The sequence below is a fragment of the Microtus pennsylvanicus genome, chromosome 8 (genome assembly GCF_037038515.1).
Source record: "Microtus pennsylvanicus isolate mMicPen1 chromosome 8, mMicPen1.hap1, whole genome shotgun sequence".
Taxonomy (NCBI): Eukaryota; Metazoa; Chordata; class Mammalia; order Rodentia; family Cricetidae; genus Microtus; species Microtus pennsylvanicus.
Window position 1 is genome coordinate 39,355,164 of NC_134586.1, and position 72,089 is coordinate 39,427,252.

The 72,089-nt window shown below is 40.2% G+C and overlaps 1 protein-coding gene across 1 annotated transcript; it reads right to left on the reverse strand.

Annotated features, from left to right (window-relative positions):
• Nucleotides 1–6,006: 6,006 nt before the first annotated feature.
• Lrrn1 (leucine rich repeat neuronal 1) lies at nucleotides 6,007–49,631 on the reverse strand. Its single transcript, XM_075983293.1, has 2 exons — nucleotides 49,119–49,631; nucleotides 6,007–11,442 (listed from the first exon to the last, which is right to left on the reverse strand). Exon 2 carries the CDS (start codon nucleotides 11,194–11,196, stop codon nucleotides 9,046–9,048), a length of 2,151 nt encoding a protein of 716 aa, XP_075839408.1. The 5' UTR covers nucleotides 11,197–11,442; nucleotides 49,119–49,631; the 3' UTR covers nucleotides 6,007–9,045.
• Nucleotides 49,632–72,089: the final 22,458 nt, after the last annotated feature.

Below are 72,089 nucleotides of genomic sequence, written 5' to 3' on the forward strand. Positions count from 1 at the left end.
AGGTAATCCAAGTAAGAACACTGAAGAAGGGGCTGGGGCAATGACTTAGTTGGTGCAGTATTTGCTGTATAAGCAATAAAATGCAAAAGTGTCCTTGGTTCTAGTTGCATTGGCAAATTCCAGATTCAGAGGCCCTATATGAAAATAAGGACGTGCATGACTAAGGAAAGCACTAGACACCAACCTTCTGAGTTCATGGACACATGAACACAAGTGCACACACACACACACTTATACACACACACACACCCACTACCAAAATAATCCCACAGTATTAGAGTTTTGTTTCAGAAATATTTTGTAGTAGGCCATACTACAGTGTTACTTTTTTCAAATAAAAGGGAAGCAGTATTTTTCAAATGAAAGGTTTGATGGTGCAGGTATCAAAGTATAGCTAGTTCTTGTTCTATTTAATTATTTGTGTGTGTGTGTGTGTGCGTGCATGCACGCACGCACACATGATGCACACAGACACAGACACAGAAGCGAGCACTTGTGATACCACACATGTGTGGATAACAAAGGATAATTGGTAGGAGTTGTTCTCTTTTCATTATGCAGGATCTAAGGATGAAACTCAGGTTGTCAGGTTGGGCAGCAAGTGTCCTGACCCGCTGAGCCATCTTACTAGCCCTTGTTCTTTGTTAGTATTTGTTACTACACCATATACAAATCAGAAGTTTGTTCCAGCAAGTGAACTAGAAGGATTCTGAATGGGCAGGGGACAAGTCAAGGATACAGGTGATTTTTGCTTTAACAGCCCCACCCCACATTATTTGCTTCAATTTTCCCAAGAAGCACTATTCTTTTTTTTTTTTTTTTTTTTTTTTTTTTTTTTTTTTTTTTTTTTTTTTTTTTAAGAGCAGACACTAAAGGAAACCTATATTAACTGCAGGCCACTGGCTGGAAGAGGCAAAGGCAATTGAAGAAGACTCACATCTGTTTCATGCTTGTGTCTTACAGATTACTGCAGCAGAGATTCCACACCGATGCTCCAGGGCTTAGAAAGGCCAATCAAGCCGCTTTTGCAAGCATCTTTCATCTCACTAGGAAGGCATGCCACCAGTGATTATGATGGATGGGAACAAAGAAAGGAAGCAGAAGTTCACCTGGGACCACAGGGCCTTTCTGGCCCAGGTTCTCTTCATCTTGGTACAAAAGCTTGTCATAATTTCTCCCTTGTCTCCCATGCCAGTCACTCTCGACTTCCTCTGAGAATACCAACAGAATCTCCAAGTTTTCCTTATGTCCTTGATCAGAGTTAGGGTTTAAAACTTACATGTCTTCCAAAGGTCCTCTTGCAAAGGGCTTGGTCCTCAGTGTGTGGCACTACTGGGAGAGGGTGGGACCTTTGAGAGGCAGGACCTAGTTAAACTAGCAAGTTACATTTGTGCCACAACCCGAGGAGGTGATGGGACCGTGGTATCTCTTCTTTGGTTCTCCAGGTGCTAGGTGGTTGCAGTAACATGTCCCTCTCATACCAGGTAATTCCTCAAGCTTAGGAAAGCTACAGCCAGGGAAATAAACTAAAATTTCTTTCATTGTGAGCCCAAGTTAGTCCTGTGTTATGAAACTGATAAGCTCAGCTGTTTGTTACAAAGGCAGAAGCCAAATAATGCATGTTGTCATATATTCCCAACTGCCCCTGGATGTTTCTTATGGGAATTTTTACCACAAGTTTCAGTTCTGAGTTTCTGTAGTTTACTCTGAAATCTTATCAGGGCACATCTTGCTTTGTACGGTATTTCATGTTTCTTTAGATGAACATCTGCCTTTCTCCATGACTGCCATTAAAGAGTGTGGAAAACAGACTCATATTCATCAACCCAGTACTTGATGTAGAAAGAATTTTTAGAATATGTCCCAGGGAAGATATATATATATATATATATATATATATATATATATATATATATATATATATATCTGAGCTGGCTCTATTAGTAATATGATGCTTTGCAAGAGAACTTTATGGAAAGATGATTGCTTTTTTCATCATGGAACAAAGTACACAACATCATGCCGTGCCATGATTTTGATTTCATATTCATGAGTGCATATTTTACAGCTGTATGTGTACACACATGTGTATATGTATATACACACATATATGTATACACACATTTACAGAGATAAGGAGAACAACACCAAATGCTCACTTTTTGCACCATGGAATCACACACTTTTATTATTAATGTGCTCTCTACAGTGACCATGCTACTGTTATAATGAGAGGAAATAGGGGCCAGTTAAATGGCTCAGTGGGTAAAGGTGCTTGCATCCAAGCCCGATGACTTGACATTGACTCCCAGGATCCACATCATGGAAGGAGAAAAACAACTCCTTCAAGTTGTCCCTGACTTCCACCTGTGTGCCACACAACTGATGTTTAAATACACCAAGGATAACACCACATCTAAATATGGCAGAGAAGACTTATCTCATGGTGGCGTCAATACCCTAAGCCAGTTATACTAAAATTGATGAAATCAAGTGTTACTGATGACTGTGTGGGATTCCTATCAAGATTTTCTAGTAGGGTATTGCTCTTAGTTTCATCAATAATGTGGGAGGTAGATAGTACAAGCAATTTGACTCTAAAAGGCGGGAAGGGCGATAAGAGTTTAAAAATCCAATCCACTGAGATCACAAAACTGCATTCTCAGGGTCCTGCTGTGTTTCAGGAGAATAGGCACAAGCTCCTTTGTATAAAACTCTTCCTACAGTTCCCATGGGAGTTCATCATTTCAAACCAGTGCTGTCCAGAAACGATAAGACTACTTAGGGCAGAAGAACAGTCCTTTGCCTGGATAATACTATACACCTTAATGTTTTAAATTTGTGTGTGTGTGTGTGTGTGTGTGTGTGTGTGTGTGTGTGTGTTTGAGCATAAAATGTATGTGCAGCCACAGCTACCATAGTGTGTGGAGTCAAGAGGGTAACTTTGTGGAGTCAGTTCTCTCCTTCCTTTACATGGGCTCTGGGGAATGAACTCAGCTAGCTGGGCTTGCATGTCAGCCATCTGTATCCACTGAGTCATTGCATCTTTCCTTATTTGCCTACGGCATGAAAGACCACATTAAGGAAGCTTTTGTGGGAGACCCCCTTTAAGATGGTGGACTCACTTTTCACTACATTTGTCACACAAATGAGATGCCTGCTCCAGACTCTGGTACCTCTTTATCTAAAAAGGAGACAGTTGTGGACACTTCAGGATGTTGGGGGCTGTGAACTCAGACCCTGAATTTCCTGTAAACAACTTGTTATGCTTGCAGCTGCTCTGAGCAAAACAACGTGTCTTTCCTGTGTTTGTAGCTACTCTGAGCATGAGATCCTCAGCAGTTCCTGATGGCAGGGGATTGGTGTCTGGTGGGTTTGGCTGGGGCATGGCTATCAGTTAAGGATCCATATATAAGTGGTTCTGGTAGACAATAAAGGGGGCATTCTTGTTTCAAGGATGACCCATATCTCTGTTTGTGTGCCTTTGTGTGTTTAAATCTCCAGGCCTTTGCCAGGCTCACAAATGGTTCTGTAGTGCAGGCTCTACATGTAGTGGTACAGACAGTACATCAGGCTAAAAGCCAAGGTGGGAATTTTGGCTTTGTCACTTATAAGGTTGAACTGAGTGGGTTTCTTCATATGAAAACTAGTTAGGAATATTTTTTATAATTACTGGAAGATTCCACGTGACAACAAAAATCAGGAGATCACTATATGGGATTTACTTTTATTTCTATGCCCACTCACTTTATTTTTCTTTTCATTACTTTCTCCCAACCCTGTAGCCCAGTTTCTCCCACTTCTTCTTACGGAGTTAGTGTCACAAACTGTTGAGTGATATTTGATCTTTCCCTAATGGCTTATGTTGACTTACAGTCATCCCCCGTGTCTTCAGGGAATGGTTCTAGGACACAGCAGACACTGAACTCAAGGATTTGCCTGCCCTATGAAATAGCTCAGGATTTGCACAAAGCAGTACACATTCTCTCATGTACTTGAGTCTTCAGGTGTTCAGTATGTATGCAACATTTTAGAATTCCACATTGACCCTCCTCATCCAAAATGCTAAACAAAGCTGGTTTTGGTCAAAATTAGAAAGTGATTTGAGCACTGAAAGAATGCTCAAACTTATTTTTAAAGTGGTGCATTTGGGTTATGGGCGATCGTTCATTGCAAAAACAACAACAACAACAACAACAACAAAAAACCCCAAAAACTAAAAACAAAACAAAACAACAACAAAAACCTGAAACACTGTGATGTGATCTGGTGTTAAACATTTTGGACAAGGGACACTGAACCTAACCTGTAGTTCTGATCCAGGGTTTGTTGAAGACGTAGAATAAATGGATTTGGAGGGCTGAGTATCCTAAGTTAGGCCCTCTACTGGCCTCCCTGTGGGATGCTGCTGTCTTCAGTGCCACTGTTCCTGCTTCAGGTACCCAGATATGCTTGAATTAACTCATAGACCATTATGCAGTTGAAAACTATACACTTTAGTCATGTACTTTAAGTTCCCAGTTCTGTCTCTTATAAGCTCTTGGGTTTCAGAGCAGTTGCTCCACTCTGAGGCACATTCACAAATGCTTATATTAGAGGACATGGAATTTAAGTAAATGAGATGTGTAGTTCCTTGAAGATATCTAGAAAGAAAGTAGATCATTCTCGTGTTGTTTTCTTTGCTGAGTCGTTGCAGTAAATTATACATTCTTGTCCACTAAGACAGGGTCTTTAGTTTCCTAGTGCTCATTATGTCTTTGTCTATTAGTGAGATGGGCTAATATGCACTGGAGGATTCAAATGCCACCTCTTAAGATATCAGCTTATAAGGAGTCTTATAAGAACTCTCCTCAGTGTAATCAGATCATCTCTTCTTGGCCACTGGTTCTGTTTTTACCTATATGCTTCATCTGCCAGTCAATAGATGCTCCTCTTGCCACCTGGGTACTGTCAAAGAGAGAAAAATTGCAAGTGAACCCTGACACGGTCAGCTTGTCTGTCTGCTGCATACCTGCAGAAGTCTTGCCATGGACTGTAAATGGGAAAGAATAGTGTGCAATTTACCTGGGTGTTCTCAGAATCCATGTTTCAGGAAGGTCCCTGAAATACACTTGTGGTAGACTTTATATGAATAATGCCAAATCTGAGAAGTTCTACGAGACAAGAAACTCAATTAGATCGGTAAAGTTCTGCTGAAATCCCAAGGGTAAAAACATCATTATTTACCCTTCTATCCCCTTATTTCTTAACACCATGACTTCCAGTACTATGAGAAGCTGATATGTGTATGTGTGTGTGTGTGTTTTGGAGACAGTGCTAGTTGTAAGGGAATAACATGTACCCATTAAAGTTGTCAAGCTACCTACAGGTTCTAGGTTAAAGTCATTGAGATTTCTGAATGCTGATACTAAATCTTGGATATAGAAAATCTTTCTCTTGGGGCTGGAGAGATGGCTCAGCACTGACAGGTATGTACTGCTCTTTCAGAGGACTTTAAATTCCCATTATCTATACGGAGGGGGGTTAATGACCACTTTTAATTTCGGTTCCAGTCCCCTTCTGACCTCCACAGGTACTAGAGCACACACACACACGAGATAGTGAGAGAGAGAGAGAGAGAGAGAGAGAGAGCCTTTTCTCTCTCTTTTTTTTAATTTTGCAAAGGTTAATTTGCAAACAGGTTGAGATAGAAATGAGATGAGAAAGCATTTTCCAGTTGTATCTCGACTATATCAGAAGTCAAATTTCCATCTCAGTGCACAAAAAGGCAGAAAGTATGGTTCTCCCAGCAGTATCAGATACACAAAGGGCTTTTATTCCCCCAGGGGTGAAAACAATAAGGAAGAAAGGAAAATTCTTGGGAAAATAAATGCTAAGACAGAAAGCAAACGCCACAATGGTGCTGTCTTCAGAAAGCAACTGAAAAAAGTGGACTTGGGTCCTATTTGCCAAGGACTGGTCAACGATTCCTTTGTGCTTTGCAAAGACAAAGTAGAAACAGTGATATGAAACACAATGTCTCTTTTTTTATTCATAGCTCCAGTTTTCTTTGTTATTAATTAAATGAGCAAATTAAGGAATGCCCATTTTAAGACACTGCTCCAAAAATAGCCCCATAGAATCAGGTCAGAGGACAACATGTAGCAAAAGGGAAATTGTGAGACGAGAATATGACCTACAACAGCCATCTCACAAGTAAAATGGAAAGGACCTCCTTTGTCCGTGAGGATCTAGCTGGATGTTCCATTTAACTGGCTCCCTAACTTCTCAAACAAGGCAGAGATGAGTAAATCCTTGACTCAAAAAAGAGAACTTCTGTCATCTTGCTTTCCATCAAGAAAAAAGCAACCCAATAACATGGTCAGGATAAAATAAGTTTTAGTAAATTTTCAAGTTCAATTACAAGAAGTAATTGCCCAAAACTGGTCTGGGAAATGATATCCTTCGAATAAACATTTGGATTCCCTTGTGCCTGTTCTGTATTCAGAATGGAAGAATGGTTGAGCTGTCTTTTCAAGCCCATGTTCTGTGCCAGCTCTAAGCACGGCTTTATGGGTAAATGAAGTCTTCTTGCAAAAGCGGACAGCCCTAGGCCTTCTGTTTTGTTGCTGACATGCCTTGTGACTTCAAAATGTATAGGTACATGATCTGTTTCTCAGCAGATGTCTGAAGACAAGAATGTCCATGGTTGCAGACAGAGCACCTTCACTTCTGTCCCACGTGTACTTGGTAGTAAAACAATGCAAGATGCTTTGCTAGTCCTCTCGTTTGCATTTGTTCTAAATCTTATTCCAGATAAATGGGAATTTGAGGATGTCCTGCAAGTTTGAAGCAAGAATATACAAGGTAAGAGCTGTAAGATCACCACTGGACCTAGAGAACTGACGGATGATGGAGGAGGCTGCCTGAAAGGACTCACCTTTCCTGTGTCCTTTGCTTTTCTCATCAGCAAATGAAGCCTTGGAAAAATGATTTTTCATTATGATACTGGCCCTATTTTGGTTGCAGTTTGCCTGCAGAATCTAGAATTCTCTCCCCACTCCTCTTTGGGCTGGGGATGAAAAGGATAGTCTTCTGATGGGTGATTCACAAAACAAAGCATTTGACAATGAACATCCTCTCATTTCCCACCTCATCTGGATTTTCTATTTGTTCCCTTATCCTTTTTTCTTCTCACCTGGCACCTGCTTCCTCTTAGTCCTTTTCTAACATCCCATCATTCCATAGTGGCAACTGTCATCTGGAACAGCTTGCCTTCCTTCCTTCCTTCCTTCCTTCCTTCCTTCCTTCCTTCCTTCCTTCCTTCCTTCCTTCCTTCCTTCCTTCCTTCCTTCCTTCCCTCTGCATTATCGATGAGGGTTTTCATGTGGGTCTTCTGTTATCTGCCTGTACTTTTCAGTCTGCTCCCTCTAAATGGTCACAGAACTCTGCAAAACTAACTCCTCCCATTTTGAACTTCACAGATGTAATTCCTGTGTAATCTTGAAATTGTTAATTGAGATAAACTGTGTGTAATATTTTGATGACAATGGCCAACCTTAAGAAATCACTCTGCCTTCCTTCCGTCAATTGTCTGTTTCAGCAGACATCTCCATGGCAGTATACACCCTATAAACATATAGATAGCTGTTGAAAGCAGTACTATAGAAGTTTTGAACCATTCCTTAGCTCTGTGTTTTAGACGTTGACGATGAATGTGCATACTGTAAAATAAAGATAATGGTACATCCATTGTGTAATTATGCCAGTGTTATAGTAGTATGTGGTTTTGTTTTCTCTTTATATGAATACCTCCTCCATCGGGTTTTAGTCAGCAATGTTGAAAATACGAAAATGCTATTCATTAGAATGTCCATTAATTTGTTTTTTTCTAATGCATTTGTTTATTTTATATACATGTGAGTGTGGTACATGTGTGTGTCTCTGCATACATGGAGCATGTATAGAGGTGAGACGACAAATTAAAGTCAGTTCTTTCCTTCCATAACATGGAATGGGATTCTGATCAGGTTTGGTAGTAGGCACCTTTACTCACTGGGCCATCTCACTGGTCCAGAATGTCTTAGTTAAAATGGATACCTTTCTCTTTACAAAAAGAACACAAAAGATTTTACGGCCTGACTGTAAAAGATAGCATGCACATATATACTTTGGTTGTCGACTCCATTAGTGTGAAAGATATCACCTCTGCAACTAGCAAGAACTATAAATGATACATTATCGCAAGTGTTCTAAAAAATCAGAACAAACTAATTTATTGTACTTCTGTCTTCATTATACACCAAGTTGGTGAGTTAAACACAACAAAATTATCTTTTCTTTTTTAAAAGTGTCTACTAAAGATAAAAAGAATATAGTAACAATTAACATGTAGTTCATTACATTAGAAAATCTGATATACATATTTCTATTGCCTGTTAGCTTGTTCTAAGCCTCTTCAACTATTACAAAAGAAAGAGGAAGAAAAGGAAAGTGGTTGCTGAAAGGCAAACATTCAATTCAGTTGATACAACATTACAGTACAGCCAACTACCATCATTCAACAAAGTAGCAAGTTTAGTCTTAGCTTGAGTTAAAAGTCTGTAGACCAGGTTGCTACGGAGGATTTAATGCTGCTTCTATACCATATGTTAGCTTTTGAGAGGACACAGTTCTTTGTATTGATGGCTTCAGAAGAAGGGGTCAAGCACTGAGGAGCCCCCACCTGTCATTTATCATTTTATTGAGCGTTGTAGTTAAGACAGCATTATTGAGTTTAGCACATCAACTAAAATAAAATAAAATAATAATAATATAATAATATAATAATCATAATAATGATAAGGATAAAAACCAAACACAAACTGGAAGCTGAGAGCCACTACCAGCCGTGTCAAACCCTTGCGATACGCTATACTAAAAAACTTTGAAATATCCACCCATCCTCTCCACTCTGCCACAAACTAGCAAAGTCAAAAGTACAAAAGTCTTCACCTTGTTATTTTTGCAGAATAAAGCAAAAATGTCTTTGTGCTCCTTACTACCAGAAGCAAAATACCCACTGAGTTACCACATATAATAGCTTCTGGATGTGTCGACCTGGGTTGGCTTGGTGTCTGCTGAGCCCTCTTTGTCCTTCTCGCTGTCACCTTCCCAGAGGTTAATGAGCGGGGGGTACAGCTCATTCAGTGGGATGGAAGAGGTTTTTTGCATATACTTTTTTAGCGAATGGTGGTAATTTTTCCTCTTAAACCGTTTGGCAATGTACACAGCAATGGACGCGAGGCTGATGACGGCAAACATAGACCCCATCACCGCAGCCAGGGCTGTGCTGGTTTCATGGTCGGAGATGTCCAGGGTGAAAGCAGCGTTTTTGGTTGTGACATTGACACATGACCTTTGGGTCTGCTGGTGGATGTTGGACACCGTGAGACACACTTCATAATCCGTAGAAGGCTGCAGATGTGTTAGGTTATATTCGTGGACATCTACCGGAACCCTGGCGGTGTATGTTATGTGGGGGTTGTCAATCTTCATAGTGGCGGATGACCATTTTAAGTTTGATGTCATGACATTGGAATTAACTTTCCAGGACACCAAAATGGAATGAGATTCTGTCTGTTTGACGTATATTTTCAGCACCTGGGCACCATCTAGAAGGGTTCCATTAACCTTGATGGCTGCCACTCGAGTGTCAGCCCCTTGGACATTCTGGGCAACACAGGTGTACCTTCCCGAGTCTTCAATCTGGATATTTGCTATTTCCAAGGTGCCCTCGTTACTCAGCTTGTATTTATCTGAAAGTGTCTCCACGGTTATCTTATTTCCAATGGGAGTGACCCAGTAGATTTCTGGCTCTGGCTCAGCCATGGCCCGACAGTCTAGGAAGACTGTTGTGCCGACGTCCATGTTTAAATGATTTGGGAATGTGTCGTGTGATATCATCGGGAGGCACTGTTCACTGGAGTCCTGGATTAACACCTCTTTCACCTGCTGCCCTCTGTACTCAGGCGGCATGGCGCAGAACATAGAGAGGGGCTCCATGAAGCGGATGTTGGTTTTGTTGGAGTTAATCCAGTGGATGACACAGTCACACCTCAGGGGATTGCTGTGGATGCTGATCTCACGTAGGTTGGGAAGAGACTCTACTGTCTTTTGGTAAACAGCATTCAAGGCATTGTTGTTCAACATCAAGCTTTCTAGAGCCGGGACACTTCGAAAAGCCAAACGGTGGATGTAGGACAGCTTGGGGTTATTGGTTGCTTCTAGCTTTGTCAGTTCCGGCAAATTATCCAGGGCATAGCGGTCTACAGAAACCAGCTCTCCCATGTTGTTGATTCCCAGTTCTTTCAACCGAAGCATATTTTTAAAGTCCCCTTCTTGGATTTTATGAATGGGATTTTTATTGAGGTCTAAGAATTTCAAATTTGGAACTTTCTGCAGAGCAAGTTGTGGGACTTTGATCAGTTTATTGTCGTAGAAAGACAGGCTCTCAAGGCTATCCAAGCCTACCAAAGCATTTCCAGGAACATCAGTGAGGTACATCCCTGCCAAAACTAGGCTTCTCAAGTTAGAGAGAGGTCTGAAGTTCATGTCCAGGATTCCAATCACAGGGTTTTCCCCAATCATGAGAATTTCCAGGTTTGGTGTAGAATCAAACCAGCGGCTATCAATCACTTTCAATTTATTGGAATTCAAGTGCAGCCTTAGGAGATTTTTTAAGCCAGAAAAAGCATTAGCTGAGATTGTACTGATCTGGTTATGGTTGATGTAGAGTTCTTGAAGGTTGCTGAGGTCTTGCAGACAGTAATCTGTCATCTCTGAAATCTGATTTTCCTCTAGATGTAAGGTTGTGAGCTGGGTCAAGTTTGCCAGCCCCACCTCTTTGATGTTTGTGAAGTTGTTCTGGGAGAAATCCAGCTCGGTCAAGTTGAAAAGCTGTTGCAGCTCATCCACCGTCTTGGCGATGTTATTGCTCTGTAGGAGAAGCACTTGTGTGTCACTGGAAAGGTTGCCAGGGATCCTTGTTAGACGGAGATCATTGCAATCAACAGTAGTAGCTTCTCTGTATGTGGATTGTGGGGTAAACCAAGGTCGAATTTCACATACACAAAGCTGGGGACACTCACTATTCAGTATGGAAGACTCAGTGAAAGAAGCCATCAGCAAGCCCAGCACCAATCGACAAGCTGCTATCCCAACGCTCCATCTGGCCATGGTGGCTTGCGGAACACACTCAGTTCCTGATCAAGATCTGAGCACTATTTAGTGGCAAGGAGAACAGCAAGCAGATAGTGTAAACATCCAAGTCTCAGTTGAACAGAATTCCAGAGTCTGAAATGATGGTTTTCTGAACTTCCCAAGAGGCACAAAGCAATCTGAAATCCCTTAACCGTGTCACTCAATTCCAGGCATGCTCACAGGTCCTTGTTGGAGCTACTTCGACCAAGTCTGGAGACGTGTCTGAAAATTAAATCAGGGAAGATGTTATGCTTATTCTGTACACTCTCTATTGTTTACTACAATGGTATAATGACTCACACAGCTGAAAAAATGTGTTCAGAATATACTCAGGGTATCCAAGCAGACTTTGAGTCTTAGGATGCTCTTATTATAGTCCACTTGCTACACTGATACTGTCTAGAACTCCTTTAGCTTTTTAATTAGAACTGCACATAGACTGGCATAGTCATTAAACACACATGCATACTCTAGAAAATCCTAAAGATGACATTTATTTAAAAACAAAGTTTACTTTGGAAACTGCATGTTTATGCTTCTAAAAAGGTACCTGCAGTCAAATGCTCTACCATCGAGCTATCAGGATGGCCCAGTTGTGGGAGGAGATGGAGAGAAAGAGCAATGAAAGAGATATCCTGATAGAGGGGGCCATGATGGGGTTAGGGAGAAACCTGGTGCTGGGGAAAGTCCCAGGAAACTACAAGGATGATCCCAGCTAAGACTCCTGCCAATAGTGGAGAGGGTGCCTGAACTGGTCTTCTCCTGCAGTCAGATTGGTGACTATCATAACTGTCATCACATAACCTTCACCCTGAAGAAAACAGATGCAGAGATCCATGGACAAGCACTGGGCTGACCTCTGGGAGTCCAATTGTAGAGTGGGAGGAAGAACTATATGAGGAAGGGTGGTCAAGATCATGACAGGGAAATCCAATGAGACAGCTAGCCTGAGCTCATAGGAGCTCACAGACTCTAGACCAACAGCTAGGGAGCCTGCAAGGGATTGACCTAGGCCCTCTGCATGTGGGTGACAGCTATGTAGCCTGGTCTGCTTATGGGGCTCCTAGCATTAGGACCAGGATCTGTCCCTGGTACATAAGCTGGCCTTTTGGAAGCTATTCCCTATGGTGGGATGCTTTGCTCAGCATTGATACAGGGGGGAAGAGCTTGGTCTTGCCTCAATTTGATATGCCGTGCTTTGTTGACTTCCATGGGATGCCTTACTCGTTCTGAGGAGTGGATGTGGGGGGCAGGTAGAAAGGAGGTAAGGGAGAAAATGGGGGGAGAGGAGGGAGGAGAAAACTATGATTAATATGTAAAATAAAATTTAAAATATAATAAAAATAAAATCAAATTAAAAAATAAAAAAGATACTCTTAATAAAAGCAAAACAAGGGCAGTACTTCACAAAAGACTCAGCACATCTTAAATTATCTGTGGTATTTTCATTAATATGACATTTGTTTTCAGGGATTCTTTCTATTCCATATGCTGCATTCTGTAGAAATTTCCAGCCATAGTGTTTCAAGCTCAATCACTTCTATGAAAGAAGTCAATTTAACAAATCTATAGAAGGAAAATATCAGCTTTTCCTATATTCTAATAGTCATATGATTTTGGCTGAATAAAGTAATGATTGTTCTGCTTCACTACAAGTCTTTATTTAAAACACAAATATATTCAACACCTGCATATGGGAACATGTCTCAGGCAAGAAACAGAGTTGTGTGGTACAACACTGGCCTAACTATATGCACAAGACTTTAACTTCAATCCCTCGGTCTGAAAAAGAAAATGTGTATATACTTAACATCTATGTTTTCATTACACTTCTTTGAATATCACAGGCTACTTAACAGCCACAGTCCATGGGTATGTTGTATCATCTCTCAATTTCTTCAAATTACAAAATAGGGTTGCTCATAAATGTTTCTTACAGTATTATTGAATAATTTAATCTATGTTAAAAACAAACCTCAAGAATCTATATAAAACTCTGTATACAGTGTTTGGCACATATCAAATGCTCATAAAAGTTGTGTTTTCCATCTAATCTCATGTTACTGTGTTTCTACATATTTTAGTCTTTGCTCAGCAATAGTTCTCAGAGGACAAATGGCCGATCCTATTGACTTAAGTATCTATTTTAACAAGATGCCACATAGATAAAAAAAAGTAACATGTATGTCTTACTAGCTTATATAATACCAGTAGTTACTAGCTCTAGTGTTCTGAATGCCAACCAGGTATAAAGAACCATTATACATCTAACTGGAATTAATCTTGCTTTCCTAAGAACAGACTGGGCATTTGCGAATACACTTAACTATACTTACATATTTTCTGCATAATAGAACAATGCACATCAACTTTGAGTACTGAAGAACTCAGTGACTGGTTTTTCTAGAAACATTCACTAAGAACAGTGTCCATAAGCCCAGTGTTCAAAACACAGCAAGCTCTCACTTTATGTCCACACTTTTTATTATCTTTTTACTTTGTAAATCATATGCTTGCCTTTGATCAAAATCCATGATAACACAAGGAGCCAATGCAACAGTTGAGTCATATGTTAGCAGAAACTTTTAAAAGACCCTAAACCTGTTTGGTTGTTTTATGAACTATGAAAGTCTTGTTACTAGTCTCACAAAATAAAATTATGTCCTACTGTGACAAGTCTGAGGTGAAATGAATTTGTGTGGCTTTTATGCTGGAAGCTTGCTGGTCTATGAAAAAAAACATGTTTGGCATTGTTCCTGCCTTCACGGCCGAATCTGGTTACTCTGTCATTTATTATGTGTTTAATAAAGAGTATTAAACCACCTGATTTTGATGTTTATTGATAAATTCTGTAACATGCAAACATGCAGAATAATGTTATTTAAATATCATTAACTCCATGTTTTTCCTATGTTTGTTTCTGTTTAGATCAATTTCAAAGCTAGTTCAAGGGAATTACAAACTTGAAAAACATTCTGCCGGAGTTCACTCCTCAATCTTAATTCATATTATAAAGCCAAGTGTCTAAATGTACCTTTAAGAACTCTAAGATGGAATTACAGCAGACTTTTATGTATTAATTGAGTTAAAAATATATTAGGAAGCAAAGTATGCATTAAACTTGTTTGAGAAATGCCACAAATAGTGAATTACTATTGATAGGATAACTTTAATGGATCTATGGTCTCACTGGTGTTATGAAAAATACATCATTTAGCTTAAATTATAGGATGAGACAATTATATTGAAGACTATGAGTTTGTCTTTGCATATACACAGCCTCAACCATCTGACTGATCATGAACCTCAGGAAACAGAAGGTCAGATTTCATATCAAATGTCTACCAACCCTGAATCTGGCTCTTTTGGAAGCAGAGAAGGAAACTCCTAGAAGACAAAGGATGAATGTAAGACATACAGACCAATGGGACACTGAACTCAGAAATAAAGGAAAGTAATTTCTGACAAAGACTGCACAGCTGAAAAAGCACAGATCACATTGGTAGAACTGGATAGATAGCCACATGGGGATAATGAGGCAGTGTCCTTACCTTACATCATCTACAAAGATTAACTCAAATCACAGTGAGAACCTAAGTGGAGCACACAAAATAATGAAGTTCCAAGAAGAAAGTAAAGAGGAAAAATTTCAGTTTCGGGTTTCACAGTTATTTGTTAGACATGGCACCAAAAGCTCTGGTATAAAAGCAAAAATAGACAAGTAGGATAATTTCACATGTACAGCCTTCTGTGCATAAAAGGAAATCAACAAAATACAAAGGCAGCCTAAAGCGTGTGAGAAAATATTTTGGAGTTATATATTGGGAAAAAGTTAAAAATCAGTATTAGTAAGTCCAACAATTGAATAACAGCAGTAAGAACAAAATAAAATAAAACAAAACCATAACTGAACAAAAGTTGGACAAAGGACTAAAAAAAAAAAAAACCAGAGAGTTCTTCTTTGAATATATTCAAGGGACCAATAAACAATGAAAACACCCCAGCTTAACATCATTGGTCATAAGATAAATATAGATGATATTTGAGAGTATATATTATGGATTTGATATGAGAAGAGATAATAACTCCTTATCATCATTAGAATGGTCTGTACCAAAAAATAGAAAACAAGAAACGATGGTAAATACAGAGAAATCGAAACCCTTATGCCTTGGTGAGGATGTATAATAGGGTGGCCATTACAGAAAACAATGTAGGAGGTTCTCAAGAAAGTGTAAGCACAGTATGAAATTCTCAGGAATACAACTTGCTTTCAGTATCTATGGGTTTCACACCCTGACTCAATCAACCTGGGATGCAAAGTATTCAAGAAAAAATGTGTCTGTATTGAAGTACAAATGCTTGATATTATTTACACAAAATTACATAGTATTTTCATAGAATTTAAACCAAATTGGTATTGTAAGCAATCTAGAGATAGTTTAATGTATTCCTCACAGGAAGGTATGTACAAAAATTACAGGTAAATACTCATACTCTATCATTTTATGTTAGGCATACCCTGGGTAGGTGATCCTGACTAGAGTATTTTCTCTGAATTTGTCAAATGCAAAAGGACTAAACATTGTTGATGTATTTATTGCTTATATATATTGTATACAGTCTTGTACTTAATTATATTTAGTTTTTCTTATATTATTTGTAGCCTTTTTATTTTAGACAAAAATGGAAATATGGTGGTATATTATTTGTATTTTAATAAATAAATCTTGCCTGAAGACCAGAGGCAAAGCCACTAGAGGTCAGGTAATGGTGACACACACCTTTAATCTCAGGATTTGGGAAACAGAGGCAGATAGATCTCTGGAGTTCAAGACCACCCTGGGCTACATAAGATCAATGCAGAACAAATCCATGTGGTGGTGGCTCACACCTTTTATCCCAGTACTAGCGCGTCACACTTTTAATCCCAGCACTAGAGAGAACATAAAATGAGAGGAAAGACTTAGTCTGCGTAGTCTATGGTGGCCAACCTTGGTAGAGGTAAGACTTCTCTAGTGGCTAGACTGCTTTGCTTTTCTGGTTTTCTGGTTGAATCCCAATATCTGACTCTGGGTTTTTATTATTTTTGCTACACTTAAGAGGATAAGAAAGATTGATGAATGTGAATCTGGAGAGCAAAATAGTAAACTAAACTATTCCCCTATGGTCTGTGCTTTAGTACCTGCCTTCAAGTTCCTGCTTTGGTTGAGCTGCTTTGGTTTCTCTTAAAGATGGAATGGGATCAGGATATGTAAGTCAAATATACCCTTTCTTCCCCAAATAGTTTTTGCTCATGATCTTTATCACAGAAACAGAAACTAAACTGGAACAGTCATCATAAAGCCAGGCATATGGTATAATACAGATGTTGATTTTTGGTGACATTATGAAACAAACCAGTCACAAACAGACAAATACTGCATGAGCCCATCATTAATAACTGTCTAATGTTGTTAAAATTGCAGAACCAGGAAGCAGAATGATAACTGCCAAGAACCAGGTGAAGGAATTAGTGTATAAATGGTGTGTACATTTTCAGTTGTGAACAATGAGCTGTCTCAGTCTGAATATACTTGGTATAACTGGACTTGGAAATGGGGGAAGAGTCAATTTAAAATTGTAAAAATGAAAGTAAGTGCATTACAATTTAGGATAACTTTTATCACACATATGAATTAACCACCTTCAATTCTATAAAAATGAAATGACTGGTGTGGATTAGTTAAGAAAATAAAACGACTTTATTTTGGGACTAGCTGGTTATATATGTCAAATGTGAGAAGAAAATGTTCTGCTAATTATGAGAATAGTGTTCCACAAACCAAATCTGGCAGTTTTAGGAAACAATCCCTTAAGGAACAAACTATAGCCTTAAAGGCTCAGAATTGGCAAGGGACACATTTCAATAAAGGCCTTAAAACAATGAGACAATTACATTTGATGCTCTTTTCTTTCAGTGAGATATCTTTGGGACACTCTGCTCTGAATATAGAATCCCAAGGGCAAGAGAATGCATAGCCATCACCCTGATAGAAATGACCTCAACTCTCACCTTCCCCTTTTACCTGCTTTAGTTTGGATGTTAAATAAAATGATGATACTTGGTGGGACTTAATCTGAATGTATGCATCAAATTCACAGTGGAGTGGGGAAAAATAAATACATATTTGTCATTGAGTCATGATTACATATATCCCCGGTTCTGCACAGAAAGTCAAGAAGCAAACGCAGGCTGTGGGACTGCAGAAGGTGGTCTCTCTGAGGAAGAGGAAGAGGGGTTGAGTGATCTCTATCCAAAATCTGACTTTTCCATTTTGTAGATGCATTGTCTGATGCAAACTACTGGATTTTTTTAAAAATTCTTGTTCATAGTTAAAATTAAGATGCATTACATAATTTACATAATACTTTAGTAAATAAAGTAACCTTTATGAAAGTATTTAAGCTAAAGTATAGAAAACAGTTGAGAGCCCACAGTGGGCTCTCAAAACTTCCTTGAGTCTCTGGGATTTCACTGAGTCATTTCATTCCATTCTCAGCCCAGGAAAGGAAGCCACAGAATGAGCAAAGCTGGTAAGACCCTGGGGTATGAGAAGTATCTCAGGGCATCCTTATAATTATTTACAACTTCTATTATATTTTTAACTAGTGTTAACTAGAATGAATAGCTAGAAATCTGCAGACCAAATATTGCATCAGAACTAAATGAAAGCCTCATGTAGATGAATGAAGTACAAATTGCAGGCTGAGAATGCAGCTTAGTGGAAGAGTGATGGCCTTGTATACATGGGCCATCCAAGGCTGATCCTCAGCACTGCAAACAGAACCATAAAAACAAATCTTTTGACCCTCCAAGTTGGAATTACTATCACCCCTGGGCAGTCTAGTTACAAAAATAGAGAAATAAATTTGATTCCCAAATGAAGATGATTTAAGACATCTGCTTTTATATGCATACTCTCTTTGGTGGACAGTTTGTTACGATATAGAAAAGTCCTGGAAGGCTGCAGAGATGACCTATTAGTTAATAACACTTGTTGCTCTTCCAGAAGTTCCTGGTTTGGTTCACAGCACCCACATGGCAGCTCACAATGATCTGTAATTGTCGCTCCAGGAAACTGACTGCTGGTGCTGACTGGTTTTATGCCAACTTGACACATGTAGAGTCATCTGAGAAGAGGAAACCTCAAATGAGAAAATACCTGCATACAATAGGTTTGTAGGCAGGCAAGTCTGTAGGGCATTTTCTTGGTGATTGGTGTAGGAGGGTCCAGCCCATTTGAGTTGTGCCATTCCTGGGCTGGTGGTCCTGGGCTGTATAAGAAGGCAAACTAAGCAAGCCACAAGGAGAAAGGCAGTAAGCAGCATTCCTCCATGTTTTCTGCTTCAACTCCTACATCCGGGTGCCTGCCCTGCCTGAGTTCCTGCCATGAATTCCCTCTGTGATAGAAACAAAAGCAAAATAAGCCCTTTCCTTCCCAACTTGCTTTTTGTTTCATCACAGCGATAATAACACAAAGACGCCTCCATAGTCACTGGGCATGGGCATAGTGTACACATATACATGCAGGCAGAATGTTCATACACATAAACATCAAAGTAATGGTACTCATTTTTCGTCTCTCAAGCCTGCAAATTTGAACTACTGCATGCGAACTTCTGAATTTTATTTTGGGAATGATTCCAGTAATAGAGAAGTGGAATTTTGATCAAATATAGTGTTTCGTAGCCAGGTGGCAGTGGCACATGCCTTTAATCCCAGTTCGAGGCCAGCCTGGTCTACAAGAGCCAGTTTCCAGGGTAGGCTCCAAAGATAAAGAGAAACTCTGTCTTGAAAAACCAAAAAAAAAAAAAAAAGAAAGAAAGAAAGAAAGAAAAGAAAATATAGTATTTTCTCTGGCCGCATAGGGTTTAAAAAAGGATTATTATCTATCAATGTATACAAATTTTCCTACTAGCCATTCCCATCGGGGTAGTAGTAAATTCAAATATGAAATCAACTCTGTGGACTGACCTTGCAGAAGGATCACTCCTGGACCTGAAGTCCATGGTTATGTCTGCTGTACATAGAAGTGCTTACAGTTAACACTCTCGTGAACTTTGACCTTTTTGAACCAAACAGGAACATCACTTTATGATTAGAAGCATGGCTTTGAGAAACACTTGGTTTCAAATTCAGCTCCATTACCTTGGACAAATTACTGAAACTTCCTTGCTAAGTCAGTTTCCTTTTCTTTTTGAAAATGGGAATCATAAAATCTATTTTGCAAGAGTAGTGAGAGCTGAAAGAGGAGATGAAAAGCCTTGATTGATGGAGCACCCAGCACACAGCACGTGCCCAGTAGATATTAGCTATTATTATTTACAGGTTTGACTTCTCATATTGAAACCAGGTCTTTTGTGTGTGTGTGTGGAATGGAGGATAAAAGGAAGCAGGGAGTAGGTGAGATTAGCAGAGGGTTTCCACTGAAGTTCATGTAGATGGATACTGAAGGGGGAGCCAGAGAAAGAGACAGCAGCAAACCCTTTCTGGAAGAGCCATTTTATTTCCCTTCAAAAAGAAGGAGGATGTGGCAAGAAGTGCATCTGAACTGCTAATGTGCACAGACTAGATATTAATTTCTTAGGCTTTTTATTTGTTTTTTTTTTACCCTTTCTGACTTTTAGATTTATTTCTCTAGCCATCTTCCAAAGTAATATTCCTGGTTGACACATTGTCCAAGGTAGACTACCCTGTTCTGTATGACAGGGACCACAGATATGAATTCTGGAGAGGAGGAAGCAATCTAATGGCTGCCATAATATATTAGGGCACAATACAAGGCATTCTATCTCAAGGAGCTTGCAGGGGCTCTTTTGCATATAGAGCTCTCCAGAAGCCCACATTATTCATCAGCAGCAAGCTTGAGTGGTCCAAACAGCATAGTGAAATACTTCTGATGTGGGATTCCCTTCTGTATGCTGTGAATGCCATTGGTGAATAAAGAAACTTCCTTGGCCTGTTGATAGGGCAGAACTTAGGTAGGCAGGGAAAACTAAACTGAATGGTGGGAGAAAGGAGGCAGAGTCAGAGAGAAGCCATGTAGCCCTGCCAGGGACAGATGCTGGACAGAACTTTACCTGGTAAGCCACAGCCACGTGTCAATACACAAATTACTAAAAATTGGTTAAATTAAGATGTAAGAGTTGGCCAATAAGAAGCTAGAGCTAATGGGCTAAACAGTGATTTAATTAATATGGCATCTGTGTGGTTATTTCAGGACTAAGCAGCCAGGAACCAACAAGTGGCTTTCCTAATTACAACAAATTGGCGCCCATGGGGTCAACTCTGAATGGGCAGCATGCTGCAACTCCTATAAGAGAGGTTTTCCTGATTCAGCAGTAGCAGAAAAAAAACCATGCTGTTTTGAAATGCCAGCTTTCTGGGCCATGCTGCCATGCTAGAGCAACCTCTGGCTTTTTCAGGAGGCTGAGCATTTAAATGAGGTTTGTGAACAGGGTGCTACAACTTGTTTAATGGCAACATAGACTGGCTGTGTGCCTAAAAATGGGGCTGTAAGCATGGCTCTCAGAGGCAGCAAATAGCTTCGCCATGATGGACTGGGTGGGGCAAGCAGGTAGTGCCATATTTCCCCTACCAATGGTGCCACTTAAGTTCATAAGAAGGGCTTAGCATTTTAAGAAGAAGTTTTGGTCAGAAAATAATTATAGCTATGCAATAAAGACAAACCCATATGGAAAAGAACTCTAAATGGGTCACAGTGTTGGATAAATGTACATAGAAAAACAATATAGACCATTAAAAATGTAAATGTTTTTTAAAAAAAGGTAAAGTTTTTAAAGAGACAGTGTACAGATAGTTATGGATTAAAAAAGTAAGGATAATAAAATAAATACTAAAAAAGTAATAGAGTAAAAAAAATAAGCCATGCAAAGATGGACTATATACAGAGAGTCTGGATTATGTATATTATTGTGCCTTCTTGGAAATTTTTGACTGTGAAGGAGCTAAGTACAGAGAGATATTCCATTGTACAGACTGTTAAACTAAACCAGCATATATACTCTAAAGGTATTTTGTTTTCAAAATATGGACATAAGGATATGTTGCTTTGGAAAAGAGGTTCTTCTTTTGATTCCTCAGAGGATGAGAACCTTTGGATTGCTTTCAGACTAATATGATTTGATAGACCATGACCCCTTGAAAGGTTGCTGTGAAAACCCCCCAAAATTACTTTGCTCAACGAAAAGCAGGAGGCTGTATGGAAAGAACTATGCCCATATTCCTAAATATTGTTTATGAATGTTTGTTTATATTTAAAGGGAAATATGCTATAGAGATGTGCATTGGTATGGATCTTGGTTTCTCGATACAAATTTAAGGTCAATTTTGTTATATGTATACAATACTTGACTAAAGTGTTATGTTTGTGTAGCTCATTTAAAAATGTAATGTATAATTAAGAAATATAGGTTAATAGATAATCATCTATAATAGTTAAGCTTGTAGTCATGTTAGTTAGATTTTTCTAGATGTACAGAGATGTAGTTCAGATGGATAGGCATTCTTCAAACCTTTCAAAGACTACAGAATATGGCATTTAAAATGTTTTAAGAACTTAGGACTTTTCATGACTTTGAGACACATTTGCTTCTGGCAGAACTAATCTACTTCAAGAGGATGATGGGCAATAAAGCGGTTCCTTATGGAGTTGGCTAGCCATTTTGGCAAGAAACTGCTCTTGCCTAGACTGCTTGATGGTATTCTGTGTGAACTGGACATGCAGGACCCATGGAAAATGACTACTAAACTTGCCTAAAGGTGAGATGATCTTTTGGGGTTCCTGCTTCATGAAAGAGTCAGCCAGACATTTTACAGGACACAGAAGAAAGTGACTGAATAACTGCCAATATAGACAGAACTGTCTTTGAAATTTCCTGCTTCATGAAAAGGTCTGTCGGATACCATGGGCCTGTAGGCTGAAGATGGATGTTCCAATGATACAGAAGAACTTTGGGTGATTGTCCAGGCATTGATATGTCTCTGTCAATTCTAGAGCTCTGGCAGTAGCTTATAATGCACTTTTTGTTTTCTTAGGTAATATTTTATTCTTCTGGAGTCTTTGATGGAGTTGAAGAATTTATAGCTATAACATAGGTTTCCTTACTTGTGATAAAAATAAAATAGATATAAATATTATAATTGTAATTCTTGCTTGATAACCGTTTTGTTATATGTAATTTTACTATGTTAAAGTTAAAACCTTCCTTATCATTTAAACAGAAAATGGGAGGTGATGTGGGATTCTCATCTGTATGCTGTGAATACCATTGGTAAATAAAGAAACTGCCCTGTTGATAGGGCAGAACTTAGGTAGGCAGGGAAAAGTACCTAAGTGTTTGCTGGGGAAAGGAGGCAGAGTCAGAGAGAAGCAATGTCACCTTGCCAGAGACAGGAGCTGGATGGAACTTTATCCAGTAAGCCATAGCCACATGGTGATACACAGATTACTAGAAATGGGTTAAATTAGAAATCTTTAATAAATAAATAAATAACAAAAAAAGAAATGGGTTATATTAAGATGTAAGAGTTAGCCAATAAGAAGCTAGAGCTAATGGGCCAAGCAGTGATTTAATTAATACAGTATCTATGTGGTTATTTTGGGGCTGAGCTGCTGGGAAGTAGGGAAATAAATAAGAGGCCTCATTACAACATACCTGCCAGAGAAAGGACTCATTTTGTCTTCACCACACACTTTTCAAGTGACCTTGAAAAAGTCACATAACTAAGTAGGCAGAAAACAGAAGTCCCCACAGCTTCCCCAGACAGATGGATACTCAGGATTCATTGCATCTACCCATTCCTCTGATGCCATGGAAAACTGCACGCCCAGATGTTTTCAAGAGAAGCATTTGTTCCTTCCTCCCCATTCTCCTTTCCCTTTTGTTATTTAATTACGGTGAAGAGATAGAATTTACTATTCCAAGGTTTTCAAACTTGGAATTTCTTGGCTTTCCAGGTCCAGGAAAGTAGCTGGCTGTAAACAGTAGGAAGCTATGGAAGAAAGAGCAATCCATCCAAATGTACTTTATCTGTGCAGCCTGAACAAAACCCATCTGCTCTCTGAGGCCTTTGCAGCCTGTGACCACATTGTAATGTCTGGATTACAGACTAACAGAATCACTGATATTGTTTAGTTACAGGGAAAATTTGTTCACTAAATGGTCAGAAGGATATGCCTGGACAGTCCTGATAAACATTGTATGTGTGAAATCCTACAATTAGAAACATCAAGGTCTGAATCTTTGCTCTGAAGAAAACTTTGTTAGAAGATTTTTTTTTTTTAAATAAAGGGGCATTTTCTTCCATTTTTACCTTTTTGGGGAGGAATTCCTCTTAAAAATGCAAATAGAGCTTTAGTTATTCCCTAGGTGATCAAAATGACCCAGTTAATTGCTAGAGAGACAAGTAAATCCCGAATGCTTCAATTCAGCAGTTCCTAAGCTCATTTTAAATTTCTCTGGCTCCCAAAGAAAAATATGATTGTCCTTTCCCTCATTTTATTTTTTATGCTGTAATTATTATTTAATGGACTCTGAAATTCTCTGGTGTGTTTGGGTGGTATAAATACACTAGTGTGCAGAGGGTGGACACAAGTGATCTTTTGATTCTCCCCCACTTTTCCTCTTTCAGGCAGGGCAAATTCATCACACTGCAGGTGCAGCCTCAGCCAACATCTCTGGGAAAAGCGCAAAGGCGCAGCTGGTCTCCAAGCAAAGCATAAAAGCCGGGGGTCACAATTCATTCAGCTCCTAAGAGTAGCTGGGCATGGCCAGCACATTAGTGCTTTGAGGGGTGTTAGCCAGGTCTGGAAAATAAGGCAGAGTTAGTCTGGGTGGACTAAAGAATTGCCAAAGAAAATTATAAGAAAGAAAGAAGAAAACAAGAAAAGAAAAATGAGAAGTCAAAAGTCCAGTGCCAGCTGGCAAGATACCAATCCAAGTGGGTGGTTTGGCATGGTTGAGAAGAGGCTGTGTAGTCTCAGACTGTGACTGGGCTCCAACTGATCAAAGGCAAACAGGCTGCTTCCCTGCAAAATCTGGTGAAGCTAAGTTGGAAGGTTCAGAGATGGCCAGGAACATCTTAACAGACCTTTCATTTTCAGGTTACATATTCGGATAGGAACTCTAACTTCATTCCAGATCTCCAACCACACTGCCTATTATAGAATTCCTCTCTCTCTTTGTTTCTTAAAAAAAAAAAACTAAATTACATTTGTTGGTCTGGGAGGGATATGCCATGCTGCATGTATAGATCAGAAGACAATCTCTAGAGGTTGGTTCCTTTCCAAGGTCTGATCTCAGGTCATCAACCTCTGGTTTTTGCTTCCATCTCTGAGCACAGTACACATTTTTCATTCCTGCAGATGCTCAGGCTGAGCTGAGAGCCAATAATATGCAAGTATTTCTCTGCTCCAAAACTCTAAGAGAGTAATGCTTCTTTCAGATTCTGACCCTTATGGTCAGCCCCTTATAACCTGAGGCATGACTCTTGGCCCTGGATTCTTAAGAAAAATTGAGTTTCATTGTTTATTTTTATTTTCCAAGAAAATACAAAGAAGTCTCAAGAAGAGGGCACAGCTAGGTTCATATTTTAGCATTACCAATGGTGCAAAAGACAAATTACTTCACTTGCCTTGGTCTTGGCTTCCTACTCTGTTAGCAGGATACAGTTATAGCTCATGTGTAGTTATGCCTCATATGCATTTTGTGAGAATTAAATGAAAAAACATGTCTTAAGGAGTGTCTGGCATAAGGCAGGTTTCCACAATATAATTTCCTCTGGAGTTCCCATCATAGAAGATCTGAGTCAGATGCTGCAACCCCAAGAGTCTTCTCTTCCTACAAGGATATAGAGGTGTCTTCTGAAATTATCTGGAACACCTTTTCTTCTTTTTCTACCTGAAGTTTACTTGGTACATTATTTTTACCTTACAATATTCTGGGAATGCAGGTGACTGATGCACAGCGTTCTAAGGGATCTCTTTGGATGACACTTAATCCCAGTTCTCTAGAGGAAGAGACTAGTGGATCTCTGTGAGTTTAAGGCCAACCTGGTCTGTAGAGCTAGTTCCAGGACAGCCAGGGCTGTCACACAGAGAAACCCTGTCTCAAAAAATCAAAACAAAACAAAGAAAATCTTACATTACCTCCCATAGACACATGATCCTATAGCCATGGGTAAATCATGAACAACAGACTGGTTTCTTGGGGGGTGGTTCTCAGAGTTGTTGAAGACAATGCATGTTCTTCCCAGAGACTTTATCAAAATAAGTCACAGGGAAGAGTGGGACACTTTCTATCCCTAGAGATTTCTAGATCATTAGAAGTACAGAGCAAAATTAGTTTAGTTTCCACTGAACTCAACTTGGGGATGTGGCAGTCCCCAGAATTTAAATCTACTTTATTATAATACAAAAGTCCAAGCCAATGTCTTTTTGAGGAGCTTAAAGGAAACTTGGCAACTTCCCACAAATCAAGACTACCTCTTGAAAGTGAGAACGCATTTGCAAAAGTGCCATTGTTTCGAAGATAATAAACAAGTCATAAAATGTTAATTAAATCTTCACATTTTTGTTACTTAGTATTTTTGCTTTGTAGTTTGAATGGAAATCTCTTTTTTTTTTGCATGCACTAAGTTAAAATGCATTTATATGCCTCTTGGTTGCAAGAGAGGTTAACAGATAAAACATCTCACATTTCTGGTTGCTATGAAAAGTGATGTTCTCAGCAAGCTTCATTCTCTACCCATCTACCAAGCAAAAACAAAACGTTAAGCCAGTAACAGAAGCCAGGGATGGAATCCATCCTATCTCCTGCACACATCTTAGTTATTCCGGATGGAAGCAGCAAGCTGAGCTAAGTGAGTTTGGGAATAGGTGATATGAATCCCTTTGAAGAAGTGAATCATTTCCCCCCTCACAGACACTCTTACGTCTTTTCTTAAAAAACAAACACATGAAAACAAACCAACAACAAACATCTTCCAATCTAGTACAGCTTTGCCCCTCACTTTGCATCCACACATACTTAAGGTGTGTGGAAATCTGCTCTCTGTTCCACCCTTTTCTTCCAACCTCTGCCGAAATCTGGTGTTAGTAGTCTGTAACCAGTAAGTTCAGTATGATGGTGCTGACTGAATCTGATTAACTTAATAAGTTAAAAAGATTTTCATTGTTTATGATGTCACAGGGCCAGGGACAACAAATCTTGCCCTTAAGGAGCTTATATTCTTAAGAAGAGAGAGTAAGACAATGACCCTAGAAGATAACACAGGAGGAGTGGATATGTGGGTCCTCTGAAGAAGACATTAGAATTGCCAGCTTGTCACTGTCCTGCTCCATCAGTGCCACCCAATGTGACTCCCTGCCATGTCAGAAGCCTTCCGTATGTACATATCCCAGCACGACAGCTCCTGAGTGCCTATTTCATACTTGAAATGTGTCCAGTGGGAACAAGAAATGGAATGTTTATGCTTTATTTTATTTTGATTGATTTTAATTAGAGTTAAATAACCAGATGTGACCAGCAACTACCGTTGCAGACAGAGTAGCCATGGCTCTCCAAATCCAGCTGTTCATTAAATTGGGATCATTTTAAGGCTGTGAATTCTTTAGCCTCATGAGGGTTGATGAACTATATCCAGATGGGGTCTGAAGAGACGTGTGCATTTGTAAAAGTTCCACAGAGGGCTGACATGTGGACCAAGTTTAGATACTTCAGCCTTCCTCTGTCTTGGTTTGGCTCTGCTCAGACACCACTCAGAGGCTCAGGAGATCTCAAAGGCGCTTGCCTGGATCCTGAAGTCTGCTGAGACACAGATAGACTTGGCTTTGTCCTATCCATTTCTATCACGCACGTACTCAGAGGTGACTTAAGCTTCATGTTCATATAATGATCGAGATATCCAAGGTTATGTTAATTCATCAGAGAAGGCACTGTACTTAGCAGAACAACTAGTCTGCAATAATTCAATAAATATGTGCTCAAGCAAACAAGGGGATGATACACTTAGAGAGCCTTCCATTTTCTCTGTTACACCACAGAGAACAAAGTCTCAGAGATAGGTGTATTGTCAGTGGAAGAACATAGAAGATAAACAGGAAAGTTGAGACACTGCTAAATGGGAATGGTATCACATTGCCTTGGAGGTTCTCATCCTTACAGCCACAGAGAAGGGCATTTGCCACCCCGCAGCGGGAACCTTCTTTGTGTAGGAGATGGTGACTAGTTCACAACTGGTCAGTGTTCAGAGAGAGATACTGTGCAGTTCTCAGCCCTAAATGGGACATCTATATTGTACCCTCTTCTCCCAAGGCAGGGATGGTGTGGAGGAGAGGGTCAGAAGATTGTGAGAGCCACAGGCAGTCAATGATTACAAAGAAACAGCGTACTGGACCCAACACTGCAGATATATGTAGGAATTCACGGTTGCTGTGACCACATGTGCATAACACTGCAGCTGTACATAGAAACACATGGTGGTTGTGACTACATGGACACTACCCCGCAGCTGTACTTAGGATCACATGGTGGCTGTGACCACATGTACATATAACGGTAAGGCCATACATAAGAACTCTCAGTGGCTGTGACTATACGGACACAACACTATAGCTGTTCATAGGAACACATGGTGACTGTGATCACATGTACAAGATCTGCACAAGCCCAAGCCAGACAAAAGCCCAGCTTGACCAAGAAGAGGCTCTTTATGTCCCACCCATATGCTGAGCAGCTGAGAGGCTCTTGGCAGTTAATGGTTGCCAGGTGAGGGAGAGTCAGTTTTCTTCAGGGATGTGGGTCCTCAGAGCCCCTTCATGGTCCAGCAGATGGCCCTGTATCCATGCACACACTGGCAGTACCACCTAGTAGACTCAATAGGCTTTAAAACAGAATATGAGAAATTTAGCAGAAATGGTGGTGGAGGAGTGAAGGGAGAGGAACTTAAGGGAGGGGATATGGGCCAGATCAAAATACATTACATGCATGCATGAAATTCTTAAAAAATAAGTTCACAATTTGAACGAAAAGGAATTGAAAATCCTAAGGAAATAATTCTGTTTCCAGACTTCTGGGATGAGGAAATCATGTCTTCACTATAACTCAGGTATTTGTAAGTCAAGAACTGGAGACCTCCACTGTTCTTTGTATTATTTGAAAATAATAGAAAATATCCCCCCCCCAAAAAACCCTGTGTTTTGTTACTGTATGTCATGAGTCAACATATTTTCTAAAGGGAAGGCTTCTTGAAACTATTCGGAATTATTTTCTGATGGTGTCCAGTAGAAGACAGTGCACAGAATGGATGTCAGAAATGGTGCTAAATACACACACACACATACACACACACACAAACACACACACAAGTTCATATTATTGTGAGAAAGATAGAAATTGCTTTGTCAAACTCTGGAAGTTATCTCTTTATTTTACGGTAGCAAAAAAGAGGGGGGGGAGGTCTGGGAAAATATGATACCAGAGAAGGTGGCTCTTCAGAATGAAGCTGAGGACCAACAGACTGAGATCCCATCTTGGTTCTGTACATGCGCTGTATCTTTAGTCTCCCCGACCTCCTTTGGTATGGTAGCCCTGTCCTTACCCAGTGGGTTGTGAAAGGATGCAGTGAGCTCACATACAGAATGTCCAGGTCACACATGTCTAGACTTGGTCTAGACTGAATTGTGTACTTCCTAAGAAAGAGGCGAAGTAATAATCTCAAGATCTTAGATGATGGCTGTTTTTGCTACAGAAGTTACAGAACTAATTTGTTGTGAAAAACTGGGACTGAAATAGATGGACTACAAGCCCAACACCACTAATACTCTTTAAAAATAATATTTTTATGTTTAGTGGGAGGAGTGTGAATGCACACACACACACACACACACACACATTAGTATAGTTCTATGACAACTTGTGGAGTCCATTCTTTCCTTCTACCATGGAAATTCTGGGGACCGAGGACAGATTGGTTAAGTTTGGTGGAAAGCACATTTACCTGCTGAGCCCATGGTGGCCCTAAAGGAAGAGAGATGATGAGACCCCTGGGCGAGCACCGTGATAACAATGGGGATTTGCAAGCTGGAAAGGGGTATGCTAGCATCAGCCTGCTGCTATGCAAGAGCTTCATCGTGGCCTCTAGTCTCTAGAAAAACCGTGAAACCAAAAACTCTATTGTTTTAAGCTATCCAGTTTATGGTACTTTGATATAATAGCCTTAGGGAACCAACAACGTGTATGGTTTTAATACACATAATAATTACCTAAGGCCATGTAAACTACTTTTCTATGATACTCATTTTATTCATACTTAAGGCACTGACTGTCCCTAGGTACCTCCTCCCCACCACTCTCCCAATACACTATGGATTAGGAAAGGAATCTCTGTTCAGTACTGTCTCAAGTTCTCATGGATGGAGATAGGGAAACCCAGTTCTTCATTTCAAGAACTTCAGTAAATTCAGTGATTTCTGCCTCTTCATTTCCAAGGATCTCACAGCCCAGACCAGTAATAGTTCATGAACCATCTCAGTTCTATGCCCAAACTCCACCTTCTTTTAAGATTTTCAAAACCATATACAAGACACACTGGGGACATTCTCAAATCAGGACCAAGAAAAAAAGATTTTCTTTTTTCTTGGCTAAATCACTTGTACACTTAAGGCCCCCTCCATTTGAAGAAATAGGATATTTGTCTATCTTGAATTAAAGACACAATTTAACATTATTGAATTGAGAAACGGACAGGAGGCTAAACAGAACAGAACTGCTACCAACAATGGGGCTATTTTTACTGCTGCTTTTAGCAAGAACAGTGATATAAAAGCTATCATGGAACCAATTAATTTTAGTCTTTTACGGATTATTTTAACTCTTTTTTTGTAATATGTCTACATAAACGAATTGCTTTCTAATTAGTGGCCTGAACAAACATTAAATAAATGCTACACCTTTAGTTTTGCAACATTAATGCAGGTTTGTACTTTAAGTACTTCACAGAATATTGGCTAGTGTTTTTATTCGGACATGGATGCACTTTTCACTGTGTTAAATAAGTATGACAATGGAGCCGGTTACTACAATAGTTTTGAACACTCAACACTATAGAAGCACCTACAAAAATACAAGACTTACCATGGTCGATACAGAAAACGCCATGTGTAGACTGCTAATGCCAAGGTATAGATTTTTGCATGCTCATGAAGCTGAGCACCTCCATTAGACTGTATCACATTTGATTTCACTCCAAGGCAGAACTAAAGATTTGCCTATAGTAGTGAAAATACTCTCTTCACCAAATTATCCCAACCAGTCTATTTATTTCGGACATTTATTGCATTTTTCTTTGCTTTGTTCTATACTGTCTCCTTTCATTTTAATCTAGCAGTTATCTGACTTTGAAAAATGATATATCCAGTAAGATGGGGGCTTATAGCTCTGATGTTGTGTCATTCTCTAAAGAGTCTGGCTACTTGAAATTTGAAAATTTCCAAACTTTAAGAAAATGCGAAGGATGTATCTCTTTCCCATTAAAGTGTTCCTGTAAATTCCGAAGAGAGTGCCTGGGGCTATAGCTTAATTGGTATAGTTGGTAGATCGCTTGCTTTGAACTTATGAAACCCTGGGTTGGATCCCTGGCACTGCATAACCAAGTGTGCCAATGCATACCTTTAATGCCAGCACAGGGAGGCGAAGGCAGGAAAACCAGTTCACAGCCATTGGCTACACAATAAGTTCAAAGCCAGCCTGCGATACATTCGGCCCTATTTCTCAATAAATAGAAAGAATTCAAAGACAAATGTGTGAAAGAAGATGCATCTCTGGCAGAAACTCTCCCATTGGTCAAGGTGAAATACAGCAGTGTCCAGGTGAGGGTCGGCAGTTGCCCTTCGGCTTGAGAGGAAGCAAGCACACAGAGCTAAACATTTCACAGCAGCAAAACAGGGCCAGATATCCCCAAACTCTTAAAATAAACTTAGTTGCCAGTGCTCCTTATAAGCTATTTTTATATAACCATACTAATAAGTTGTCAAGATCTGTGTGACTTTGTCATTTCTAGAGAATAAAGAAAACAATACGCCGACACCCGGAGGAAGAATGTTTTAAGATGGCCAAAGCCAGAAGACAGGGCCAAAAAGATGGAAAGGGTGGTCTGCACCTGTCACACTGGGACTGCGTAATTTTCAGGAGTTGTTGCCTTGTTATATGTCAGATATAGATTCCTCCAGAGGCCAGAGACAGGTCCCATAATTTCAGTTTTATTATCTCTCTGTCTATGGACCAAACAATCAATCAACCGTTAGTTATATGTCTACCTAAAGATCATCTATTTTCCCATCTACTCTATTGGTTCTTTTTCTTTGCAAAGCCCTGATTCATTCATTCATTCACTCATTCATTCATTACTCTCTCTTTTCTCTGTCTGCCTACCTACCTAACTCCCCATCCATCCATCCATCCATCCATCCATCCATCCATCCATCCTTCTCCCTATCAATCAATCATCAATCATCTGTCTGTCTATTTGTCATTTATTTACCTACCTAGCATCTATCTGCCTGCCTACCTTTTAGTTCTATTTCTTTGGAGAACACTGACTAGTTCAACTGTCAGAATTCCCATGATGCAGGAAAGCTTGATATAAAAGCCACGTTTGTTAGCTTTTGAATTCTTGACCTTTTATGTGGTAGCACTAGCCTCAATTGTCTAACTGGATTCCAATGCATGCTGGGATACACTGCAGTGTTCTCTTAGTTACATATAAGAAAACTAACTTGTACTATAAAATCTAGAAAAATGATAGGCTTGGGAAATTTATAAATTTAAATTTCTAGTTAGCTTAATGGTTCCTAAAAACCTTGTGGTTTCAAACCTTAATATTTTATTTCTTCCTTTTTGTAACTTTATTTTTAACATATTTTCTTCAAAACCCTGATAATGAATTGATATTGGATTTTTTTAAAGTCTAGAGCCCTTGTTATTAACTTATTGTCTTAAAAATTTCCCCTTTTCTCCTAAAAGTAGATTTTGGTGTGTGTGTGTGTGTGTGTGTGTGTGTGTGTGTGTGTGTGTTTGTGTAGGGGTATTTAGTTAATCAGAATTTCTGTTAATCAGGATTTTAAATTGTTTTTGGCAAATTACAATTAGGTGAAAACTACTTTCATGAATTTGAAATCATTTCTTATTATAGCATCTCCTTGATACAGATGTGTCCCCTATCTTTATATGCATTTGAAACTAATGGTCCAGTACTCAAAAGTGTTCAGAGCACAGATGACCCAGGCACTGTAAACCCACACTTTAGTGGCTGGTCCTTCATTATGCAGTTAAGGTCTTGTCTAATCAGATGGTGTAAGGGAACAGCTGAAAACATTAACATGCCTGCCGGCACTATAAATCATGCTTTCCACATATCCTCCTCAAGTTGCAAGTAAAAAGAACAATTGTCCTTGAATATCCACAGTATAACTCATAACCATTAAAAGATAAAGTAACCCAATGTTATTAGATCATCTTTATTAGATGCTAGGCCCCTAGTTTTCTAATAGAAGTAGTAGTTCATATTTTGAGCTTCAAAATAAAAGTCATTTTAGTAATGATGCAAAACTAAACTTTTCTCTTAAATAAAAGGGAACTTGCTTAGTAACACATCATTTTGACTAATTTTCAACAGTAACTTGACTCTCTTCTTCTGCAACAACCACGTCATCGCATGAGACTTTGAGGATCAAGCTATTGCTGGAAATCATCTTGTTCCTCAGTGGGTTTGGGTGAGAATTAGAAATCAGTAATAAAATCAGGTACAACTACAAGAGGAGACAACAGGGAAGAGTCTTGAAGAGCCTGCAAGGAATGGTGCATGACACAACACACATTCATGTGTTTTCCCTTCCTTCCTTCCTTCCTTCCTTCCTTCCTTCCTTCCTTCCTTCCTTCCTTCCTTCCTTCCTTCCTTCCTCCCCGTTTTCCTCCCTTCTGATCTTTCTTTTAAACCATAACAACTTGAAAACATTACCATAACCAGGACAGATTAACATGTCTTACTTACAAAATTAATTTCTCTTTGGGTTTATGTTCTGTCCCAGTAAAAGGCTTAAGAAAACAAAAGGGAACTATTCCCTTTAAAGGAAACAACCTGCATTGTCATTTGATGCAATTGAGGATAAGTATGCATGTTTCCAGCTTTTTTCAGGATTGTAAGATTTAAGGACAAATTAAACTATGGGATATTTAAATGATTCAAATGGTTATAACAATGAAGGAATACCCATCCACACACATATATGTATTTGCTCTCTGGTACTTGGGGTTGAACGTGAGACTTTGTGTATGATATACAAATGCTCTGCCACTGACCTATATTCCAAGTTCTGTTTTTTTTTTTTGATGCTTTAAGAAATACCTTTCCTAAGCTTGTCTTGAACTCATTCATTAGCCTGTGATGACCTTTAACCTTTAATTTTCCTGCCTAAGCTTCCTAAGTGCCTGGATTATAAGTGTTCATTACCAAGCTTGGCTGAAGAAATATTTTATTTATTTATTTATTTTAATATTTATTTATTTATTATGTATACAATATTTTGTCTGTGTGTACGTCTGCAGGCCAGAAGAGGGCACCAGATCTCATTACAGATGGTTGTGAGCCACCATGTGGCTGCTGGGAATTGAACTCAGGACCTTTGGAAGAGCAGGCAATGCTCTTAACCACTGAGCCATCTCTCCAGCCCCCTGAAGAAATATTTAATATTACTTAAAATGGTATTCAAATTTTGATAACAACAACCAACAGGGGTTTAAAACAAAATAAAAAAAAAAAACATTTCTCCAAGAAAGTGACCAGCACTAAGCTCTAGCATGATGGCTAAAAACACAAACATATAGCTTTGTGTCTTTTAAGTCCCAAAAATCTAAAAAGCATCCATGATGGCATAGTATTTGGGGCTGATAAATATTACCACCAACATGTGCTAGTAATTAGGTGATCCATACATTCCAAATACACAGGCATAATAGAAAGCAATGAAAATAATTTACTGAGCAATGCTTCTGGGTCAGAGGAGGGGAGGGAACTGCATAGAGAGGATGAAGTGATGAAGTATACAAAGTCATGATATTGGGAACTAAGTGTCAACGCATCTTTCCAAATCTAGTCCACAAATACATTCTTGGCCTAATAGTCTACAAATCAGGGCTTTAAAAACAGAGAACTCTCAACAGAGGAATCTAAAATGGCTGACAGACACTTAAAGAAAGTCTCAACATCATTAGTCATCAGAGAAATGCAAATCACAACTCTGAGATGCCATCTTACACCTGTAAGAATGACCAAGATCAAAAACACTGATAACAACTTATGCTGAAGAGATTGTGGGGTAAAGGGAACACTTCTGCATTGATGGTGGAAATGCAAGCTGGTACAGCCCCTTTGAATATCAGTGGTGTAGGAGGTCCTTCTGTATTTATGTTGCTTTCGTTGGTTGAATAAAGAAACTGCCTTGGCCTTTTGATATGGAAGAACTTAGATAGTCAGGGAAAAAAAGAACTGAATGCTGGGAGAAAGAAGGCAGGCAGAGAGAGCTGCCATGGAGTCTCCTGAGTCAGACATGCTGAATCTTTCCTGGTAAGCCACAACCTCGTGGTGACATACAGATTATTAGAAATGGGTTGAATCTCAAGATGTGAGAGTTAGCCAATAAGAGGCTAGAGCTAATGAGCCAGGCAATAATTAAATTAATACAATTTCTTTGTGGTTATTTCAGGCATTAAGCTAGCCGGGCGGTGGGATGGGACCTGCCGCCATTCCATACAACATGTCAGTGTGGCAATTTCTCAGAAAATTAGGAAACAACCTTCCCCAAGATCCAGTAATACCACTTTTGGATATATACCCAAAGGATGCTCAATCATGCCAAAAGGGCACATGCTCAACTATGTTCATAGCAGCATGGTTTGTGATAGCCAGAACCTGGAAACAACCTAAATGTCCCTTGATCGAAGAATGGATAAGGAAAATGTGGTACATTTACACAATGGAGCACTACAAAGCAGGAAAAAAAAATGACATCTTGAATTTTGCCGGCAAATGGATGGAGCTAGAAAACATCATATTGAGTGAGGTAACCCAGACACAGAAAGACAATTATCACATGTATTCACTCATAAGTAGTTTTGAAACATAAAGCAAAGAAAAGCAGCCTACAAATCACAATCCCAGAGAACATAGACAACAATGAGGACCCTAAGAGAGACACACATAGATCTAATCTACATGGGAAGTAGAAAAAGACAAGATCTCCTGAGTAAGCATGGGGACCTTGGGATAGGGTTGAAGGAGAGGAAAGAGGCAGTGAGGGTAGCAGAGAAAAATGTAGAGCTCAATAAAAATTTTAAAAAAAGAGAGAAAGTCAATTGCTTACCACTGAATAACTCTCTACTGGTTAAAGCCCAAAGCAGACAGCTGGAACATGTGTATGGAACAGGACCTGCTTCATTTGAATGAGATTTAGGTTGTGTCATAAGAGGAATGAAAATCCAGACAGGGAAGTATGTATGGGGCTTTTAAGATTTTGCTAAGGCATTTTCACTTATTTCTTATTGGGGAAACTGTGGGATGATTTCTCTAATAAGGATCAATCCATTAGCTATGTGCAAGGTAGAGGATGATGTGGATGTCTTTCTGTATATGTGTTGCTGTTATTGGACAATAAATAAAGCTGTTTAGGCTAATGGCTTAGCAGAGTAAAGCAAAGTGGGAAATTTGAACAGAGTTATATAAAAGAATAGACAGAGTCAAAGAGAGGCCATGTAGCTGCTGAAGGAGAAAGATGCTAGAACCTTGCCAGTAAGCCACAACCTCATGGTAATACACAGATTAATAGAAAGGGTTAATTTAAGATATGAGAACTAGCTAGGAATACACTTGAGCCATTGACCAAACATTCTTGTAACTAATATAGTTTCTATGTGATTATTTGGGTCTGGGTGGCTGGGAAACACAAAATGATGCCCAACATTCAGCAACGAACATCCACATAAAGTCTAAAACAGCTTTAAATAAAAGCGCTTCTAGATCAACAAAAGTAGGGCCCAAGCGCAGCTTCTTGGTAACTATATATTTTCAGATAGACTTGTTTGCTAGGGGCAAGCAGAGGCATGATTCCTTTAAGAGAAGGCTCCAAAGCTACAGAGAAAGCCTGTCTTGAAAAATAAAAATAATAAAATAAGAAAAATAAGAAAAAGAAAAAGTAATTGTGCTCCATAGACGATGTAGGTGATGATTTGTCAGTTAACTCTTGTGACACTCAGATATAATAAAAGGAAAATGCATTAGAAGGGACAAGAAGACCATGAAAATAAGGCAAAAGAAGGAAGCTAGCTTACAAGACATTCACATTTTAATTATAATTTTTCTTTTTATTCTTTGGTTTTCTGATAATCAAGATTTGGGCAACTTAATCAAGATATATAATACAAGAGAGATTTAATTTTTCTCGCCTGGTGTGACCTTTACTCTTGGATATAAGCCATATCCAACACGTCAGACACTGGCATGCCACACAGCCAGCAAGGACTCCATGCTATTCTTTCACAGAGAAATTAAAGGTTTCTGCTCTTTCCCTCCTAGCACTACACACATTCTTTTCTTTTTCATTTTGTATGTGGTGTATGCATATGTGTCTACCTGTTCATAGATGTCTTCTCTTTATGCATGCACACCGGAGACCAGAGGCTGATGCTCAATGTCCTCCTCTCTCTCCCTCTATCTTTTTGCTTTGGAGACAGGGTCTCTGATTGAATCTGGAGTTCATCAATTCAGCTAGTGGAGAAAACTCACAGGACACTTCTATCTCTGTCTCCTAATGCTGGGTTGCAGGCATGCACATCTGTCCACACCTGGCTTTTACATGGGTGCTATCGATCTGAACTCAGGTCCTCAGGCTTGTGCAGTCACCTCCCCAGCCCCAACTCCTCTTTATGCATCTCAAACCCTTCTTTTTCCATTCCTCATACCAGCTCTGCCTTCTCTGTTTTTAGATCACACTAGTCTTTCTCCTGTCCCTCAAGCCCACCAAGCTCCTTTCTACCTCTGTGCCTTCACTTGCAAAGTTCTCCCTGCTCCACATCCTTTGCCTGCCAAACTCTTACAGATTTTTGTTCAGATATCACCTCTCTGAAGAGGTCTTCTCTTAGATATCTCCAGGTCGTATTCTATAAGTCCCATGATCACTGGACTTATCAGTACAGCCATGATTTCATATTTACTTGGGTGATTACCAGATTATTGCTTTTCTCTTCCAGCAGTCAGCAAGCTCTATGCAGGAAGGCAGACTGTATCCACCCTTTGCTCACTGTCTTCCCAGCTTATGGGTAAAAAGAATCTGCTCACCAACGGTGCTGTCACTGTTTGCCAAATGACTGAACTGCAGACTGTCAGGCTCTGAGAACTGTGCCAAGTTCTTTCCCATATATACGTCTATCTGCAGATGAGAGAGGGTGGGGAGAAAAAGAAGCAGTTTTTTTATAACCATCCAGGACTGCACAGCCAGCATGTCTTACAGTGGAGAGTCAAACCTACATGCATCTGGCCTCATCTTCTGTTTCCTCTGATTTGTTCAAGAGTATCTACACTTAATTATTTTGCCTTGCTTCCATTTACTGTGTCTCTCCACTAAGTCTGGGAGTTCATTCAGGACAGAAACAACGTCATATAATTCTACGTATCCCTCACATCTCCCTTCTAAGAGAACTTTATAATCTGTGTGCATGTAATGAACATTTGGATTAATAATATAATTTAGTAATAATATGGAAGCTTTTTCAAATTGAGTTCTATGTTCTATAACAACCTCTATATCATCTGAGTGCAATGCATGCATGCATATGAACAGCTCATCTCTACCCAAGTACAGAGGAAATAACGAAACATGGTTTAAAAGATGCAGTATTGGCCAAATGAAACAGACACGATATGGAAATCTCTTCTCCTACTCACTGAATATTTGCTGGGTGCATTTTCCCTGTGCCAAGTGCTTTTATGAGTGCCAGGGACCAGAGACTAAGTTGTAGGCTTTTCCCTTATGGAGCTGTGTGGTAGTGATGGCATTACAAGTGATATAAATAAATAATCTTAAATTAAGACAGCATGTTCTAAACTTGAGAAGAGGATGAGGAGGAGACTTGAGGAAAGCAAGGGGAGTGTGAGTCGTTCATTCTGGAGAAAAATAGCGCTAAGCGTTCTTGCTCTCCATATTTACTAACTGACACACACTGGACAAGGACAATTTCCTTGTCTCGTTTTTTTTTTTTCTTTTTTATACACAGCACAATACTTAACTCCCAGGGTTGCTATAGACTCAACTCAACACATTTAGAAAATCATATTCATTAGCTTCCAACGGTAGCCCGGTGACCAGCTGGGAGTAAGGACAGAGCTAGAGTATGCATTTTACCAGAGACTAGTAAACCCATCCACTGTCAGAGACCTTTTATGAGATGAACCAGACAATGCCTTTGAGGTTCTTTGTAAACGATCTTCGTTTCCATCTCAGAGGTAGTTCAAAGATGATATTCTACACCCACCCTTTCATGTGCAAATGGAGAGCTGCTAGCTGTAGCAAAGCAGAGGCTGGGAAGCTAAGCAGTCTCCTGTGGGAATGGCTGTTAGGAAGCTAGCTCACCTTTCCTGGCTTGCACTTACTTACAAAGGTATCCATGGAGGTTCTTCCTGCATGTTGTAACACAGTGAGGGGGGCAGAGTGTGCTTATCTGGATAACCCTGACGTGCCATGTGGATTTTCTAGTTACTAGTGTGAAGAGACAAATCAGCTTTATAAGATACACTGCCCCAGGTATTTTGTTATAGCGACAAGAAATGGATAAGAATAAGATATGATCTGGAAATAATAAGAGCAAAGGCCTGAATGCATTCATCTATCTGCCAGTCCTTAAATATAAAGTTCTCTTGAGTTCCACCAAGGAAGTGAAAATTGTGTGAGCTACTGACTTCATAGAGCATATAGTCTGAATCTTCTTGTCCCTTAAATTCTTGCCTCAGAATCAGCACCCTAGGAATGCAGATATATCGCAGATGGAAAGGTCAGTTGCTGGCATAATGCCTCTCCTATGCTCTGCTATGTACTAAGGACCATTTATGGTGCGCTATCCAAAGGGCTTTGTATTCCTGTTGGTATAAGACAGGTTTGACCATCACATTCCCCATTATGCTGATGGAGATACTAAGGCTCAGGGAGATACCTCCAAACTTCGGAGACTTTTTGAAACTAATTTTTTTTTCTAATTCTGAGCTGCTTCATTACTACCCACTCCCCCTGATCTTGAATCGTCTGCCATGAAACAGACAAGCACTGATTACCATGCTGTTCTGATGCATCACTTCCATGAGAGAAGGACACCTTCAAAGAGAAGAAACTTTTTAGAAACCTTTAGAAACTCTCAAGTAGTTGTTTTAAACACTGCTTGCAGCTTGAAGTACTGGGGAAAAAAATCATTTGACACTTTTCCCTAAGATTCAGCAACTTACCTCTACAAATGTTAAAGACACTAACACTTTATATCTGACTTTTCTGTGTGTAATAGAATGTTGCTTATCATTTGTGTGGGTGCCGTGTACATGTGTACATGGTCAAGTGTATGTGCACATGTGTGGGAGGATTCATACACATGTGTGCATGCGCATTTGGAGGCCAAAGGTCAGAATTGGATATATATACATACACATATACAAGTATATATATACATATATATATATATATATATATACATATATATATATTGAGGAAGGGTCTCCCACTGAACCTGAAGCTCACTGACTGAGCTACAGTGGTTGGTCTAAAAGCTCCAGGTATTCTCCTATCTCAGCCTTGCCAGTTCTTGGATTCCAGGTACACACCAACATCATGCCTGTCTTATTATATAGGTGCTTAGGATCAAAATTCAGGTTCTCATAGTCACACAGGAAGCACTTTGTCTACTGAGCCATCTTGCTAACCTTTGATGTCAATCTTTAGAAACCAAAACTGAGTCATTGATAAAATAACAATATTCGGTATGATGATAATGATAAGGACATAATCTTCCAAAATTCATTTTCATCCACTTAAGATTATTTAAAATGAACTTAAAAATATGTGGTTAGTAATGCCAACATAATTTTAAAGGAAAGTTCAATAGTTATTAGGTAAGTAAAATGTGAAAGTAGATTTAAACTTTAATATCAATAAAATGTTTTATTTTATTTAAGTATTATTTCATGTGGCATGGCAGAATTTTGTAGAATATGGGTAGGCTACTGGAATTCATCTAGTCCAGTGTTTTGCCCTAGAGCTGCAGTTAAAGAGGTTGAGACCTAGCTAAGTGCTACAACGGTGAAGTACAGATTTGGAGTGAGATGGACCCATGTTCCTATCTTGACTCTGCCTCTTCCCAGCTCTGTGAGTCACAGAGGAGGGTCTTACAATGCCTTGGCTAGAAAGCAGAAATGCTATACCTGAATCAAGAATTCTCTCCGGAAACCTATGTCACTCAATTCATTTAGTCATCCACTAATCCAACAAATATGTATTAAGGCCACACTAGCCATTACTTAGCACTTTCTGCCTAGATTTCCAAAGGAGCTGTAAAGTAGGGATCTCTGTGACAGTTGTAAAACAATCTATGTGACAGCTGTAAATAAGTTAATATATAAAAAGTGTTCGTTGTTTCTCTTGGTACACTGCAGAAGCTAAGGACTAATATTGGAGATTATTATTCTCCTACTACTCTGGCGTGTTAGGAAAAATGACTGACTCTGGGGATATAATTTAGGAGCCCTATGTAATATTTTCCTTCCAATTACTAAGCATCACATTTGCATAGATGCAGTCTCTCATTCCATTGCTCAGCTGTGATAGCAAAGTCATTTGGAAACTTCTTCAGTAGAGGTCCACTTTGACAATGCTATCCTTCATACATGGAAAGAAAAATACTCCATCTGGAAAATCTGTGCATAAATTTTTTGTTTCCCTGCAGGTAACTCCGAAGTCTTAGCTGGTCTCCTGGGTGAGACAAGATGAGTTTGTGAGAACATGAGGAGGTTAGCTGTGTCCCTACAGAGCAAAGCAAAGTTAACTGGTCCTCTAGGGAATTGAACCTTACATGTCATCCTCGGGGCCTAGAACCTTAATCAGTCATAAAAAGCCACAGAAATCCACCAATGACTATTTCATTGTCCTTGGTTGTTCTCTGAGAGTCGGATGAGTTAATGAGAGCATAGATTCCATAACTCATGTGTGATGAGTTAATGTAGATTCCCTTACGACCGTGGAACACTCAGGATGTGGCAGAAATCCTATGTAACTCTTACTTAGGATCATGTGTATCACTGAGATTGCATACAGCTTTTAGTGGCCATACATCTTCTCTTTCTTCTCCTAAGACAACATTACACTGTGCAAGAGTCAGCACACCTTTATAACCTTAAGAGAAAGCTTAAGTCTCTTCAAAACTCAGTTTGACAAGAGAGTCTTACTAACAACAAACAAACAGGTGTAAGTTTTTTAGTATGGATTTTTCTCATGTGTATGTGTGTGTGTTCATATATACATGTGCATACACTTGTGTACACGCATCCTAGATGCAGATCTGAGTCTTGAAAGTTATTCTCTATCCTCTGCATATATGCCATGCATAGGCACACATCACTCTGACACAAGAAATTATAAATTAAAACAACCCTACATTGTTGCACATTTTCTCAGTGGACCATCTCTGTTTTCCACATATTCTAATTCTACCATCACTCTACTATGAGATTTCTTCCCAGTTTGCTAGTGAGTTTTTTAAGCTGCTATTGTCAGCTTAGGATATTAGAGAGCAGGCCCAATTAGTCTGCAGGAAAACCCGGTTTAAATTTCTCTGCATGATTCATCTTCACCGTCGCATTCCAGGTCTTGACTTTGGTAACCCACGAGCTACAGTGCTGATTCACTGTAATATTACTACCTGCTCTCTAGTCAGAGAGGAAGAGGCAGTGGGTGTGAGAGATGCAGACAGCCTTGGGACTCATCATTTCTCCCATCCTCCACTTGCAATTTGACCTCAGAGAATTTCAACCTGGGCTAAGGAAGAGCTTCACTATCACTCTTCTCTTACAGAAACATCAGATATACATTACGGGGTCAAAAGGAAACTATTCTTGGTTTTTATTCCTTCAGTTACTGGAGGAAAAGAAGAAAGAATAACACCTGCCATCTCTGACTGTGACACGGCAAGAAAGGCATATTTGATGGTTGGGAAAAGTTTAAGGTTTGAAGATATGAGGCACTATGTCATTGTCAACTCAGCCACATCTTTCTTCCATGCAAGTTTGTGCTGTTCTGTTTGTTACTATAGACTTTCTCTTCCCCCCCTTCCGCTTCTCAAGGTACAATGAATATTCAGTCCTATAAGGACTTTACAAGCAGCCTCCACTCTGCAGTTCTTCATCCACTAAAGAATCTTTCCTCGAGGAATCATGCCCTACTTCCACTCAATGGGACTGGATTTCAAATGGTCTCCTGAATATTTGTTCCCGTTGATCACCCCCTGTTGCATTTATTGGTGTGTTTCTCGAAGCCTTTTCTGACAGGCACTGCGCGAATTAAAATATGTCCCATACTTCCACAGTACACTTTGCTCATCTGCCAGGTCCTTTCCGGAACCCCAAATAGAACCCCAGTGCAAGCAGAAGCAACACCGTGACAACATGATTTTACATGGTCCTAATAATATAGTGTCGGATAAGTCTTGGTTGAAGGGGACCACATTAAGCATTTTTGGAATCCTTACTGTTACTCCTGGCTTCTACACACTAGAATTTCTATTGTCTTTAGATTTTAAGAATTTTCTAAATACCCTGTGTATATGTGTAGGGTTTGCCCCTACTGGAAATCTTCTATTTGAAATACCTTTTTCATTCTTGGCACCGAAGAATGTAAAAGGATACAAGGACTGATGGATACAGTATGCTTGTGTTGGATTTGGAGTATGAACTGAAGAAAAAACAAGCTAACTTCATTTGGGTTCAGGGCCTTATGTGACATATTACATGGAGCCAGTGTTCAGAATGTACTCATCAGGTGAACTGATGTTTGGGAATCATAACCAGCTTCATGTTTCCTCTCAAATTCTCTTCCCTGGAAGAGCCTACCAGGTCAGGGAGTATGGAGCTGTCAGTATTGGGGGGTTATTGTATGTGTTTGTTTTATTTTTTGTATATGAATATTTTACCTGAACGTATATATGTGCACTAACTGTGTGCTTGATGCCCAGTGAGGTCAAAAGATGGTATCAGATTCCCTGGAACTGGAGATGCAGGTCGTTGTGAGCCACCATGTGGGTTCTGGGGACTTCAACCTGGTTTTCCAAAAGAACAACCAGTGAGCCTAACTTGTGGGACATCTTTCTTGCCCCAGAAATTCTTTTTAAAAGGAAAACAATAATATAAACCATCTTAACTGTAAAACTAGGGGAAAATCACCTTATAGAAAAAGTGAAGTGATTCCTTTGGCCATTAGCCACCCAGAAAATCACAGCACTGGAGCAGAAGTCTAGTTCTTTGTAATAATAATCCTAGCAGCATCAAACAGCTCTCCTGGCTCCTTGCAGCAGCACCTTGACAGGGATGCAAAGCATCAGGATAGTTGCAGGACACCCAGAAGGTCACACACATAACCAGGCATTATTATCAGAGCTGGGCACTGCTCTGAGCTTTCCTGACTGTGCGCTGTACTTGATTGTGCTGATTATTATAGATACAAATGAAGACCTACCACTATTGTGAAACAACAATGCGGGTTAATGGTATTCTCTTTTCCTAGAGGGGGAAATTACAGACATGAAACCAATTAAGCCACCTTTCTTTCTTCACAAAGCTGTTTTGGTTGTCCGAGATGGAGCTCTTCAGACGGTGCTTATTGCTAGTAAAGACAGATGGATTTGTTGTTCTTTCTAAGCTTTCACTAAGATAGGCACTGGTCGTGGGGCTGCCCAGGTTTCCCCTGCAGAATGGAAAGTGAACTTATGTTAATACGCTAGCTCACAAAAAGCGGTACAAAATAGGAAAACCAAATATTTTGAAATGAATGCAAGTATCCTTCTTGCAGAGGTTCAGAAATGCTGCTCTTGGAAATCTCTATTAGGGAAAGGCTCTTGGTTGCACTTTCCTGGCCATGGCATGGAGAAGCTATCATCCTATGATTAAGTGGCTCCAAAGAACAATGGCAGACTAATGCATGTGTAACGTAAATTTCAAATAGTTGTACTTTAGTCTCAGGTCTACAAAATATCTGCCACAGAAACCTTTCACATGTCAGTGTCACATGTACATTGTTCAGGTAACTATGGAAACCCCTCCCAAAAATGCCACCAATGTGTCTGTTTCATACACAAATGAGGTGACAGCTGTGGAGTCCACGTCTGCCCCCATAGTATAATAGATGCGAGCTAAGACAGCCTGCGTCCGAAGATTACAACTCATTTACAGTAATCAGAGCTTTCAAATAACATCACAACGTCTGAGTTCGAAAGAGTGTCAGTGGAAGGTAAGAAGCCACTATGAAAGCAAGCTTTACTCCACAGCTTTCAAAACTAAGTGCCCTAACCTAATGCATTTGTCTTTTCAGCAGGTGCTCTGAAATTAGGGTGGACAGCACCTTTGATGTGTACTGCAAGCCGACACCTATTTTCTCTGCTTCTTAGGGGCAATTTTTCAGTTCAGTAGATATGATGATTCCATCCAAGTTAAATGTTTATGGTAGTTGTGGTACTACAAGCAAAGCTTTTACAATCCTTTTTGACAACATAGCCGATTATGGTAGTTAGTCCTTCCAGGCCTATTAACCTTGTTATGTTACAAGGGAGGAATCTCAAAGTTAGTAGATTAAGGAAGACACACCAGATCCCTTAGGTATAATTGGCAATAGTCTACTTACTAACCAAATAACTGGTATAATAATGCAAGGTGATTAACTATTTATTATATCTGTTCTTTGAGAGATGAAAACAAAACTCTGAAATATAGCCAGAATAGTGATATGTTAAAAGAGAGAAAGAACAAGTTTTAAAGTGAACTTCATTTAAAACTTTAACGACAAATGGTTCTCTGGTGCTCTCTAAGATATCGAAATTTACTGAGTTTAGCCTTTATTTTTCATTCTGTTCTTTGAGCCCAAACAAGAGAGACTACATGTTTTTCTGACTTCATCTGTATAATTTTAATTTCATTCTGAATAAAATATTAATCAAAGCTCTATTCATGAGTTAAAGATATTTCCATTGTTCTCAGAAATAAAAATGACTTTAAAATGGAAGCTGCTTTATCTTCAGATTGGCTTAACCCAAAATAAATGCTCAGCATAATAATTTAAAAAAATAAATACAATATTTGAGCAACCTTATATTAATGCTGAAATGAATCAGAGAATAACTATTTGTAGCTGAAAATGAAATTCTAAGAAAGAACTGTGAAAGCTTAGTAAAAGTGACACCCATGCCTATAATGTATCATGTTTTATATACAGTTTATGGCTTATTTAAGGTGGCATAAAGGCCTACAACAAGAAAATTAGTGTTATTTATAGTTAACCTGGTAGTGAATTGAACTATAACTGTAATATCCGATTTATTTCTTAGAAGTTGACTTTTAAGTACTTATACTCCCTCGATATGTCTCTGAGAGATTATTTATAAGAGACAGAACAGTTCAGATCAAGAGACCAACAGTATCAGACTCTATATAGAGGCCAAGGATCAGCCTTCTCGTGTTTACTCGTTAATCTCAATTTCCAGACTCTAACAGGGCTACCTATGGCTATTTCTTCAGAACTATCATCTGTAGTTGTAATGGGTTTGCATTTCTTAGTAATCTTTTATATTAAGTACTTTAATGATTTTATTTGCCATAACGCATACTCAGTCCTTCCTGTATTAGACTTGTCCAGAAAAGACCTGACCTAGGGAGGTTAACAGTTGACCATTCATAGATGTATTGCTGTGGCACTTACCTTGATTTCAAAACCACGCTCTGGTAATCTTACATCAGAGAGGTATGTGGGCTTAGTTTGGAAATGCTGTTTTTATTTTATAGTCATCCCTCAGTTCCATCAGGGAGTCAGAATGCCAGGTTTGAGAGTCAAATGAGAATTCAGTACACCAATGTTGCTTTCTGACTTCCCCACAGCTTCAAGGCAGAAATTGCGAACTTGGCTGTAACACTTGTTACTCAGATTGGACTCAATTCATTTCTTCCTAATTGGAGTAGACTGGCTTGTATATAAAGGGTACTGGGCAAGATTATAATAATCATAATAACAGCTTCAGAAAACATGTGAAACAGCATGCTAACATCTGTTGTCCACCCTTCTTCCCAATCAAGCCCAGAGCAATGTTGTCTTCCTGCTGTATTTTAATGTCTCTTTTGGTGAGTAAGTAGAAGGCGGGGTCACAAACCCTGTTCAGTGAATAGGTTTCTTTCGCTCTTCAACAGTGTTCAGGACTGACAAAAGTAGGGTTTCTGGTAGGGTTTGTCAGGGGTTATAACTGCAGGCCTCACATGTGGCCCATGCGGCCCAGGTTTTGTTTCATCGGTCCTAGAGAGTCAGGAGGTGAATAGCATGGCTGACCAGCTAATATAACACAAGACAGAAAGGTCCTTGCTTTGGGAGTCCATCAAATGACTTTCCCTGTTCACTGTTCAGTATTGAGACACACACACATACTCTAACACACACACACGCACACACACACACATTCTCTCTCTCTCTCTCTCTCTCTCTCTCTCTCTCTCTCTCTCTCTCTCTCTCTCTCTCTCACACACACACACACACACACACACTCAAACCCAGGTCGTTTGCTAGAATGGGACACTCTCATCATCTGCAATTCTTTCACTCTGTCACCTACTGAACTCCCATGAGGATGAAAAGACAGTGACACTCCAGTGAGACCTTCCAGTGACAAGCACCTTTTCCTACATGACTTATCTCTCTGGGCAGGGGGCAAATGTTGGACAAGATTAAAAAAAATTGGAAAAAGAAGAAAAGAACTCTAAAAGTTGAGGAGTCAGTGAAGAAATATTTCAAGCTGCCAGAAGTGGATTAAAGTTACTGCCCGCATAGAAGCACTCCGTCTATGCCGCATGCATGTATACACCCAGGTAAGAGCAAGTGGATTTGAGCTTCCCCCCATAACACCACACCAAGAATTTGGCTCTTGAATAAAGGTGTCAGCAAGCCATGGAATCCCCAAACAGAGAAACCCACACTGGGCCTTTATCCCACGTTCTTAAGGTCTATTGTTAACTGAAGACTCCTTGTCTTTTCAAATTCCTTCATGTGAATGGATGAGGCCAGACATCTGCCAGGATCGGCTCACATTTGCATGCAAATTAGAGACTTCATGACACACATGGCCCTGGAGCCAGTAATACCACTTGGACTCCAGCTTTCTACAGGTCAAAGTAGGAATCTTCCTGAAGTTTTCACTTCTCCAGTTCCATCTTTTAAAAATGAAGTCACGACGACAATATAGGAATAGTATTAATTGCCTAAATTGGTAAATAGAACTGTAAAACAAGATAGCATATTGGCTCAGGAGATTCTACAGGAAAAAGTACAAGTCAGCAGTACTTGTTCCCTCAGCGAATCTGAATTCCGTTATTTGTTTTATTGTCTGGATCGGGAATGAACATACTAAGGACAGGATGGGATTTAGGAGCTTTGCCTACAGGGTTCAGTCACTCAAATGCTTTGACAACTCTGATCACTCTCTGCAGCCTTGCCTTTGAAGCTATTGCTGTGGATACCGCAGGCGAGGTCCCTCTGGAGCAAGTACTACTACGGAATCTTCCAGCCTGCGCATCCATGCCTGCTGCCCGGCCACAATCCCAGGACGAACTTTCCAACTGCCCAGTGCACGAGGTGCTTCTTGGCCGCTTGGCTTTTCTGGGGAAACCCAACCAGCCAAGGACTTTTCCCTCAGGTAGCGGTGACTGCGGGAACCTAGGAAGCACGAAAGCAGTAGGCAGCAGCCCACACCCCCTCTCAGTGCAGCACAAAGGACACTCGCTGGCAAACTTTTTTAGCTACTGACCCCGGAGCAGAATGCCTGGAAGAGACCAAGGCTTCCTTGAACTTTCCACATCTATGACAAGCCTTCTTAAGGGACTACACCTTCTAGGCTCAAAACGTACAATTTTTTCCTTCTTGGACCACATAATAGTTTAGTATGTTCTCTTCAATGCTCTGACTTCAGTACTTTCAATGTTTTGTTAATTATGCTCCCTGCTCTTTATTCTTAACATCGAGGCCATTCCCAAGACCTCTTCCTCTCTCCACAACCTGCCACCTTCCTTTCTCTCCTCTTGACCCCATTCCAACTCCCTGGGTCTTCTATTTGCACGCTTCCCAGGCCCCAGCTTCTTCCCCTGTTCACATTCCCAACCAAGCCTTCCCTTCTCCTTGCCATTCTGGACACCACCATCCCCTGATGGGTCCCTGAAATCCTGGGGGCTCAGCTCCAGTCACTGCCTTTTGCCTTTTTTTTTTTTTTTGGTCTGAGCTGCCTTTTCAACTATTGCTCTTCCTGCTTCATTTTGAAGGTAAGAGGGTGGTAACTAGATTCTCCTTTCCCTACTTCGTCTACCCCCAACCCCAGCTCGAGAAACCGCGCCCCCGTATCCCCCTTAGACCGAGATTTCTCAAACGTTGTAGGGTCCACCGAGCTGCCAAGTTTGTCTCTACTCCCCCCTCGCTGCCTCCCAAACCTTCTGTTGCGGCCCAGTTAGTCGGGGCACTTACCCTAAGGCCCGGCTGGTGGGGATGTTGGGGTGCGAACAGAGTGGGCAGCCGGTGGCAGCAGCAGCAGCAGAAGCAGAAGCAGCGGGAGGATGAGGACCGGCTGAGCAGCGCCTCCTCCCAACCCGCAGCGCGCACTGGCTCCTTGGGGGACCCCGGCAGAGCACCAAAAACGCAAGGCGAGACAGCCGCAGGAGCAACAGCTGCTGCGCGGGGCTGGGCTAAATCCGGTATTTGGGGGTCGGAGTAGAGACAGGCAGGATTGGGAAGGAGGGTAAAAGAAATGGGGTTCAGAGGGCGGGGCAGCGAACGATCGGGTCTCAAGGAAGGCGCTCTAGGCGTCTCGGGATGCAGTGGCACGGATGCCGCTGCCTGGGAGGACACCGTGGGCCCCGGTCCCTGCCCGGCAAGCGCTGCAAACCGGGGCGCACGGGCCTCGCCTCGTTCCGCGGCTCGCTGCCGGCGCCCTCCGTGCGCCCCGCTTTGTGCTCCCCGCAGCCGGCGTGCACCTGGTGTAAGCAAAAGCGGTCAGCTGATGGGCTGCGCGCTGATTGGCTGTGCAGTCGTCTCCTCCTCTCCCGCCCGACCCCCTTCCCGACCTCCCCCAACCTCCCCCCCCCCCTCCCGCTGCTTCCCGCCCCCCACGCCCGCCTAGGCGCAGCCCCGCGCCGGGACACCATCTGCAACCCGTCCAACAAAAGGGCTGCTCAGCCCCGCAACCCCGGGTCTGCTAGACCGCTGCGCCTCTACCGTTGCTGCAGGGAGCAGCGAGCTGCTCCTTTTTTTTTTTTTTTTTTTTTTTTTTTTTTTTAATGGGGACGAAAGGCTGACTGGGTGAGGGAGGCAAGGAGCTGGGGAAAGCCCTTGTAAGAAAGCCATGGGCATAATACGACTGCACCTCTGAGCAAGGTAGAACTTGGGTTCAGGCGATTATACAAAACTCTGACCCTTCCCTTGGAGATAGGTGATACTGGGTGCGTACAAACCCGCGGTGGAACTGGTTCACGCCCTTCCCGTAGGGATAGGACCCATAACTGGAAGGCAAAGTCATTACCAAATTCTGGAGGCTTTCTGGAGACGACTCTGAAACTTTGAAACTACAGTTTTTGTTAGGTTAGGTGTGAAAGTTGTGTTCATATTAACAGAGGATTGAAGATTCAGACAGTTTGAAGGGTGGGGGATGTCTACGTGAGAGCAAGGGTGGGAGGCAGAGGTGCTAAGCGCTAATTTGAAGACTGCGCCTGTATCCCAGTCTCAGCTTCAAAGTGGCAGCCCAAAGCGAGATTCAGGATAAGTCCTAGTTACATGGTATTGGGAGAATCAGCTTTAAGCCAGAGAGCATTATCAGTCGTCAGTATTGAACAACTTTGAGAAAGACAGCATGATTTTATTTCCTCGGGTTACTTAAGCCCCAAAATTCTGTATTTGAAAGAATACATTATCACAAAATTTACATTTGAAGTCGTTAATGCTAGGGGAGAGATTCAATAACAATGATCTTACATTTTTGATCCTTATAGCTTCTCCTCTCCCAGGGTGTCTTGCATAGATATCTGAGAAGTGTTTGCTTACACTTCCTAGTCTCCGGAAGCTATTAACTATTTTGTAGCCACTGGTGGGTCACAAAGTGGACCTTCATAGGCTCTAGGGAAAAGAAAGTGAGGATGCAGGATAGATAATGAATGAACAGTAGAGATAGCTAGACCGGGTGGGGGGTGGGTGGGTAGCACGTTGAGTCTAGACTAGATTATCTGTTTCTCTCTCTCTCTCTCTCTCTCTCTCTCTCTCTCTCTCTCTCTCTCTCTCTCTCTCTCTCTCTCTCTCTCCTACATGTAAGTTTAAAAGAAGATGGCTACTGGCTTCAATAGAGACCTAGTTGTGGCCTTTCAAGGTGACTAAGAAAGTCTCTATTTTCTTGAGAGTGGGAGAGAGTGGCTGCCACACCCTTCAGTGTGAAGTTCTCCAGAGGTGGGTCTTGGGGAAGACAGCTGGTATATAATGTTCGATGGTGCTGGGTGACTGCAAGTCCTGTAACAGTACCCAGGTTTTAGAAAATCCTTCCTGAAGACGGTGGTAGAGATCGGGCACCAAGGTATAAGGTTTGAAAACAGGTCAAGACTGTTTTAAAGGCCAGAACTGCAATTAAGATCCATGTCCCTGTGGGAAAGTCACTTCACCTCCTTAAACCTTAGTTTCCTTGGCTCTAAAGTGGGATTAATCACAGTAAGGATCCCAAGGGAGTGTGCTGGTTAGGGAGTGAAAGAAAGCAAGTAAAATGCTTGGAGCACTACATGGTGGATGGTAAGCATTGACAGACATAGCCAGTAGCATTATGTAGCCAGGTTTTACAGATTAAAACAGCGCATCAGGTCAGACAGGAGGGTATTGTGATTTTACAACTTTCTCTTCAAAGGCACAGGCAGAGCCAGCAAGAGAAATGGTCTCTGTCTCCCTGTTATCCAATTCATTTCTTTTTAAATCGGTGTATCATTTATTTAAACTAGTTTTCCTCTTCCCCAAAGCAAGGGTAAGAAAGGAAGCCCAGCCTACTTCTGCTTGATTGTTACATTTATTTGGCTTCAGACAGAGGAACATTAGGAAGAAAATGTGTCAGCAATGGGGGAAGAAGCTTGCGGCTCGGGGATGGTCATTGCTGTGACATGGGAATAGTTACTGAGGGCCAGGAGGCAGATGAAGCTTGGTGATGATGAGAGTTAGAAATGGGACCCCATTATTGGATTTTTTGGTGGAGTCTTTAAATTGTCAACTGCGCCACATTTTACAAACTGTCATTTGGTGACTTTGCAAAGGATGTTAGCAAATATTGTATGCCCTGTCACTCAAAAGCCATTGGTCCTAGACATGAGGGAAGCAGAAACAGCAAACTAGCAACATACTCAGATTTGCTTGCCACTTAAATCCTCCAATGCATCTCTAAATAAATCTTTAGTGAATCGATCTTGTTCTTGAGGTCAGAATTTATTTGTTGGTCCAAAAGGATTTGATCTTGTTATTCCTGATAGGAGCACTTGGTGAAGACTGGAGTCTTTGAAATGGAATGGAATTAGAGAGATAGGGATGAATATTCCCATGAGATCTGGGTTTTCATGTTAATACAAGGAGTTGTTTTTGCATTGGAGTTGGCGATGCTGAGACACTGTCCACCTCTCTAGGGTTCCTTTTAGTCCCTCTTGAGTTTTCTTTACTTGACACTGAAGGAAAAATGTGTTTGGTGTTAGCCTAATTATATTGAGTTATGTGATAAATGTAGAGGGAAGAGAGATGGCACTGTAGATTATAATCATATTTGAATATTCTTTCAAAGAACAATGCATTTTGAGAACAAAATAGAAATATGTCATTTAAAACCACAATTTTTTAGACCTTGAAGATCTTTCTCTCCCTCTCTCTTTTTCTCTTTCCCTCCATCCTTTCCCCTCCATCATTGAAATATTAGCAGGATGGTATTCTTTCCAGCCTCTAGACAAATATTCAAACAATGCATGTGAAACCTTTTGAAGTATGTAGTTCTTGTGAATTACGTTAACTTTCATACCAGATGTGTTGTTAGTCTAAAAATTTTGGACAACTGGATGTGATTTACTAAATATATATAATCCTTGCTCTTCTGTTTTTTTAAAACTGTCTATGAATTCATTTTAATGTAAAAAGTCACTAATTGAAGTTTGTATAATTAAAATTAGTTTTAGCATTTAAGTCTAATTATTTGATATGAAACTAAGGGGTATGAACATCTCAGTTTGCTCAGAACTCTCTCTATTTTAGATCAAAGAGTCTTCCCACTCAAGAAACCCCTCGGTCTTGGTTAAATGAAGAATGTGAGCACATTAAGTAGAACTAACATTAATAGGTTTACGGTGATGATTACAGGTTTAGATGAGTCAAAAGCTTGTAGATATACCAAATCGTATTTTACTATCTACGGAATAAAAGATCTTATTTCACATGCAGAATGTAATTGCCTTAGAGACCTTAGCTATGGTCTTTTCTAACTTCCTTATTATTTGCCTAAAGAAACCAAGCCCTGGGAAAGCAATTCACCTGATCTTTTGAGAGTGCCTACCCTTTTGAGAAAGTCAGACCATATACTTTTGGAGGCAGAGACCATATGGCCAGATCCTCGGCTTATACTTAGCATGTAATTGGTACCCAGCGACACTTTTTGAATGGTTGATTTGCATTAATCCTATTTTTGCTGTAGTTATGTAATTGAATCTCATTATGTCATAAGCATTTTCTTCGTGTCATTAAAACGTCTTCTATGATTGGATGCACTGTGTTTGTATAAGTCCATAAATCTTGGTGAGAAATAACAGCTTTGCCAATTATTTTCTGTGATTTATGTTATCACACACATTCTTTATTGGAAATCTCATTTTTGTCATTGAGCTACAGACTTTGTTTTGGATGATCAATTTAACGCTATCTTTAATTTTTATCATCCTTTACCTTTATATTATAGATCTGAGTAAAACAAATAAAAGGTTTTCTTTGCTTTTTAAGTTTTAGTTAGAATTTTAGAAATAAATTTCTTTGTTTTAAGTTGCTTGTCTTCTGTTGTGGTTTAATCTTTCAACTGTATAAGGGTAGCTAGCACAAACTAAGAAATAATGTTGCTATGCAGTACACCTTGAGTTATATTCTGTATTGAGAATGAAATGAAGTGAAATGGTTAAGACCCAGGGCTAGTTTAGCACAGCAGTGGAGTATTTTCTCAAGTCATTAAGTTCTCCATGCCTGTAACAGTATTCATTGTGGGGCTTCGTGAGAACTGAAGGGGTGGTGTGTGTGTGTGTGTGTGTGTGTGTGTGTGTGTGCATGTGTGTGTGTGTGTGTGTGCACATACTCACGCACCTAGCAGATAGTAAGCATTCACTCAGTGCTGAGGTATTCATTAATGTCATTCTAAATACTGTCACAAATAGATGGAAGAGTCTTAGTGGCTTAAATAAAGCAAGTTTATTTCCCCCTTCTGTAACTCTGTCCCTGTCTAGATGACCTCCACATGGTCAACCCAGGCCCACGTGATTTCCACATTGTCACTTTCTTTTACATTTTCTGACTCATGTCTCATCACATAGAGGAAGGGGAAAGAGTGAATAAAGAATCATTGGAGAAGTTCTGTAGTGTGCACTAAAAACTTGGCTCCAAGCTCCTCTACCTTCTAGCTTCTACTGGCAAAAACCCAGTTAAATAGCTATACTTGATGATGAAGGAGCAGAGATGATCCTTCTAGAAGATAAAAGAAGACATTTTACAGCACACAGTAATCTTTATGAGAAATACAGCAGCATATATTATACATGTAGATGTTTCTGTTAAGACAGCTTGTTAGTTTACTTAACCCTGAGATTGAGTTTGGTAGGGGAAGGAATCATAGCTCAAGTCAACAGCAGGTGAAAGGGTGGCAGGGTGGCAATGATGGTGTAGACAGAACAACAATTAGGTAAGGGCTTTACCTGGGAATTCCTTTTAACACTGTTCTTGGGCCTTCAGAGATGGCTCAGTGGTTAAAGGTGCTTCCTGTTCATGCTGATGGCCTGAGCTCAGTTCCTAGTACCTACTTACAACTGCCTGTAACTCCAGCTCTAAGGTATCTGATGCCCTCTTCTGGCTTCTGAGAATACCTGCACTTACTTGCATGTATCCACAGAGACATGCACACCTAATTAAAAATAAAATAAAATAAATTGAATTAAAATAATTAAATTGAAATTAAGTTAGGTCTTGGCTAAGTGCTGACCTAATAGCTATCTCCACATTGCCTTGCTGCCATCCCCAGAAACTCTATGCATGAGCAGAGTGGCTTGTCTTCTGGTACTGAAGTTACCTTTATACCATCTTTGGTTTCAGTTCACTTTGGTTCCTCTAGGAAAAGGCTTAGAAATCATGGTACTAAAATTAACTGCCCCTATTTTTCATAAACCTAACACTCACATTTTGTTTTAGACCTGGGGGCCTATGAGGCTGTAGCAGAAAGACTGGGAGATAGGGTTAGCACACAACCCGTTTTATGCACATTTTATAAACACTTAAGCTCACAGAATGTCCTCTTTATTTCCTGTAGTTTGTCTGCCAAGTGTGTCCCATTTTCCCTCAACTCCCTTTTCTTTTTATGAAAAAGGAGTCTCACGCTTTTTTTTTAAATTTATGAGCATGTAAACGGCATCCTCTGATAAATCACTAGCCACATTCCATTTTCATAAGTAACCAATTACCGACCTGCCAGACGGATCTCTGTTGAAATCCTCCTCTCTTGATCTCACTTCACACTGTACCCTTGACTGGTTTGCCCAAACATTGCCTTCATGTACAAGCTGCCCTTTAGAGCAGAGACTGTTTTTGAGTGTTATGAGTATGAAGAGAGCAAGCCCCAAATAGACATGCGATGTATAAATGGGAACTTACCTAGTTTTTAGAAGTGAGGCCATTAAAATTCAGTGCAGCAAGTGCCATAGGATTTGGGATCTGAAAAGAACTTAAGATATGATCTGCTTCAACCCGTTCATTTTACAGATGGGCGAACTGAAGTTTCCAGAAAGCTAACACATCTGTGATCGCAGAGGATCTAGGAAACTTGACTGCACTTAACCTTTATGTAAGTCTGTCAGTAGCAGATCCAGGCCTGTGAGTGGAATTCTTTCTTGTTATTTAGAGATCCTAAACTCTTTCAGATGTTCATGCATATATTTTTCCCATTTGATTTTTAAAAAAGTCCCATAGTTTTTATATTCTGTCTATTTTTTTCAGTTTTTTGAAATTATCATACTATATATACAGTTTGCTAGATTGCTGTATGTGAACTCAAGAGATCAGGCAACACATTCAGACAAATGGGCCCATCTCAAATTATAAAATGCCACATACAGCTGAGGAAACAAGAAAACAGAACAAATGCGACTGATCCACACCATATGAGTGATAAGAGGTTCATATCTAAATAATACAAGGAACTCAGATTTCAATGGTAAGAAAGTAAAAGAAAAAAAGGATCTGCATATGCATTTTAGAGGAAATATACAGCCAACAAGTGATGCAGGTGGGTCTTCTATCTATCTGTTGCTTCATTGGTTAATTAATAAAGAAAACTGCTTGGCCTGATAGGTCAGAACATAGGTAGGCGGGAAAGACAGAACAGAATGCTGGGAGGAAGAAGGCAGTGAGGCAGACACTATAGCTCTCCTCTCCAAGATGGACGCAGGTTAAGATCCTTTCTGGTAAGCCACCACCTCATGGTGCTACACTCATTAATAGAAATGGGTTAATCAAGATGTGAGAATTAGCCAATAAGAGGATAGAACTAATGGGCCAAGCAGTGTTTAAAAGAATACAGTTTCCATGTAATTATTTTGGGTAAAACTAGCTGGTGGCCGGGAGCTGGGAGGCAGGAAGCGGCCCGCAGCTCCTTCTACAAACAAGTATGTGAAAAGCATATTCATAATCACTTTTGAAGAACAGTTTTTCATGCCCTTTAGAATGGCCATTATAATAAAGAGCTGGTGAGAGGTCTGGAGAAATGGCTCAGTAGTTAAGAGTATGGAAACATTGGCTGCTCTTCTAGAGGATCTGGGTTCGAATCCATGTACCCTCATGGTAGCTCTCTGTAACTGTACTACCAGGGTAAATCATGCTCTCTTCTGGCCTCCATGGGTAGTAGGTACCATGTGGTAGACAGACATATATGTAGGCAAGCACCCATACAGGAGGGAGGGAGGGAGGGAAGGAGGGAGAGAGGGAGAGGGAGAGGGAGAGGGAGAGGGAGAGGGAGAGGGAGAGGGAGAGGGAGAGGGAGAGAGAGAGAGAGAGAGAGAGAGAGAGAGAGAGAGAGAGAGAGAGAGAGATTTCAAGATGTGCTCAGCAAGTGTGGCTGCTTCCTGCCAAGCCTGACTATCTGAATGCCATCCTATAGGCACATGATGGAAGGAGAGAAACAATTCTTCTGAGTTATTCTCAGACCCCCGCAAGAACATGGAGATCTGTGGGTCTCCCATAAATAAATTAATCACTTTGTTAATTATGAGAAAGAGAAAAGCTAAATAAGCGATAATGTGGAGAAATTGGAACCCTTACATATCATTAATTGGAATGTAAATTATTGTAGCCATTATGGAAAGCAGGTATGGAGATTCCCCCAAAATTAACGTATATTTAACATATAAGCATATAATTTAGCAGTGGGATTTGTGTCTGTACAAACAGAAGGTAAACCTGGTGTAGGGTGACAGGTGGCGACTGAAAACCTCAAAAAACTCTACTTATCTTAAAACTGATGGGGGAGAGTCTTCTGTTTTGTGTTAATTTCATTGGTTAAATAAAGAGACTGCCTTGGCCCTTTAATGGGACATAAAATTAGGTAGGCGGAGTAAACAGAACAGAATGCTGGGAGAAAGAAGCTGAGTCCAGGAGTCGCCATGATTCTCCCACTCCAGACAGACGCAGGTTAAGATCTTTCCTGGTAAGCCAGCCCGTGGAGCTACACAGATTATTAGAAATGGGTTAGATCGATATGTAAGAGCTAGCCAATAAGAAACTGGAACTAATGGGCCAGGCAGTGTTTAAAAGAATACAGTGTCCGTGTAATTATTTCAGGGCATAAGCTAGCCATGTGGGCTCCCGGGTGCCGGGACGCAGCCCCGCCGCTCCTACTACAACAAAAAACATTCACCATTAAATGATTCTGAATGTACAGTCTCCAGTGTATAAAGTATTCAGAAATGATAATCCAAGTATGCTATTGGTGAATTTGGAGTCGTAAATGCCACATATGTCGAAAGTGAGACACCAGTTTAGGAGGCAGAGGAAACTTTACAAGAGGGGCTGAGTGAGAAATCTTTTGGTCATCAAAGGCAAAGCTTCAGAGAAGAAGCAGGACCTAGCCTCTTTCTCTTTTTCTCTTTTCTGTCTTGTTCATGAGGTTAATGGCTTTGCTCTTCCATATGACCCTGTCATGATGCTTGGATTCTCCAGAGGCCTGCAGCAAGAGAGTGCTTCATGGATTGAAATCATCAGAGCTATGAGTCCAAACCACTCCCTTTCTCTTAGAAAACACCTTTCTCAGGTATTTGTTACAATAAGAGAAAGATAACTGACACAGCTACACACTTTGTATGCACACACAAATGTTTCGAGTCCTGGATCAAAATGGCATTGATCAACCAGTTACCCCTTGCTTGATGGTGTCTACCTTTACTGTTAATAGCTTCATTTATCTGACCCACATTCTTGGCATGTAAAGTAAAGCATAGATTAGAATTCGTGAGATTTATACTTTTATTTTTTTTCCCAGTTCTCTTTGGTTAAATTATTTCGTAAGGAAATACCATGACAAGATACTTAAGCAGCACTCAAGCTGGACTAGCAGCCAGAGAAAACAACCACTGCACCAGGTCAACTGTCCATCACATGGTACCTATCACACTACGTTCTAGTAGGCAGAATCTAGGTACAGGTCACCAAAAAGATTCCGCCATTGTCCTTGCTGAGAATCTTGCACCCACAGCCTTAGTGTTTGTCTGTAGCTCATCTGTCCTTTTGTATTGCTTGACCATATCTAGCCTCAGTGATCAACAGGAAACAGCTGCAAGGGTTAAGACTAGGTACAAAGGAATCTAGGCAGCACTCAAGGTGGGTGTTTGTGGGGCAGACTCACAATTCCCACCTTCTGTGCTCACTGAAGGTGTCCATAGCCGCAGCCTTTGCTCTGTTCTTCCCTGGCTCTTTATGTGTTGATGGTGCCTTAATCATTCCCTGAATAGGCTTTACAGGTCAAATTAGAAAACCATCAAACTAGATTGATTTTGAAGTTCTCTTTGATGCTAATATTCCTTGATTCTATGCATTTTCAAGGTTAAAGTTGAGGTATTTAAACAAGTATTTCCCTGTAGGTTTTGGCTGATTCCAATCTATTCCTTGTAATTACCAGGATTTGAGAATAGCATATTCAAGGGATGAGGCTTTATCAGCATTTACATTTTAGTTGAAATCCTTGTTTCCATATATCCAAATAGAAAACCAACTCAAATTGCAGGGAAGGGAAGGGAGGGGAGAAACACATGACAGAGTTTTGTACTGCTATCCTTTTGGAAGCCTGTGTTCCGGCCTTTCAAGAGAAGCATTTGGAGGTGAGGATACTTGCAGATGCAGTTAAAAGTGCTCACAGGGTTTGGCAGAGATTCAAATTTATAAGCCCCAAACACAAAGCTCCAAGATCAAAAGAAGGAGTAGGCAAATATAAGCTATCTTTAGTTAAACAGATTTGTTTATATTATCTCTCACTCTTTAATGTCTCTGAATTATCAAAAAATAATAATCAAAGTTCTCATCAAGGCACCAAAAACATCAGAAAGTCACAAAGTTCCACTTTCTAAATTTATTTTCTAATTAATTTATTTATTGTTTTATGTATACTGGTATTTTGCCTGAATGTATGCCTGTGTAACCAGCTGTGTTACAGATAGCTGTAAGCCATCATGTGGATGCTGGGAATTGAACCTGAACGATCGGGAAGAACAGCCAGTGCTCTTAGCTATTAAACCCACTTCCTTCCCCCAACTTATAAGTTTAAGAAATGGTATTAGTATTTGGGGCTGAAGAGGTGGCTCAGTGATTAAGAGCACTCATTGGCTGCTCTTGCAGAGGACCTAGTTTCGAATTCCAGCACCCACATGGTATCTTACAACTCTACTTCTTGCTTATAGGTCTGTGGCAAGCCAGTATCTCATAATGAGAGTGTATGGCAGAGAAAACCACTTATCTCATGGCCAGGAAGTAAGAGAGGATGGCCTGAACTTTCACTGTCCCCTTCAAGGGCAGTGGCCTGGTGATCTCCTAGGTCATACTTACAAGCTCCTCTACCTCCCAGGAGCAGTTATCTGAGAACCAAGTATTTCACCATGCGGGCTTTTGGGGGGCATTCTGGAGTCCAGATTCTAGAAGCCTCCTTTGACTTTTGGTCCTTTGGGTACCAAATGACATTGTCAGCTTAACAGGGATTTTGGAAAGATGCTGCTGAGGAGAGGAAAAATACTTCCTCCCATTCCATCCTTCTAGAGAAACCACATAATGATCTCCCTCAGGCCCCTGTTCTTAGAAGGGAGGTGTATGTAGGCATGCCATAGCTCCTTGCCCTGTGAGTGTCCCTTAACTTTAAAACATCACACTTGCTGTTTCTTATGGGTGACTTTTGTCCATTATATTTGATTCATTAAAAGTTGGTGATCATTAATGACATGCAAAGCTTACAGTATGTGAAATGGAAAGCTAGACCACCATAGTCACCAGTGTGATAAAGCTTTGTTGAATTTGTGCTGTGTTTTAAGGACCTCTTTTGGCTCTGAGAATTAGCAAGGCCAATAGGGAATGATGTTTAAGATTTAGCCACTGGGATCGACTCTGCTCACAAATATGATGGAAAACTACACTTGGTGTCTGTAATTGATTGTCTCAGTTTTCTTGGGACTGAGGGATCATCGGAGACATAAAACTTTTGTTTCTTTGAAACCAAGTCTGAGTGATTTTCCAGAATCTGATATTTTGTTATTAAAGCCAGGAAGTTTGTGACTTAACTAGAGGGGCTTGGTAGTGCTAACAGTTTTTCCATCCCCTGTTGGGCACTGTTCTAGTTTTCTTTTCTGTTGCTGCAATAAAACATTTTGACCAAAAACAACATGGGAGAGGAAAGGATTTATTTTGATTAGATTCACAGGTTATTGTCCATTGTTGGGGGAGAAATTTGGGCAGGAAGTGAAGCGGAAACTGGAGCAGAAACCACGAAGGAAGACTGCTTGCTGACATATTCTAAGCTAGCCTTCCTATATAGCCATTCTGCCTAGTAATGGCAACACCCGTAGTGGACTGGGACCTTCAACATCAGACAGCAATTAAGAGTTCTTCATAGACCAGCATGGGACAATGTGACTGAGGCAATTCTTCAGCTGACATTCCCTGTTTCCAGGTGACTTTAAGTTGTCTCAATTAGACAATAAGAAATAGCCATGATAAATAGTTTCTATTCTCTACCTTTGAGATATTATACCTGAATTCAAACTGGAAGAATTTTGAGCTGGCAATGTAGTCAACCATAGAGCATTACCTAGCATGTGTGAAACCCTAGGTTCAATCAAAAGTGTGTGTATTTGTGTGTGTGTGATATAGGCATATATATTTATACATATAAATAAGTATATATTTAAAACAACAAATTATATGTGTATATGCTTATACATATACACACATAATTTGTTGTTTAAAAATATATAATATAATTAAAATATATTATATGTGGTTTAAAAGATACATTTTTTAAAACCCTAAGAACAATAAATAATAATTATAGATACTTTGGACGAACAGGATGACTCAGTGTGCAAGGAATTTGCCAAACAAGCTTAGTGACCTGAGTTCAATTCTTGGAAGTCACATAAGGTAGAAGGAGAGAACTGAGTTGACTAAGTTAAAGTATGTGCACTCTGATGCACATTTCATGCGTGCATGTTTGCATTAATAATAGTGAATTTTTAAAAAATGAAGCTGTTTTCCAGTGAAAAGCTTTAAACTGGGACATGGCGATCACTAGGATGCTATGGTGATGTGAGAGCTATGGAGCAGGCTAGAGCTCAGACATTGGCTCTACTTCTCCCTACTGTGATTTTCTTGAGAAGTTGTGTACCTCTCTGATTTCACAGCTTTCATGATAGACTGTATTAAAAGTGAGAAGCTCTCTACCACCTCTATCCACATATTTATCTTGGTAGCTTCCATCATTTCTGCTGTGTAGTCTTAGCTATGCTATTTGTGTTTCCACTGAGAAAATTCCAAACTTAATGACCACCTGTTAGCTCCTCGGGTGCAAGCACAGTTGTTATGTCTTCGGTGTCTCCTAAAAACTTTTAGACTTAAGCATAGTCAAATTCTCAGAATACTGATTTCCAAGTTTTGTGTGCAGTCCCCTGGGGAACAATATTTTATTTTTATCATTTAAGCTCCCCATCTACCATCATGAATGTTAATTCTATATAGATAAAGAAAAGCCAGCTCAGATTATATCCCTTTGAAGCCCCTTCCTTGCCTAAATCATTATGATTAAATCCCTTTATCTGTGTGATCCCTTGCCTTGTGCAGAGTCAATGGCAGGAGAGGTGTCAGAGACCAGACAGATGCATTCCTTGCCATGCTAATGAGATAAAAATCCTTCCATGCCTCCAAGCTTGAGAAAGCACAGTTGAAATGTCAGAGCTAACAGTGTGAATTCATGAGTTCATAGGCAGCAACAAGTCAGCCACATGCAATCCACTTGACCAAATAAAAGTAAACTTCTTTGTAATTTCAGATTTTCTGTTAGTATACAGTTAGTCAGTCTGCTCATTTGGAAAGTCACAAGAGTTTTCTGTAAAAGTACTACTTGAAAAAGAAAGCCTCCACCCTTCAGTTATCTTTCCTCTTCCCATATTAACCCTTCTCTTCCCCTTTTCTACTCTCCTCTGGCTCCCACTTTTGGCAGTTTCTACAACTGACTTCATGCCAAATATTCGTTTGGTATCTTACATTCTTGTTTGTTTAGCTGAGACAGAGTCTCATATATCCCACGCTGGCCTTGAATTTGCCATGTAAGTAAGAGGATACCCTTGAACTTCTGATCCTCCTGCCTTCACGTAGGTTATAGATGTGAACCATATCATCCAGTTTCTCCTCTGCTGGATGTTGAACTGAGGGCCTCGGGCAGGCTAGCAACAATTTGTGATATGTGCCCAACCCCTTATCCCCCTTCAACATATGTTATTATATGATGATTACAATGGTCTCCACTCCAATATCTTGTCTTGTCTGTTGAAGCAGCTGGGGCAGATGATTTGATGACTGAATACATACCATATTCTGAAACCTAGTTTATTACCAAGATGTTGAGGTTGGCTCTATACCAGGGTAGAGTGTTCTGCAAAATCTATTTAATGAACTCCCCCTTCTCATGCTTAGAGGTGCTGCTGAGTTTGTGATTATGGATTCCAGAAGGTGATTCCCCTGTCTCCTGAAGGTTCCGGAGGAATGAGGTCAGGTAACTGAGTGTTTATCATTTCCCAAAGAGCTAATGTGACCCCTGCTTTCATTAGAATTACTATGGCTGAAGATGGGAGAGATTTTTCGCTAAACACGAGCTGTCTTCAAACTAAATTATTCATTTCTCCAACTGAAATGCATGACACCTAGTCTGTGAAAGGCACTGTGCTGTGAGAGATACAAAAATAATAAGTAGCACAGCCAGACAGGCATAAATCCTATCAAACGAGAACTCTGCTGGGGGACTGCTGCTGCTCTGGTTTGGCTCATGGAAATACCCAGGACTTTAGCAAAGCTATCCCCAGCCTGCATGTCTGCAGGGGCTTGGCAGAAGAGAGGAGAGTGGCCTAGGAGAGTTGAGGCCAAATTGGAGAGGATGTGCCTGCCCTGCTTAAACTGGGCAGCTGTTCTTCCCTTCTCTTAGATTGTCATGATTTAGAATGTAGGTCTAGTTTTGCCAAAAGTAGCTAGGCATCCGGCGGTGAAGTAGGATTTGCGGACCTATGGGCTGAAATTCGGCATCAGGTAGAATATGATAGTATTGTTTTTAAATTACTTAAAAATAACACCGGAAAGCTTCTTTTTCTACTTTTTAGGTATCATTAAAACAGTCCTTTGCCCCAGTGTCTGCCAGACTTTTTTTAAAATTCATTTATTTATTAATTAAAGATTTCTGCCTCCTCCCCTCCACTGCCTCCCATTTCCCTCCCCCTCCCCCAACCAACCCCCCCTCCCTCATCAGCCCAAAGAGCAGTCAGGGTTCCCTGCCCTGTGGGAAGTCCAAGGACCTCCCACCTCCTTCCAGGTCTAGTAAGGTGAGCATCCAAACAGCCTAGGCTCCCACAAAGCCAGTATGTACAGCAGAATCAAAACCCAGTGCCATTGTTCTTGACTTCTCAGCAGTCCTCATTGTCTGCTATGTTCAGCGAGTCCGTTTTTTCCCATGTTTTTTCAGACTCAGTCCAGTTGGCCTTGGTGAGTTCCCGATAGAACATCCCCATTGTCTCAGTGTGTGGGTGCACCCCTCGCGGTCCTGAGTTCCTTGCTCGTGCTCTCTCTCCTTCTGCTCCTGATTTGGACCTTGGGATTTCAGTCCAGTGCTTCAATGTGGGACTCTGTCTCCTTTCATCGCCTGATGAAGGTTAATATCCAGGAGGATGACTATATGTTTTTCTTTGGGTTCACCTTCTTATTTAGCTTCTCTAGGATCACAAATTATAGGCTCAATATCCTTTGTTTATGGCTAGAAACCAATTATTAGTGAGTACATCCCATGTTCGTCTTTTGGGTCTGTCTTACCTCACTCAGGATAGTGTTTTCTATTTCCGTCCATTTGCATGCAAAAGTCAAGAAGTCATTGTTTTTTTACTGATGAGTAGTACTCTAATTTGTATATATTCCATACTTTCTTCATCCATTCTTCCATTGAAGGGCATCTAGGTTGTTTCCAGGTTCTGGCTATTACAAACAATGCTGCTATGAGCATAGTAGAGCATATACTTTTGTTGTATGATAGGGCATCTCTTGGGTATATTCCCAAGAGTGGTATTGATGGGTCCAGAGGTAGGTTGATCCTGAATTTCCTTAGAAACCGCCACACTGCTTTCCAAAATGGTTGCAAAAGTTTGCATTCCCACCAGCAATAGATGAGTGTACCCCTTACTCCACAACCTCTCCAGCAAAGGCTATCATTGGTGTTTTTGATTTTAGCCATTCTGACAGGTGTAAGATGGTATCTTAAAGTTGTCTTGATTTGCATTTCCCTGATCGCTAAGGAAGTTGAGCATGACCTTAAGTGTCTTTTGGCCATTTGAACTTCTTCTGTTGAGAATTTTCTGTTCAGCTCAGTGCCCCATTTTATAATTGGGTTGACTAGCCTTTTACAGTCTACTTTCTTGAGTTCTTTATATATTTTGGAAATCAGACCTTTGTTTGATGCAGGGTTGGTGAAGATCTTCTCCCAGTCAGTAGGTTGCCTATTTGTCTTAGGGACAGTGTCCTTTGCTTTACAGAAGCTTCTCAGTCTCAGGAGGTGCCATTTATTCAATGATGCCCTTAATGTCTGTGCTGCTGGGGATATACATAGGAAGTGGTCTCCTGTGCCCATGTGTTGTAGAGTACTTCCCACGTTTTCTGCTATCAGGTTCAGTGTGTTCGGACTGATATTGAGGTCTTTAATCCATTTGGACTTGAGTTTTGTGCATGGTGATAGATGTGGATCTATTTTCATTCTTCTACAGACATCCAGTTATGCCAGCACAATTTGTTAAAGATGCTCTCTTTTTTCCATTGTATACTTTTAGCTCCTTTATCGAAAATCAGGTGTTCATAGGTTTGTGGGTTAAAGCCCGGGTCTTCTATGTGATTCCATTGGTCGACTTCTCTGTTTTTATGCCAATACCAAGCTGTTTTCAATACTGTAGCTCTGTAATAGAGTTTGAAGTCAGGGATGGTAATGCCTCCAGACAATCTTTTATTGTATAAGATTGTTTTGGCTATCCTGGGGTTTTGTTTTTCAATATAAAGTTGATTATTGTCTTCTCAAGGTCTGTGAAGAATTTTGATGGGATTTTGATGGGGATTACATTGAATCTATAGATTGCTTTTGGTAGAATTGCCAATTTGTAGTATGTTGATCCTCCCAATTCAAGAGCTACGGAGATCCTTCCATTTTCTGGTGTCCTCTTCAATTTCTTTCTTCAGAGACTTAAAGTTCTTGTCAAATAGATCTTTCACTTCCTTGGTCAGAGTTACCCCAAGATATTTTATGCTATTTGTGGCTATCGTGAAAGGTGAAGCTTCTCTGATTTCCCTCTCTGCTTCCTTATCCTTAGTGTATAAGAAGGCAACTGATTTTTTGCAGTTGATCTTGTATCCTGCCACCTTACTAAAGGTGTTTATCACCTGTAGGAGTTCTTTGGAAGAGTTTTTGGGGTCGCTTATGTGTACTATCATATCTTCTGCAAATAATGAAAGTTTAACTTCTTCCTTTCCAATACGAATCCCCTTGGTCCCCTTATGTTGTCTTATTGCTATTGCTAGAACTTCAAGTGCTATATTGAAGAGGTATGAAGAGAGTATCTGCCAGACTTCTTACATTGCTGTACTTCAGTATTCTCGCTCGTCTTTTCCTCTCTTGCTTTATTCTTATGGATACTGTGCTGGCTAGTTTTTATGTCAACTTGACCCAAGCCAGAGTCATCTGAGAGGATGCTATAGGTAAACCTGTAGGGTGTTTTATTAATTTTTGATTGATGTGGGAGGGCCTTGCCCATTGTTGATGTGCTACCAGTGGACTGGTGGTCCTAGGTTCTGTAAGAAAGCAGGCTGAGAAAGTCAAGAGGAGCAAGCCAGTAAGCAGCACTCCTACATGACTTCTGCATCAGTTCTTGCTCTAGGTGCCTGGCCTGCTTTAGTTTCTCGCCTGATCTTTGATGATGAATTGTGATGTGGAAGTGTAAGCAAAATAAAACCTTTCCTTCCCAACTTGCCTTTCGTCATTGTGTTTCCTCACAGCAGTAGGGACCCTGACTAAGACAGAAATCAGATAAGGTTGAGTTGAAATGTCAGGTTTGTAAAGAATTATAAAGGTCATGGACTTCAGCAATTCCCAACTCTCATACTTTGGCTGCTTTTCCCCAATGTGCAGCTTTCCATTCTTATCCTCACAAATTCTTTTTCTTTATTGACTTATGATGGAGCATAAGAATCTACATAGAAACAATGACCTAAATTTTCCCAGGTACCCAAGCGTGCGTGTGTGTTTATATAAATAAATATGTGTGTGTGCGATATAGTTAATTGATCCTACAAACATTTTGTACAAAACTACATGATATTAAGTCAAATATATCTTAGTGGGAAAGGTCATTTGTTGAGAAAGCCCCTAACAAGTGTAAGTACTGGAGTTTGTATCCCTACTATCTACACAAAAAGCCTGGCATGGCCTCACATGTGCCTGTACCTGAGGGCAATCTGGAGCCATGAAATGCACGCCTCTCTTTTGAGCTTTGCAGCATCTGTGCTTACTCCTTTCATATTTCACTGGTAAGACAATGCAGTTTAACAGTGAAGGATGTGGATTCCAGAGCCAGACTCTGCATTTTATCTCGGGCTCTGCTTCCATCTGGTACTGTTGCTCTGAGCTAGCTCACTTTGTATTGCCCCTATTTCTCCATTTGTAAGATGGATATTCTAAATAGCATCTCTGCTGAGCATTTAAGGTGAGGATCAATGCATGAATGCACACTAAACATTTAGCTTATACCCAGGGAGTAAATAAATGCCCCATAAATATTGCTTTTCATTATTTTATTACTTGCCTTTCTCACTAATGGCTCATGAGAATCTCGAATGCTGAGACACTGTCTTCCTCAACCTTTGTGCTTTCCACTCGAAATTTCAAACTTTTTCTCGTAAGGAACGTTGGGTCCCTGGGGCTGGGGGAAGGGAAGCTCTCAGCCACGTTTGTTTTCAAATATAAGAAAATCCATGTTGCATTTACTATTTATGAGCTGGTCTTCATATTGTCATGTGACCAGATGATGTTATGCTTTTAAGAACCAGGAGAGAAGATGAGCTTCATCATCTTTTAATGGAAAAAGGATGATGGAAGACTCTGCCGTGTAATACACAACCAGGAAGCTCATTGTTGCCTTAGAACTGGCATTAACATCTTTCTCCTAGAAATTAGTAAGCTACATTCCAGTTTGCAAACACAGTATTTGAGTGAAAGCAGTACTTGCTGGAAGTGGCATTCAGAATTAATTGCTGTACAAGATCCATAGAAAGATCAACCCAGCAATGTCTTATTACTGAACTCAGAAGTCTCTTTCTCTCTCTATCTCTCTCTCCTTCCCTCCCTCTTTTTCTCCCTCCCTCATTCCCTTGCCTTATCTCCTCCAGTGTGTGCATGTATGTATGTACATATGTACGTGTGTGTGTGTGTGTGTGTACGCCTTTAAAGGACATCTCTCCTAAAGAAGCCCATGGGCTTTTCTATCACCATTGTCTTTCTACAAGGGGTACACTGCCATTTCTGCCCCAATGTCATCCCACTCTAAGCGCAACAAGTACAAAATGAAAACAAAGAAAATAAGAGTTAAAACTAAAAATCAACCTCATCACCCAACTTGTTCTAGAAGAAAATTTAATTTGTACTTTTTCTGAGACTGGGCATGGTGGTGCATAACTTTAATCTCAGCACTCAAAATGGAAAAGCAGACAGAACTCTGTGTGTTTGGAAACTGTTTGGTCTACACAGTGAGTTCTAGGGCAGCTAGAAATAGGTAGTAAGACTCTGACTCAAAATACATCACTTCCTCTTTTCTATTTAAATAAAAAGGAAGGTTTTAACTTCAACACAGAAAAACTACATATAACAAAACAGAATTACACTTAAAATATTTATATCTACTTTATCTTCTACCATAACAAAGAAAACTATAACTATCTATTCTTCAACTCAATCAAAGACTCCAGAAGGATATAATATTACCAAAGTAAAGAGGAAGTACATTGTAAGCAAGTTCCAAAACTCTAGAATTGGCAGAGACATCTTGCTGCCTGGACAATCACCCAAATTTCTTCTGTAACATTGTAGGCATCCATCTTTAGTCTATAGGCCCATAGTGTCTGGCAGTCTTTTTCCAGGAAGCAGGAAATTTCAAAGACAGTTTCACCTATATTGGCAGTCTGTCAGTCACTTTTTTCTGTATCCTGCAGAATGTCTGGCAGACTCTTTCATAAAGCAGGAACCATGAAGGATTGTCTTACCTTCTTTAGGCAAGTTCTCTAGGTCCTGCATGTCCACTTCATCAAGCAGGTCAGGCAAGAGCAGAGTTTTGCCCAAATGGCTAGCAAACTCCATAAAAAGCCTCTTCAAAAAGAGGAACATGGGATGTTCTCACTCATATTTGGTTTCTAGCCATAAATAAAGGACATTGAGCCTATAATTCGTGATCCTAGAGAAGCTAAATAAGAAGGTGAACTCAAAGAAAAACATACAGGCATCCTCCTGAATATTAACCTTCATCAGGCGATGAAAGGAGACTGAGACAGAGACCCACATTGGAGCACCGGACAGAAATCCCAAGGTCCAAATCAGGAGCAGAAGGAGAGAGAGCATGAGCAAGGAACTCAGGACCGCGAGGGGTGCACCCACACACTGGACAATGGGGATGTTCTATCGGGAACTCACCAAGGCCAGCTGGCCTGGGTCTGAAGAAGAATGGGGTAAAACCAGACTCGCTGAACATAGTGGACATTGAGGACTACTGAGAACTCAAGAACAATGGCAATGGATTTTTGATCCTACTGCACGTACTGGCTTTGTGGGAGCTTAGGCAGTTTGGATGCTAACCTTACTAGACCTGGATGGAGGTGGGTGTTCCTTGGACTTCCCACAGGGCAGGGAACCCTGACTGCTCTTTGGGCTGACGAGGGAGGGGGAGTTGGTTGGGGGAGGGGAAGGGAAATGGGAGGCGGTGGCGGGGAGGAGGCAGAAATCTTTAATTAATAATTAATAAATAAATTTTAAAAAAGTAAAAAGAAAAAAAAAGCCTCTTCAATGCCCATTTTTCTCTTGAAGTAATTGATTCTGCCAAGAGCAGTTTTGTCTCATTGTCATGAAAAGTCCTAAGTTCTTAAACATTTTAAATGCCATATTCTGAAGATCTATGAAAGATATGAAGAATCCCTATCTAACTGAAATATATCTCAATATATCTAGAAAACCTAACTAATATGACTACAATCTTGACATTTTAGATGACTATTAACCTGTATTTCTTAATTATACATTACATCTTTAAATGAACCACACAATCACAATACCTTAATGGTAAGTTCTTAGCATACATTTCTATAGCACACTGAGATTTTTTTCAGTGTTAATTTTTAAAAATTGTTTTATCCCAGCATGTGGGAGACCAACAGATCTTTGTGATTTTAAGTCCAGTCTGGTCTGCACAGTCAATTCCAAGCCAGGGATACATAGTAAGACCTTGTCTTAAAAATTAGTTTTTAGAGCCTTTCTCTAGATTTATTCTAAAATGACCGTATTATCAGAGAATTATCATAGAATTTGCTCTTCTCTTGAAATCCATTTTATGTTACTTCTGTTTCCTAAAATATTGAATATTAATTCATTCAACCATGGTCTACTGGAATTGGTAACTGTCATCTGCTGCCTTATTTGAACTGCTTGTTGAGTGCTTTCTACATTTTCATTTTTTGACAATTCAGTAAACCTTATTGATGGTTTTAGACAAAGGCTGACCCTGAGCCTGGCTCCCACATCATGAAATCTAGAATGGAAACTGTAAGGAGAAGAAATTCTCTAGTATGTTTGGATGCCAAATTGGGGTATGGACTTTCCAGTAGTTTAGGGTCTCCTTTTTCCTCTTAAATCCTCCTGGAGTAGATGACACAGGGACTCTTTCTTTCTGAAGGTTGGGTGGATCATGAACCTCTTGGTGAGGATGAAAGATTTTAATAATGTGGCTTTTGAGGAAAATGCCAGGCCCAGCATCCAAAGAGGAAGAATGGATGTCAGTGTTAAATTTAAGTGGTCCTCAGTGTAACCTAAGATACCTTTTAAAGGGTCTGTTGATGTTCATTTTATTACCTTGGTAATGTCATAATCTTTAGTAGCTTTTCCAATGAGGCAGATCAAATCTGCTTGTGATAGACACTCAAGTTGAGAATGCCAAATGTCATGCTAGGGAGCTATCCATTCAGCTCCTCAAGATAACCTTGTCCACCATCATGAACATAGGGATAGTGTTCTGTGCAACCTCTTGATCATCATGCCATTGTTTCCCAGAATGATCTTCTGAATGGTAATGATGACATGAAATATGGTCATGAGTTCTTCCATAATGTTATGAATGGTCTTGGCCAACACAGCTAAACTCAGGAGTCACTGCTGATAATCTTAATTGAGTTGTATTTCTCTTAGTGCATGCCCATCAAAAGTATAGCGATATCAGCAGATTCATCAGAGGTGATGATGCTTGGTTTTATCCTTCAAGTGGCCTTAGCCTTCTCCACGGTAATGAAGACACCAGGTAATTTCACAAAATACTTCTTATTGGTATCACCCTATTCCATGTTGGCAGGATTTTGCTCATGAAAGATGATATACATCACCTTCTGTCGTAGTCAGTGTACTATTTTTGTGAGGAGCCACCATGACCATGGCAACTCTTATAAAAGAAAGCATTTAACTGGAATTTACTTACAGTTTCAGAGGTTTAGAACATTATCCTTATGGCAGGGAACATGGTAGTGCCCAGGCAGACATGGTGGCCAGTTGAAAGACCTATATTTGGATCTTCAGGTAGCAGGAGGAGAGGGATTCTGGGCTTGATATGAATTTCTGAAAACTCTTAGCCCAACTTTAGTGACACACTTCCTCCAACAAGGTCAAGCCTCCTGTCTTTTCAAGCAGTTCCACTTCCTGGTGGCCAAGCATTCAATCTATTAGCCTATGGGGACCATTGTTATTCAAACCACCAAATTCCACTTCCTGGCCACCATAGGGTTGTAGCCATATTATAATGCAAAAATACATTCAGTCCAATCTCAAAAGTTCCCACAACACCATTTTAAAGTCTAAAATACAAAGTCTCTTCTGAGATTCAGGGCAATTTTACTCCAATAGGATTTGCAAAAGGAAGCAGAGGAAGGAGAATCATGATTGACATGTGGCTACAGAGGTTGGTACCAGGACATGAGATATTGCTGTGACAGGCCTGACTGTGCTGCTTGTGGCAGAATGTGGACTTTGAACCTTTGAATTAGGAAAGGAGCCAAACACTGCAACTGAAACTTAATGGGCCATGCAAGAAGGATCTTGGAAGATGGCAGTCGTAAGATCAATGTAATTATGACTGTCTC

Bases quoted from the DNA above. Each gene is read 5' to 3' on its own strand.
- Lrrn1 (XM_075983293.1), bottom strand. From the start codon at position 11,196: ATGGCCAGATGGAGCGTTGGGATAGCAGCTTGTCGATTGGTGCTGGGC.